The 72,089-nt window shown below is 44.1% G+C and overlaps 1 protein-coding gene across 1 annotated transcript; it reads right to left on the bottom strand.

Moving 5' to 3' along the window:
• Positions 1–32,271: 32,271 nt before the first annotated feature.
• LOC129698433 (SCAN domain-containing protein 3-like) lies at positions 32,272–71,088 on the bottom strand. Its single transcript, XM_055637576.1, has 3 exons — positions 70,867–71,088; positions 35,733–35,817; positions 32,272–33,656 (listed from the first exon to the last, which is right to left on the bottom strand). Exons 1-3 carry the CDS (start codon positions 71,086–71,088, stop codon positions 32,272–32,274), a joined length of 1,692 nt encoding a protein of 563 aa, XP_055493551.1.
• Positions 71,089–72,089: the final 1,001 nt, after the last annotated feature.

The following is a 72,089-nucleotide window of genomic DNA, read 5'->3' as shown; positions in this document are numbered from 1 at the left end:
TTATTTCACCCCTGCCATCGGGAAGAAGGTACAGGAGCCTGAAAACGGTAACGTCGAGGTTCAGTAACAGCTACTTCCCTACATCCATCAGGCTATTAAACACGCCATCCACAAATAAACTCTGAACTACAATAAACTATTATTATTATTATTATTATTATTGAAACATATAAGATTGTTAAGGGTTTGGACCCGCTAGAGGCAGGAAACATGTTCCCGATGTTGGGGGAGTCCAGAACCAGGGGCCACAGTTTAAGAATAAGGAGTAAACCATATAGAACGGAGACGAGGAAACACTGTTTCTCACAGAAAATGGTGAGCCTGTGGAATTCTCTGCCTCAGAGGGTGGTGGAGGCAGGTTATCTGGATGCTTTCAAGGTAGAGCTAGATAGGGCTCTTAAAAATCACAGAGTCAGGGGATATGGGGAGAAGGCAGGAATGGGGTACTGATTGGGGATGATCAGCCATGACCACATTGAATGGCGGTGCTGGCTCAAAGGGCCGAATGGCCTACTCCTGCATCTATTGTCTATTGATTATTATTATTATTATTATTATTATTATTATTATTATTATTATTATTATTTACTACTATTGTTTGTTTTTTGTGTGTACGTATGTATTATTATTATTATTATTATTTCACTACTATTGAATATATGTATATTTTGTGTGTACGTATGTGTGCGTGTGTGAGCACTTGTGAGTATTTGTATATATATATATATACACTCACACTGAACTTTGTTTTCTCTCCCGTTTATTATATTGGTTACAGTGTACTATGTTTACATATGCTGTAAGTAAGAATGTAATTATTCTATTAGGGACACATGACAATAAAACACTCTTGACACTTGACACTTGACTCTTGGCTCAGGTGGGAGGGTGAGAATCTAGAAGCAAGGAAAGACCAGGGGCAACAATTGACCTCAAGCAGGGTGGTGCCCTGGCAGGCACATTGTTGACTAAGTAAGGTATGATCTCGAGAGGGATACAATCTGATAACTGTGGTATTAGTTAAACAACTCGGGTGGAGTAAAGGGACAGTTGGGGGGGGGGGGGGGGGAAGGGAGTGTAGATAGAAGTTATTTAAAATTGTAGTAGATGCAGTAGATGAGGCTGGAGGAGGTACATGTGAACCTTTGCCTCATGGGAAAGGACTTTCAGGATCCCTGGGTGGATTCAAGCGAGGAGGTAGAGGGACAGGTGTAGCATCTCCCATGATTACAAGGGAAAGTACCTGGGGAGGCAGTGGTTTGGGTGGGAAGAGATGAGTTAACCAGGGAGTTGCAGAGGGAACAGTTTCAGTGGAAGGTGGAAAGGGATGGAAATGGGAAGATGCAATTAGTGGTGGGATTCTGTTGGAGGTGATGGAAATATCGGAAGATAATGTGTTGGATGTGGAAGCTAGTGAGGTGAAAGGTGAGGATCGAGAAAACTCCATCCTTGTTGTGCCTGGGGAGGTGGAACAGCACTATGGGACATAGAGAAGACATGTGTGAAGGCTTCATTCATGACAGAAGGAGGGAACCCATGATCCCTGAAGAATAAGGACATCTTGGATGTCCTAGTATGGAACACCTCATCTCGGGAGTAGATACGGCAGAGATGGTGGAATTGAGAGTAGGGAATAGCATCTTTGCAAGAGGCAGGGTGGGAAGAGTGTAGTCCAGATAACTGCGGGAGTCGGTAGGCTTGTCATAGACATCTGTCGATAGTTTGTCTCCAGCGATAGAGACAGAGAGATCAAGAAAGTGGAGAGAGGTGCCTGAGATAATCCAGGATGGAAGTTAGTGGTGAAGTTAGTAAAGTCCATGTGTTCTGCACGGGTGCAAGAGGTAGCACCGATGCAGTTGTCAATGCAGCGGAGAAATAGTTGGGGGATAGAGGTATTGTATGCATGGAATAATGACTGTTCGACGTACCTGACAAAAAGGCAGGTATAGCTCTGGCCCATGTGAGTGCCCATGGCTACACCTTTGATTTAGAAAACGTGGGAGGAGCCAAATGAGAAGTGTTGAGGGTGAGGAGGACATATTCCATAGGGGAGTGTCAGTAGAGGGATATTGGTTGGGTCTTCGTTCGAGAAGAAATGAAGGGGCTTAAGGCCCACCTGGTGGGGGATGGGGGCGTAGAGGGGCTGAACGTCCATGGTAAAGAGGAGTGAATGATGCCTGGAAATTGGATCAACAGCACCACATGCCAAAGAGCACCTCATATTTCTCTTGGGTAGCTTACAACCTGCCTGATCCGCAGTTACTCCTGCACTTTGTGTCTCCCTCTCTGGTCTGGTCTCCTGTCCTATGGGAGGACACACCTGCAAAAGTGGGAAATTCTGGGAAGGTTCACTAAAATGCTTCCTGGGATGGAGGCATTATCTTTGAGGAGTGATTGAGCAATCTGGACCATTTATTCTTTTGAACTAAGAAGTTTGAAAGGCAATTTCATTGACACTTACAAATTTCATATTGGGCTTGATAGGATGGGCGTGGAGCTGATTTTCTCCGGGCTGGGATGCCAAAAACAGAGGTTATGATCTCAGAGATTGGATGAAATGTATTTATTTAAAGGGTAGTGAATCTTTGGAAATCTCTCCCCAAGGATGCTATAAATGGTTTGTCACTGAATCTAACCAAAGGGGGATGTGATATATATTTATTTATTTTTGGCTGAGGGTGGGGATCATGCAAAAGGGATGCAGTACAGGAAAGTGGTGCCACCGCAACAAATCAGCTGTGATGTTTTTGGATGATGGAACATCCGTGAGATGGTCTTTGATATCTCTATCTTAACATCTCTACCTTTCTTCTTGAATACCAGTACAAAGATAAACCTCATTTTAACATAATCAACTAAAGCACAGCCTTGAAGATGATGCTTTATTTTCAAAAATATTAAATACCGATCTTATAGTATTAAGCGGCTTTGATCTGCAGCATTCTGTGTGTGACAAGTTTGTTATTAACTTCAATACACCACAGATTAGAAAAACATATCGTTTGTAAGCTGTAGTGGAAGTGAGTGAAGTTGCGAGGGAAGGGTTGAAAAATGAAAACAGAGGTTAGGAAAAAGAAGACAAGATGGTCTGCTATTAAATGATCAAAGAACAATTCCAAAATATTCTACAGGAATGTAAGGAAGAGCAATTCAACCAGAGATAGGGTCACTAGAGGCAATGACAACAATTTTAAAGATACAAATAGGAGCTAATTGAAACACCAATACAAATTGAGCGAATTTAAAATCTTGGTACAGTCAGAATTTACAGTTTGAGGATTTGCAATGTTGCTATTCAATAGAAATAACAAAAATAAAGTAGAAAAGGAATAGTCCCTGTCAGAGATGGACATCACTCCTGTCAACTAGACCATGAGTTTTGTGCTGGCTTGGATGATTTAATATTCAGACTCTCCCCCTCAGATTGCCAGAACGCTAAAGTTATTCCTCTATTCAAAAAAAGCAGATGGTCAGGTTTCAACAGTTTCATTAAATTCTTTGAAGTAGTAACAGAAAGAAATGACAAGAGCGTGTCAAGCATTAATACGGCAATAAAATAAATTGAACCTAGAAGGGAATGGAATCACCAAGCAGAGAAGTAATGCCTTCTTTTACTATTGGGAGAGGATGCTGAAATTACTTGATTCTTTCTGCTGGTAAATTTCAAGCAGTTTGCCAGGGCTCTCTCCAGCTGCCTCCCTCCCGGGCTCTGAGGTCCCCGCTGTCGATAGGCTTGAAAGCACATCTCAGCAGATTAAGAAAAAAAAATTCCCACTGTTATATGATTCTTGAACCGACCTCTCATGTTTTGGCGATAAATTCCCGATGTCCCAATCCACCTCGATGGGGCTTGCAAACTTTTATTGATTAGCACTTTCTCTATGCCTGCAACATAAGAAGGAACTGCAGATGCTGGTTTAAACTGAAGTTAGACACAAAAGACTGGAGTAACTCAGCAGAACAGGTAGCATCTCTGGAGAGAAGGAATGGGTGACATTTCGGGTCGAGACCCTGGTCTGAAGAAAGGTCTCGACCCGAAACGTCACCCATTCTTTCTTTCCAGAGATGCTGTCTATCCCACTGCGTAACCCCAGCTTTTTGTGTCTACACCATATTATGCATTCTATTTCCTTTCTCTCTTTGCACTACCTGTTGGACTCATGTATGGTAACACAGTTTTTCACTGCATCTCAGTAAGAATCAAAAATGTTTCATTGTCATAAGTGCGGACAATGGAACAATGAAATTCTTACTTGCACCGACTTAACGGGCCTGCAAATGCAATAACAGAGATAATATATAAAAGTTTCAAATACACTAAATTAATAACTGCAATACTAGATAAACATCATAGTGCAAAAATAAAAGTCCATAGTTCAACCAAAGACAGCCTACAGAAGATCATAGTTATTGCATGTTCAGTTATTGCATCAAGATGGTGTTATTGCATGTTCAATAGCCTGATAGTTGATGCAAAGGAGCCGTTCTTGAACCTGCTGGTCATGGTATTCAGGCTCCTGTACCTTCTTCTTACCACCGTACGATTGGCAGCCCCGCCAACAGTCTATCTGTTTTTTCATCTTTTTTTAATTTTTTAATGTGTGCTAAAAGTTTGTGTAAATGTTCTCCAGTTTGTTTTATGTGGGGGTTGGGGGTGGAGATCGGGGGGAAATATTTTTTTCAGTTTCTTACCTTGCCGGAGATGCGATTATTTTCTGGATCGTATCTCCGGTTGCTCTGCAGCCTACCAACGATGGAGCAGGAGGCCTCCTCGGACTGACCTTGAGCCCTACCGTGGGGCATGGACTTAACATCAGAGCCGATCACAGGCAAGGGATGTCCAACAGCGGCTTGCGGACTTTACTCCTGAGCTCGCAGTCTCAAGAGAGGCCGTGGATGTCTGGAGCTCCAACGACGCAGAGGTTCGACCAGTCCCAGTCCGAACGGGAGAGCTGACACCCCTCGATGCAGGAGCTGATCGCCCCGATGCGGACGGACCAACCGCCGGCTAAGGGAATCAAGATCGTCCCGTCAACGGAGGGCTTGAGGTCCCCGACCGCGGGAGAACAATGAAGGCAAGAGATTTGAACTATTTTTCGCATTCCATCACAGTGAGGAATGTGGAGGAGTCACTGTGGTGGATGTTTATGTTAAAATGTGTTTTGTGTGTTCTGTTGCTTTTTATTTGTTTAACTGACTTGGCAAATGAAATTCCTCGTATGTTGCAAAACATACTTGGCTAATAAAGTATTAATGTGATGTGATTGTGATAGCAGCAGCAAAAGGATTTCATGGCCAATGTGCTGTAGGACTTTGATAATATTAGCTGCCTTTTTCAGCAAGTACCTCTTATAAATCCTTTTGATGGTGCACGTGGCAATAATAAACAAATACCAAGAATCTGCAAAACAATTCACAAGAAGTATTTTTCAAACTACTATCAAATAAATCTTAAGAGCTGTAATTCATGTCGGCCCAGTTTCAATCACTGAACAGCATGACTGATGTTCCACAGTGTCTATGTCAGCACTGGTAGTTTCTGGGACCAACTGTTAAATGTGCAACAGGACAGGCGATGCTGAGAAGTCAGAATGGACAGAACTGTGGGAGACAACAACTAGATTGGGAGCAGCACGTAAGAGGCTGTGGGAGACAACAACTAGATTGGGAGCAGCATGTAAGTTTTTCCATGGACCACATGTGCTTCCAAAACTGATGGCTCATGACTCAGACTTACAAATACGTTCTCAGGATTGATCTATCTCGGGAGGGTTTCCACATGAGGACTGTAGTGTTAAATGTGCACATTATAGATCAACTATCAAAGAGGAGATGGAAGAAATGAGGGACAGTAGTCAGGTTTGCTACCACACAATGCCAATAATTTAATTCTGATCCTGATTTTGGGAGATGCCCATGAATAATTTTGTACTTTCTCTTTTGGACTGTATGAGCTTTCCTTTAGGTTATCTGGTTTCCTCAACATGCCAAAGATATGGTGATAGATTAATTTGCTACTGTAAGTTGCACCTTGTGGATGTGTGAATCGGGAGTTGATGCGTGTGTGAGAAAGAATAGGTTACAGAGAAGCAAGGGGGACAGGGTGATGGGTTTACTCTGACAGCTAGCATGGAGTCAATAGCCTGATTAGCCTTCTTCTACGATATTGGGAAATATGAAAAGAACATGAAATGTGCCAGTGAAACATAGAAGATTGACAAAACCGAGAATGCGTTCAGGTTTATGGAGGGGAAGAAGGAAAGACGAGATGCCAGCCAGAAAAGCTAAAGAATAGTAATCAGAGGTGACAAGGCCACAAATGAAACTTTTAGCAGCTGACAGACAGAAGCAGGGTCAAAGATGAGCAAAAGAACACTTCAGCAGAACACTACTGAACAATATATTTTCTTGATGACGGAGACAAGATCAAATGCTTTGTAATATCTTGTCCATAGTGGCTTGAAATGATTTGGAGATGATTTCACATCAAACAATACTTTTGGATATGCAGACAAGTCTTTATGAGTATTCTCCATCATGTAGTGTTGGCTTACCTGATCTCCACTCATCTAAACATGCACGAGCTTGGATAACTTCAAGAGTCAAGGGTTAAGAGTATTTAATTGTCATATGAACCGGGACTGGAACATTGCAATTCTTACTTGTTACAGCTTGGCAGGCACATTAACTCAGCAACACAACAAATAAATATACAATAAACAATAATACAATAAATTATTACATATACACGATAACCAGACCAAGGTCCACAGAATAACCTGTCACAAAGTCCATTGTTGTTTGGTGCTGAAGTAAGATAGTGGATAGGGAATTTCAGTGTGGTTTAAGAGCCTGCGGTTGATGAGAAGAAGCTGTTCTTTAACCTGAATACAACCATTCTCAGGCTCGTCTACCTTCTTCCCAAAGATAGCAGAGAGCCGAGAGCATAGCCAAGATGGTGTAGGTCTTTGATGATATTAGCTGCCTTCTTGAGGAAATATCTTCTTGCATGCCTCTTGTTCCTTGGGCATTCAAGTTGCCAAACTGAGCTGTGATGCGACCAGTCATATGCTCTCAATGTTATACCTGTCCAAGTTTGATAGACTATTTCCCAATGGGTGGCACAGTGGTGCAGCTGGTAGAGCTGGTGCCTTACAGCACCAGAGACCTGGGTTCAATCCTGACCTTGGTTGATGCCTGGGTGGAGTTTACATGTTCTCCCCGTGACCTGATGGTTTCCCTAAGATACTCCAATCTCTTTCCACGTCCCAAAAGTGTGTGGTTTGTAGGCTAATTGGGCTCTGTAAATTGTCACTAGTGTGTGGGGAACAGGTGAGAAGGTGGGTTAACATAGCACTAGTGTGAACGGGAGATCTATGGTCAGTGTGAACTCAGTGGATTGAAGGGCCTGTTTCCATGTAGTATATTTTTTAATGCTGAAACTCTTCTGATTTCTGAGGAAGTAGAGGCATTGGATAAGCTTTCCTTGTGATTGAAACAATGTGCTGAAGACAGATTCATGGATCCTCAGCTTTCCCTTCCTAAAGTCAACAATCATCTCCTTAATCTTGCTAATATTGAGTAAGGATGTGTAGGAAGGAACTGCAGATGCTGGTTTAAACCAAAAATAGACATAAAATGCTGGAGTAACTCAGCGGGGCAGGCAGCATCTCTGGAGAGAAGGAATGGGTGATGTTTTGGGAGCATTGAGTCTGAAGAAGGATCTCAACCCGAAATGTCACCCATTCCATTTTCCCCTCTGATATACTTTCATAAGAACTCCATGATGTTCCACTTTCTTTGGCTCTTCTATGTGTAGCCTGACGACATGAGAATAATTCACAATGAATCTCCTCACATTATCATTGCTGTCCAAACCTAATGCAAATTCGATACTGCATGTACTGTTTGGCTTACAACCTTAGGGTAGTTCAAGTGAGTTTATTGTCATGTGTCCCTGTATAGGACAATGAAATTCTTGCTTTGCTTAAGCACACAGAAAACAGTAGGCATTTACTACAAAACAGATAAATGTGTCCATATACCATGATATAAATATATACACACATGAATAAATAAACTGGTAAAGTGCAAATAACAGAAAGTGGTTATTAATCAGAGTTTTGCCCAAGCCAGGTTTAATAGCCTGATGGCTGTGGGGAAGTAGCCATTCCTGAACCTGGTTGTTGCAGTCTTCAGGCTCCTGTACCTTCTACCTTCTGAGGAAGTAGAGGCATTGGATAAGCTTTCCTTGTGATTGAAACAATGTGCTGAAGACAGATTCATGGATCCTCAGCTTTCCCTTCCTAAAGTCAACAATCATCTTGCTGTTGCACCCGCTGAGTTTCTCCAGCATTTTTGTGTACCATCAGGACGATAAATTGGCGAAAGGATGTTAAAACCAGAGAGTCAGAGGGATGGGAGCTGGAGGAGTAGATGAAAAATGAGCAAGAGTGATAGAAAGGTAAAGGTTAGAACCAAAAAGTTTCAAAGGAAGGACAGGCAGATGAGGTGAAGGAATATTGTGAAGCTGGCGAGATGATGTTTACCAGCATGTGGCACCTCTAGAAATCCAAGTAAACAACATGGGTCTCGACTTGAAGCATCACTCATTCCTTCTCTCCAGAGATGCTGCCTGTCCTGCTGAGTTACTCCAACATTTTGTTTCTATCCCCTGACTCTCCTTTGCCTAGCCTCCTTGTTACTTCCTCAAAAGATTCCAACAGATTTATCAGGCGCGATTGCCCCTTAGCAAAACCATGCTGACTTTGGCCTATTTTATCATGCGCTTCCAAGTACCCTGAAACCCAATCGTTGATAATACTCTAAAATGTTACCAGCCACAGAGGTTAGTCTTTCAGAACCCTGGGTTGTAGTCCATCCAATGCAGGTGCCTTATCCATTATCAAACTTTTCAGCTTCCCAAGCACCTTCTCCTTAGTAGTGGTGACTGCATTCACTCTGCCCCCTAACTCTCTTGAATTTCTGGCACGTTGCTGGTGTCTTCCATTGTGAAGACTGATGCAAAAAACCGATTCAATTCATCCACAATTTCCTTGTTCCCCATTACTACTTCTCCAGCAACATTTTTCAGAGGTCCATTATCCACTCTTGCCTCTCTTTTACTCACTAATTATCAGGAAAAACATTTGTTTAAGAAGGAACTGCAGATGCTGGAAAATCAAAGGTACACAAAAATGCTGGAGAAACTCAGTGGGTGCAGCAGCATCTATGGAGCGAAGGAAATAGGCAACGTTTCGGCTCAAAACGTTGCCTATTTCCTTCGCTCCATAGATGCTGCTGCACCCGCTGAGTTTCTCCAGCATTTTTGTGTACCATCAGGAAAAGCATGTTTGGTATTCTCTTTTTTATTATTGGCTAACTTACCATATTTCATCTTTTCTCCCTTTATTGCTTCTTCAGATGCCTTCTGTTGTTTTTTAAAAGTTTCCTAATCCTCTAGCTTCCCGGAAGGGGAGAGGAGAGGGGGGGAGAGGGGGGGAGGAGAGGGGGGGGGGAGAGGGGGGGAGAGGAGGGGGGGGGAGGAGGGGGGAGGGGAGGGAGAGAGGGGAGGGGGAGGGAGGGGGGGGGGGAGGGGGGAAAGGGGGAGGGGGGGAGGGGGGGGGGAGGAGGAGGAGGGGGTTTCCGGAGGGATGGTGGGGGATAGGAGAGGGGGGGAGGAGAGGGGGAGGAGAGGAGAGGGGAGAGGAGGGGATGGAGAGGAGAGGGGAGAGGGAGGGGAGAGGGGGATGGAGGAGAGGGGGAGAGGGAGGGAGAGAGGAGAGGAGAGCGAGAGGGATAGGGAGAGGGAGGGGGAGAGAGAGAGAGAGGGGGGGAGAGAGAGGGGGAGAGGGGGGAGAGAGGGAGGGGGGAGAGGAGGCGGGGGGGAGGGGGGAGGGGGAGAGGGGGAGAGGAGAGGGGGAGAGAAGGTGAGAGAGGGAGAGATAGAGAGAGAGAGGGAGTGAGAGAGGAGAGGGGGAGAGAGAGGTGAGAGGGAGAGATAGAGAGAGAGAGTGTGAGAGGAGAGGGGGAGAGAGGGTGAGAGGGAGAGATGAAGAGAGAGAGAGAGTGAGAGAGGGGAGGGGGAGAGGAGGGGAGAGGGGGGGGGGAGAGGAGATGGGGGAGAGGAGAGGGGGAGAGGAGAAGAGGGGGGAGAGGAGAGGGGGAGGGAGTGGAGAGATGAAGGGGGGGAGGGGAGGAGAGGGGAGGGGGAGAGGGGGGGAGAGGAGAGAGGGGAAGAGAGAGAGAGGGTGAGCGAGAGAGGGGGGGAGAGGGAGGGGAGGGGGGGGGAGAGGGGAGGGGGAGAGAGGGGGGGGGGGGAGAGAGGGAGAGGAGGAGAGGGGGAGGGGAGAGGAGGGAGAGGGGGGAGAGAGGAGAGGGAGGGAGGAGGGGGGAGAGGAGATGAAGGTGGAGGGGGGTGGGAGAGGAGAGGGAGGGGGGGAGGGAGGGGGGGGGGGGGAGAGAGTGCATTTTTTACTTCAACCCAAACCCAAACAACCATTTGCAGGCAGTGCTTTTTTACCTCTAACCATATTTTCATTTTCAAACCAAATTAAGGGTACTCACAGTGCTGTAGACATTTGTCAGTGTCATTCAAAGCTCTGATTGAGGCACACCACTTGCAGAGACTGATTGAAGCACACCACTTGCAGAGACTGATTGAGGCACACCACTTCCTGGTTTTATAGTCCTCCCCCCTGCCGCCAGCAGGGGCAGCAGAGAGAATGGGGAATTTTGTAAAATCATTAATATCTCTGTCATAGTTCATCGACGGGAAAAATCCTCGGCACACGTGCGGCGGAGGGGGGCTCTGAGCGAGGTGACCAAAAATGACGGCCGTAGGTGGCGGCGTTCTCTCGGAAATCGCAGCACAGATCGCCAAAACCAGTCAAGAACAGAGTTTTAGTAATATAGAAGATAGTCACTGCTTCAGAAGGGGCATTATGTAGGCATTCTACCAAATCCCTTTCTTGTGTTCCAGTGCCAACCTGGTTTTCCAAGTCTACTTACTTCTTAAAATCCCCCATGACCACTGTAGCATTGTCTTTCAGTTTCCTGATGTCATTTGTGCCCTGTATGCTGAGTAATATTCAGAGGCCTGTATATAACTCCCATCAGGGTTTTTTTTTATCCTTGTAGTTTCTTAACTCTACCCACAAGGATTCTATATCTTCTGATTCTAGTCAAGGCATGTTGGGGTATGGAAACCAAATGGTGCTGAGTAGAAGATCAAACATGTTCTTACTGCATGGCGGAGTAGACTTGGGATGCAGATGACAACTCCTACTCATATTTCCTGCACTTGTTCACGGTATAATCAACTCCTGAGAACTCATTGTACTGTATTTAAAGATATACACTTGTTTTCAGCCAAGCTAGAATGTCTTCAACCATATTGTTGAGCTAAATGCTTGGCCATTATGAAGAACTGCACACATGATAAATACCAATGTTTTCAAAGTGCCACCAAAAATTGTACCTAGTGTTATGTTACTGCTCATTAAGAGGATCTTGTCTAATTTGTGACTGCATGCATCTCTTCCAATAATAGAGAGAGGTGCACAAGCAACTATTCCTTCTTCAAAGGTTTTGACCTTTCACTGTTGAAGTGGTCTCAAAATCATCATAGTTAGTCTGCCTGACGCTATCCATAGAATATATGCTATTAAAGTGCATTTTTTATGGTCCTCAATCATCTCATGCATGTGGAGAGTACTCTCTCTGATTGCTTATTAGATTTACTGCCTTGCTGCTGGGACTGTCTCTATTTGCAATCATTACGTTTCGTCTGGGTTTGCATGCTGATGTTGTGCATCCTATCTTCTCTCAGACCAGACAACAAATCATCCTAAATAGATAAAGTGGTGCTGAATGGTTGCCCTGACAACAATAGCAGGATTTTCCTTAAAACTGCTTTTTGCCCCCACGTGCCATAGTTTAATGAAGACAACCTCAGTGTTACTGCAAACATAAATATTGCATGTACATTTATATCCTGTCTTTACTGAAAATGGTTCAATGTCATTTTCATTGCTGCAGTGATTTTACACGATCTATCAAAACTGAGATCCTGTGCATTGAAAGATTTTGCCTGAACGTTTTTATACTCATGCAAATGTTGATTCTTCAGCACCAGGCAGTAAAAAACATCCCAAAGTTACAGCATTGCACCAACATTTTCAACCCTACTGTTCTGCTGCTGATTTTTCAAACTTTTGATTGCAAGTACCAAGTTTATCATTCTCAAAGACCTCAGATCGTGCTGATTTTAAATGACTCCATAGCGTAATAACAGCTCTACTGAATACAAAATCACTTGTCATACGAGGTACGAGCAAGTTGCTTAATGTTGAGTAGGAGATCCAACCCTGTTGCTACCTAAGTTACCATTCCTGAATAATATTGATATCAGCAACATTATTTTCACTTGCTGTTTCCACAATGTGTTTTGAAAATATTTCCATTCACTCCACATGGATGCTGAGCAACTCCCATGTTTTATCACAGTTGGATTTTATATGGTGTCCATAGATATAGCTTCAAACTCACCTGATGATACGGCTACAGTTTTCTTCAGGATCGTTTCATTTCATACAGTCTGCTCATCAACGGTGTTAAATTTGGTTGCTGGTGAAATCAGACTTTGGTGTGAAGGAGATGAAGATTGGCGGTTGTTACAACCAAGTGACATTAATGTTATCGATGACTTCTGCGACATATTTGAGTGCATGACCACTCTTAATCATCCATTCAGTCTCCAAGCTTTTCTCTGACTTTGAATCATGGCTTTAAGACCTGACCCTCTTCTTTTCCCAGCTTCCAGATTCTCAGCTCCCTGACTAAGGAAGCCAATCCGAACCTAACCGTAGCCAGGGATTAGACGGAAATGTGTCCCTTCGATGAAAGTGGCACAAATTGGCATCAATCACAGGTCTGCCAAACATATCACCATCTTTGACTCCATCCTCTCTCAGTTTAAACAGAAGTGTGGCGAACTTACTAGGAGAGGTTCCTTTAAGCGATAAGATGATTCCTTTGTTAGTAACTCCCATTGGTCAGATAATGACACAAAATAAATTGGCTTTGTACAAATAGAAGTTCATGGTAAAACTGATGAACCATGACTATTGCTTTTATTCATGTTTTGCCTGTGTTGAATGGTGCTGTAATGATAAGGAACTTCCAAGCATGAATTGATGAATGAAAGCAAACAACTTAGAAGCTTTGAGCATTCAGAGTTTAGTTTAGTTTTGTTTAGTTTATTTTAGTTTAGTTTAGTTTAGAGATACAGCATGGAAACAGGCCCTTTGGCCCACCAGGTCTGCGCCGACCAGCGATCCCTGCACATTAACACGAAACTACACCCACTAGGGACAATTTTTACATTTACCAAGCCAATTAACCCACAAACCTGTCCGTCTTTGGAATGTGGGAGGAAACCGAAGATCTCGGAGAAAACCCACACAGGTCACGGGGAGAACGTAAAACTCCGTACAGACAGCACCCGAACCCGGGTCTCCGGTGCTGCATTCGCTGTAAGGCAGCAACTCTACTGCTGCACCACCGTGACACCGAGTTCTAACTACCTTCACACATGCACTGACAATAACACACATACATTCAAAAATATATTGAAGATAGGCACAAATTGCTGGAATAACTCAGCGGGACAGGCAGCATCTCTGGATAGAAAGAATGGGTGACGTTTCGGGTCAAGAACCTTCTTCAGACTGAGAGTCAGTATTCAAAGATATTTTGTTTTGTTCTGCTATTAATAGATACAATAATCTCCATCACTTTTGCTTTGCCCAGATGGTCATTTAACTGAAGATTGCAGTCATGTCTTCATATCCGTCTGCAGTTTGACCTCATTTCACAGGAAATTCCGTTACTATGACAGACACAATAAGCTCACTGTCAAACTGAACTCATGCCTGATCTACAAGGAAGTAGGGTGAGCTCACTTCCAGGCAATGGATTGCTTATATACAGATTTAGAGAATGCTTTTTCAGAAAAGGAGCTCCAATTTACCATCGTGTACAAAACAAATCAAAGCACAAGATTGCTTTATATTTGCATTTAACAATGAGAAAGCAATCATTGTTAGGGGAAGAATTCAATTTAAATTTGACAGCGACTTTCATTTACATGTTTAAAATGCACATTTGATGAGACACAATAGGGAACAATGCTTAGATAATTCTCAATCCAGGAGGCAAGGGAATATATTCACAAATCTGGAGGACTGCTTTTGTTTCAGCGTGTTCACTATTCATGAAAATTGATAGGTTTTAAGAGAATAGGAATGTGTTCTTAGGCATGTAAAACATGAATTGTAAAAATAGTATTCTCGTTGTGTGTATGTGGATTTGAGGAAGGGCACCCTATGAGTGCAGAGAATTTATGTGTTATTTTGAAAAATCAGGTTTGTGTTTCAGTTTCATTTATTTCATGATGTCCTTTGAGATACTGGTCATTTTGGATATTGATATTCCATTATGATTTATTGTTACAAGGAATGAGAGAAAATTTGATTAGGAGCTTCAAGCTAAGCCATGCAGCATTTGATGCTGCTACTTTCAGAGATTTTCATAAGAAAGTGATAATCTCATCTACAGCAACAGTGCTTTAATGGGAAGAGGTTACTTCCTGCTGAGGCATTTCATATCAAGAAGGGTTGAAAATAACGTGGAAATGTTGGCTGCATGAATACTTATCACTGCATTAAAATATGGAAAAAAGATCTCTGTATAATGCAAAACATAATATGGGAGAACATCGTATTAAAGCTGTGAAAAGTTGAAAATCTCTGATGTTGTTCTCGTTATTATTGTAGATTGGTACTATTGAAAACTCCATGAAAGGATGCTCTAATATCAACAGGCATCTGTTATAGGTTGATGATGACGAATTCCATATTAATATTACATTGATGTTCTCTTGACTCCCTTGCTGAATTGCCTGCTACTTCCTTGTAATGTTCCCCTCTTGGCATCCTGCAAAGAGCCAAATCATTGCTGCCTCCTACGTGCAGAAGCTCCAACTGCTACATTCCTTCCTTGCTGACTCACAAAGCCAGCGTGTCCACTGAGGATTCTTTCTTATCCTCATCTTCTTCAACTCATCACACTTGTTGGTGATGCTATAGACAGGAGTCTTGTCAATCAGCTTTCACTGCATCCTTACCCATCTCCTTCCAGTTCACTTGAAACAAGACCCTTACATACCATTTTATTTTTATGGGTGATATCATACAGGCTTTAATATAAACTTGTCTGAAAACCTATCCCCCAATATGACACATCCATGCTTGATTAAACATTATATTATGTTCCCTTCTCTGACAAGCTTGTTGGCTAATACTTCTCATCATCAAATCAGACCTCCATCTGCCCCTCCATCCCTCAGGTTTAGTTTAGTTTAGAGATACTGCGCCAAAACAGGCCCTTCGGCCCACAGTGTCCGCGCCAACCAGAAATCCCCACACACTAACACTATCCTACATACACTAGGAACAATTTAACATTTATACCAAGCCAATTAGCCTACAAAACAGTATGTCTTTGGAGTGTGTGAGGGAACCAGAGCTTTCCGGAGAAAACCCACGCAGTCACGGGGAGAATGTACAAACTCCGTACAAACAGCACCTGTATCAGGGTCTAACCCGGGTCTCTGATGCTGTAAGGCAACAACTCTACCGCTGCGCTGCCATGCCGCCCTTTACGGTGCTGTACTTTACCTCTTTGGGAATCTCACCTTCTACAGGCACCCTTCATTGATATATTGCTGCCCACTCACTAAAATCATTTCATTGTTTTCTTTGGTCATCCACTGATCAACTTCACATCCTCTGATTTCAACCTTTGTCTCTAAACATTTCCCACTTGTTTCCAAGTTAATTGCCATCTATTCCTCTTTTGACCTCTCACCTCACATTAACCTGGGTTTAAGTTTAGTTTATTGTCATGTGTTCCGAGGTACAGCTACTTCACAAATTAGATTACTGGCCATCCCCATAAAGTCACAATGCTTGGTCCATTTCAAATTCTGGACCATGGGAAGAGCAATGTTCTGTTGAGAAGGCAATCGGGTGTGATCCTGACAACAGCAAAGCCTTTAACCTTGCCCTGGGCTTTCTGGTAATTATAGACTAATGCTCTAAACACAGCTGCAATGAATCAAGAGAAGGATTATATGATCATTCAAAGAAAGGGTCAGAGATATTGTGCAGAGTAAAAAGGCCCATATGTTTGCTACGCAGCTTGGTGTTTAAACTACAATAAACCCCTGTGGCGCAGTTTAGTTTAATTTAGAGATACAGAGTGGAAAGATGCTCTTTGGCCCACCGCGTCTACACTGACCAGTCGGCCCGGCTCCTGCCCAGTTGATTGTTGAGTATGATATCGGGACCTGCCCCGCACAACTCCAGACAGCTCCGCGGTCAGAAGTGGGACCGGCCCCGCGAGGCCGTTTGCCGCAAGCCACCACGTTTGGTCATGCTAGACGCATGCTGGTGGGACAGGCCCTTTACTGAACCACAATGACACACTTGAGGTCTCAGAGGACTGCTGCTTCCAATTATGGGGATCATAATGTCCATGATGAGATCCACAGGTGAATGCGGGGTTTCAAAGGGTGGAAGGTACTTGCCTTTGCAAGTCCACGTGAACAATTGACTACTGCTCAGAACAGTGTGGTCTGCTGTCTCTACAGTTACTCCAAAGCAATAGTTCATGGGAAAGAACATCATTTGATATCAGGTTGAATATGGAATCAACTCACATCTATTGAATTCACTGCAAGAAAGTCCCTTTCTCAGTTGCATAGCAGTGATGTAAATAGAGCTGCACAATCACATTAATAAAGTGCAGTGATTTTCTTCTTATTCTTTCAGTTCAGTGCTTTAATATTCTGCTTAGCGCTACCACACAGAACGGTGATTGGTTGCAGCTCCCTTGCTCCACTGCACCTCAAAATATACGTTCTGGCTGCACACACCTGTCCTGAACCTGGAGCGGCCTCCTCCCTTTCCTACTGTGATGGGTATCTAGGGAGGAATTGCAAATGCTGGTTTACCCAAAATGCTGGAGTAATTCAGCGGGACAGGCAGCATCTGTAGAGGGAAGGAATGCATGATGTTTTGGGTCGAGACCCTTCTTCAGACTGAGAGAAAGGGCTGAGAAACTTCCACAGATGAGCCATGCTCACTGAGACGGCCAGAATTCACCCAAAGCTCTTCACCTCAGCACCAAGCAGTCAGATTGCACATGCTCTCTGCCCAACACCAGGCTGCCCATGCACATTGCCTCAAAATCTACTACAAACTCTGCCACGCAATGATAGGTTAGTGGTGTAGGAAGGAACTGCAGATGCTGGTTTAAACCGAAGATAGACACAAAATGCTGGAGTAACTCAGCGGGACAGGCAACATCTCTGGAGAGAAGGAAAGGATGACATTTCTGGACGTGACCCAACCGGTCTGAAGAAGGGTCTCCTGCCGAAACGTCACCCATTCCTTCTCTCCAGATATGCTGCCTGTCCTGCTGGGTTACTCCAGCATTTTGTGTCTATCGTGATAAGTTAGTTGTTTAATTTATGTGGTGGCACCAATGGACGACTAAGTCCTCAAGTAGCTTACCAGAATAGCAGCACTATCAATAGCACATCTCTATTTATTATGCTACAGTATATTGACCCCTTTTAGTGCTGATTCCATTAGCACTCTCATTCATGACAATGCCTCCTGAGAGCTATGTATTTCTCATAATGTGATTCTTTCATCAGCTAGGTAGCTGGCTGTAGGTGAATATGTCCAGTTAGACACGTTCAGGTTTAGATTTATTATGGTCACGGGTACTGAGGTACAGTAAAAAAAAAGCTTTGTTTTATATGATTCCAATCAACTCAGACAATATAGTGCATGAATACAATCCAGTACAAAAAGTCGAATGAAGAGAAAGATAGAGTTGAGAATACATTTGTTAGCATTGTAGTGTAACAGTTCCAGCGAAAAAGCCCAGAGCCCGCAGAGGTAGGTTGGATGATTGGAGACACTTGGACTGTGTGTGTTGAGAAATCATGGTATGATATAATGAGTTTAAAACAACTCACGATTTTTTTAAATTAGAATTGATTATAGACTTTAGGAGAGCTCCCCCTCTCCTCACCCCACTCACCATCAACAACACCACAGTCACATCTGTGGACTCTTTTAAGTTCCTGGGAACCATCATCCGCAAGGACCTTAAATGTGGGGCCACCATCGACTCCACAGTCAAAAAGGCACAACAGAGGATGTAGTTCCTGCAGCACTTGAGGAAGCACAATCTGCCACAGGCAATGATGGTCCAATTCTATACGGCCATCGTAGAGTCTGTCCTCACCTTCTCCATCATGGTCTGGTTTGGCTCAGCCACCAAGCACGACATCGGAGGCTGCAGCGAATCGTTCGATCAGCTGAGAAGGTTACTGGCTGTAACCTTCCCTCCATTGACGAACTGTACACTGCAAGGGCCAGTAAGCGAGTGGGCAAGATCATCTGAGACCCCTCTCACCCTGGCCATAAACTCTTTGAATCACTTCCCTCTGGAAGACGACTCCAGATTGTCAATGCTGCCACAGCCAGACATAAAAACAGTTTTTTTCAACGAGTAGTTGCTCTACTCAATAACCAAAAATCTGTAGCCTCCTTTTGCTCTGGTATTTAATTTAATTCATATGTTTAATCAATAATGTTTTATTATTAATGTTTAATGTTTTATGTGTTGTTCCTAACTGTCACTGTATGTCATGTTGTCACTTGCAGGCGGAGCTCCAAGGTAAATTCTTTGTATGCAAATACTTGGCCAATAAACTTATTCATTCATTCATTCTTGATCAGGACTGTACCCTACCTTCGGAAGGAATAATTCAGGTCTGAAAACAGAGGGGAAGAAGCTGTTTCTGAGTCTGGTGGTGTGTACTTTCAATCTTCGGTATCCTTTGCACAGTGGAAGAGAGGAGAAGAAGGAATGACCAGGGTTGGAAATTTCAATTCAGTATCTCGGCTGCTCTTCCATGGCATAGTGAAGTGTAGATGGAGTTAATGATGGGGACTCTGCTCTATATGATGGATTGGGCTACATTCTCTACTTTCTGTCATTCCTTGCAATGTTCAGAGATGGCAGAGATGTTCCCAAACCAAGCGGTGATGCAACCCAACAGAATGTTTTCTAGAGTACATCTTTCGAAGTTTGTAAAAGTAATTGAGAAATGCCAAATTTCTCCAATCTCTTTAGAAAGCCAAGGCATCGGTGTGCTTTCTTGGCTATTGCTTCTAAGTGATTGATCCATGACAATCATTGGTAATATTGACTCAAAGGAACTGGAAGCTTTCGGACATTTCCACTTCAGCACCATTGAAGGATGTGACCCACCACACAATGGTGAATAACTAGCTCTTTCATCTTGATCGCATTAAGAGAGAAGTTGTTGTCCTGACACTATGTTACTAAGCTCTCTATGTTATTCCAATATCCTGTCTCAACTTTGTTTGTGATCAGTGAAGCATAGCACAAACATGTGGCTGTAGTTAGAGCAGAATTTCGCAGCACAATCATGAGTATATAGTGAGTACTAGACTAAGTGGGACCCGTTGGGTCCCAGCTTCACACGGGAGGGCTGGTCCCCCAAAACAATATTCCTCCTCTCCACCAATTCCAAGATTGCTGGCCAGTATGTGTGTGTGTGGGGTGGGGGGGGGGCTTTCTGGAATGCTAGTATGGGTGTTGTGGGCTGGACTGGTTTCCACAGGGCTAGTATGGACATTGTGGGCCGAATGGATTCCTGGGCTGACAGCTCAGTCACTCAAGCCTGGTGTGCTGGCATCTCACTCACTCATAGCTGGTGGGCTGGCAGTTGACTCACGGCTATTCCTTGAAATGCCACTTCGAGCCGGGTGCAAGGCCACCAAACTCGAGTGCAGTTCCCTGCAACTTCAAGCAGGGTGCAAGGCCACCAAACTAACCACATTTGCCTTTCCAAACTAACCACATTTGCCTTTCCAAACCAACTGCATTTGCCTTTCCAAACCAACCACATTTGCCTTTTCAAGTCAACCACATTTGCCTTTCCAAACCAACCACATTTGCCTTTTCAAACCAAGCACATTTTCTTTTCAAACCAACCACATTTTCATTTTCAAACTTCATTTTCAAACCACATTAAGGGCACTCACAGGTCAGTAAAACCACACTCACAGTTTAGTAGACATGTGTTCAGTGTTCAGTTGATTCACTGCTCAGACAGAGAGCTGTGACCTCTCGCTCCCCCATCTTGCAGCAACTGAGGCACGTCCACACCTCCGGATTTAATAGTCCCTCCCCCTCCCACTGGAACGGGCGTGGCCTTCATGGCGTGATTGACAGGAGAGAGAATCTCAACATTTTTTAAACATTAATAAGTCTTTTATATTTTATCGATGTGAAACATCAATTGGCCCTGACAGCTGACGGGGACTCTGAGTAAGATGGCCAAAAATCCCAGCTGTAAGAGGTAGAGTTTTTTCTAAAATCAATATACAGTGCAAACAGGAAGTGGTCAAGTTTAAACTTTTAATTATATAGAATGTAGAGGATTGAGGATGTATCCCTGAAGAGCATTGGTGTTGAGAATTGTTGTGGAGGATGTGTTGTCACCTACCCTCACTAATTTTTTTAGAGCATGGAAACAGGCCCATCGGCCCATCGAGTCCACACCGATCAACAATCCCCACACATTAACTCTATCCTAGGTTTAAGAAAGAACTGCAGATGCTGGTAAAATTGAACGTAGCCAAAAAGGCTGGAGATACTCAGCGGGTGAGGCAGCATCTATGGAGCAAAGGAATAGGCAACATTTCAAGTCAAGACCCTTCTTAATAATTTACATTTATACCAAACCCATGAACCTACAAACCTGTACGTTTTTGGAGAGTGGTAGGGAACCAGAGATCTCGGAGAAATACCATGTGGTCATGGGGAGAATGTGCAAACTCCATACAGACACACCCATAGTCTGGATCGAATCTGGGTCTCGGGCGCTGTAAGGCAGCAACTCTACCGCTGCGCCTCCATGCCACCGTGATTGTGGTCTATGGGTCAGAAAGTCAAGAATCCAGTGGCAGAGAAAGGGTACCAAGTCCTAAATCCAGAAGTTGGGAGTTTATAACATCTGTGAATTTTGGATGGGTTGGGAGTCACTAATTAGAATTGGCAATCTCGCACAATACATTTCCTTTGCACAATTAAGATGAACTTAACATTTGCCCAGACATGATGATTCACCTGGCCATTTTATAAACCGTGGTTAAAAAAGATGACTATTGTTCAAAAACTAAGTTGTTCACCACGGACTTGTAGGGCCGAGATGGCCTGTTTCCGTGCTGTAATTGTCATGTGGTTATATGGTTATATGATCACTCACTTGAACAGATAACATAAAAGTCACTTGATAAAAGCAATTCTTGAGCTATAGCTATGACCAACAAGACCAGTGCAACTTCCTCATCTTCAACTGCAACAATTACTGAACACCTATATATTTCTAAGTCAACAAACATGTGGCTTCGGGAGACTTTGGATTGCAAAGACAGATAGCAGATGACATCCACTGCATAATCAATATTACTGGCTGCAAACCATAGTTTTAAGAGTCTTCCCCACTTCCAAACATACAAGGGGCACGGTGGCGCAGCGGTTAAGTCAGGGCGGAAAACCCGGGGGGGGGGGGGCCAGAGGGGACATGTCCCCCCCATGTTTTGAGAGGTGGGGGACATCCCCCCCAAGTTTTTGTAATCCTGATTTTAAAATCTCCGCTTTTAGCGCTGGATTGAGCCTCCGAAGTCTCGCGCATGTATGTGAGTGTGCGCATGCGCGCATGGCCGCCAAAAAATTGTGTCCCCCATCCCCTCCATGTTTTGATAGCGAGTTCCGCTCTTGGGTTCAGTTGCTGCCTTACAGTGCCAGGGTTCGATCCTGTCTAACGGTGCTGTCAGTACAAAGTTTGTATGCTCTTCCCGTCACCACGTGGGTTTTCCCCGAGTGCTCCAATTTCCTCCCACACTCCAAAGATTTACAGGTTTGTAGGTTAATTGGCTTTGATAAAGATTGTAGTGTAGTCCCTAGTGAGTATGATTGGGCTAGTGTTTGGGGATCGCTGGTCGGCGCAGACTCGGTGGGCCAATGGACCTGCTTCTGCACTGTATCTCTAGATTAAACTAAACTAAACTGCAATGGGACCTTTGATCTACTTTGGTCTGACCAGCAAGCACCCATTACAGATCCCATTCTATTCTCTTTGCATTCCCGTCAATTTCCCTCAAATGCGACCATCCGCTGAGACACTTGGGGTAATTGATACGGGCCAATTAAACTATCAACACATGTATTTTTGGAAGTGGGGAAAGAACTAGAGATTGCGAGAAAATCCATACAGTCACAGGGAAATGTACCAACTATATCAAGTCAAGTCAAGTCAAGTCAAGTTTATTTGTCACATACACATACGAGATGTGCAGTGAAATGAAAGTGGCAATGCTCGCGGACTTTTGTGCAAAAGACAAGCAACAAAACAACCAAACAAATTATAAACACAATCATAACACACATATTCTTTTACATATGCAGACAGCACTAGAGGTCAGGATTGAACCTGCATCTTTAAAGTTATGAGGCAACATCACTATAACCATGTACTGTAAGGTCTTTGTCACATCTATTATCACAGCTCTAGCATCTTTTAAATGATATTGCAGTTTATGTTTGTAATGACAACAGTATTAACTAGGAGGTGCCGGAAACAGACAACTTAATTTCCTATGGGAAACACAGAAGAATTTTGAGAAGGACTATCAGTGAATTTTTAGCATTAACAATAGTGACTACAAGGAAGTCAGCCTGGTCTAATGGAGTGAGTAGTAGAATGGGTATTTTTGTATGGCTGAATGCTCAGGTGTAGTTGGTTTATGTCAAATGCATGTAGAAAGTAGAAAGATTGGTCATTGGATTCCCATTTGACAGAGGTCTACTGGTGCAACTTCAAGCAACCCTGACATTAATAACAACATCCCAGGCACTACAGCAGGTGAGGACTGGGGTCTCAGTGTCCCATCACCCTCCTTGTCTTTCTTTATTCCTCACAAAACGTCACGACAGGAGGATCTGATCTCATATGTCCACAATCCAGGCGATTGTTCTGCGCGGCTCTCTGCAAAATGGAACGAGGCTACTGCCACAGATATCGAGGGCAATTTCACCTCCCGGGGGCACAGCAAAACTCACCCATAGCACCATCCCATCTACTGTGATGCAAAAAAATGTCCAAACTGGAAAGGAAGTGCGAAGCAGGGGCACAGCGGACATGTAAGATTTATAGTGCCAGAACTTGCTTTGCTCAGGTTCCAAGCCCATGTCTGCCCCCTTCATGTTTCCCGCTGTTAAGCTTTGTTTATGCTACTCTCATAGACTAATGAAGCTGGAGGCCTGCATGTCATGGGAGCACAGAGAGCAAGTGGTTATTTAGCCGCAGGCAATGAATCCCACGTTCCTGCACCTGATGGACCATTGGAAGCCGCAGAAGGCCTTTGAACAGATTTACATTGATTTGATGAAAGTAGCTCAAATGGGATAAAATAACCTTTCCCAATGTTAAAGAAAAATAAATTTACTTTGATGCTGGAAATCAATTGCAAACACTAAGACGAAGCTAAGTAAAGAGAAAAGAGATACGCTTATTCGTCATGGTCAGAAACCAATCAAGGTCAAACGAATGGGGCCGTCCAACATGTGGATCAATGGCTGACCCAATGTTCACATGGGAAGGTGGGTAGATGATGTGTATCTAGTCCCTCAGCTCAGGATTACACAGTGGAGAGTCCAGCGGTGAAGCAGGAGTCAGTTTTGTGGTGTCTGACCTCCAGCTACTTTGACTTCCATGTCGTAATGAGAAGGTGCATCAATCAAAGCACCTTGTTGTTAGCCTGATGGTCTTCATAGAATTGCCAGATGAAGATCAGTGCGATCCAAAGAACCATATTAGCTCGAATTTGGCAAATTATACAGATTTTTCTACTTACATTATCACAATATCCCAATTTATTGATATGTGTAATAACTGGAGAAATTAGAAATTGTTCTACTGCCAAAACTCACCAATTGGCATTGCACAAAGGTCTGTGCAACTTCACAGTATGGGTATTATATTTCGTGTATAAAAACATCCAAAATGTCAGACCGCCTATGTACATAAAAACCAACGTGTTATTTTCAACAATATGCAATCTCCTACCTCGGTGGAGGCTTCGAAGAGAACTGTGGTTCAGGCAGAGGAAGCGCTTTGGAATGAATTTGTTCTCCTGTGGCCAAAGGGGGAAGGGATAGGCCTGATGTTTTAAATGGCTGATGTGACCTGGCTATCAGAGTGGGGACCGCAGGTAAATTCATAATCGAATAATTGTAAATTGGCGTAATCACCACCATATCCCGCCATTCAATGGAGAACTTCCACGAGAGGTAGACATCATCCGGAGGATCCTTGAAGATTTTTGACGTCACCTCACTTCCCATTTCACTTGCACTGCTCAGGAAGCAGAAGCCCATGAAATTAAACGAGGAAGTCCTTAATGGGCCTGTCCCACTTAGGCAACTTTTTAGGCGAGTGCAGGAGACTCTGCATCGCCACATGTTCGCTGATGGTCTCTGGTGAGTCACCTTCATGGTCGCGGGGAGTTCCCGCATTCTGGAAACTAGTCACAGCCTTAGTATGGTCGCCGCAAATATTTCAACGTTGAAACATTTACAGCGACCAAAAATTGGTCGCCATGGAGAAAATGGATACTGTAGTCGTGGGTGCAGTTGTAGTGGGGTCGCCATGTAGTTATAGGTTGTCATGGTAGTTGTAGGCAGCTTTAGTTCATCGCCTTTGCTGACCGGTCATTTTCATTGGCTCATTGGGGGAAAAAAACGTAAGCACGAGTTTTCAGAACCAAGGGTAACCGGCCGGTAATGTTAAATGCCCACCGAACTTCACAGCTGTGTATGACTTATTAAAAGTTGTCTGGTTTCTTATATGTGTGTCCCCCCCCCCCTCTCCCCCCTTCTTCCCCCCCCCCTTCTCCCCCCCTTCTTCTCCCCCTCCTTCTTCTCCCCCCCTTCTCCTCCCCCCCCCTCCCTCCCTTCTTCCCCCCCCACTCCCCCTCCCTCCCCCTCCTCCCCCCCTCCTCCTCCTCCCCCTCCCCCCCTCCTCCCCCTCCCTCCTCTCCTCCCCCCCCCTCCTCCCCCCCTCCCTCCCCCCTCTTCCCCCCCTCCCTCCCTCCCCCCCCCCCTTCTCCCCCCCCTCTTCTTCCCAGCCCTTCTTCTCCCCCCCTTCTCCCCCCTTCTTCTCCTCCCCCCCTTCTTCTCCCCCTCCCCCCTCCCCCCCCTCCCCCTCCCCTCCCCTCCTCCCCCCCCTCCCCCTCCCCCCTCCTCCCCCCCCTCCTCCCTCCTCCCTCCCCCTCCCCCCCTCCCCCCCCTCTCCCTCCCCCCTCCCTTCCCTCCCCCTCTTCCTCCCTCCCCTTCATCCCCCCTCTTCTTCCCCCCCTTCTTCCCCCCTACTTCCCCCACCTTCTTCCCCCCTCCCCCCCTTCTCCCCCCCATCCTCCCCTCCTCCACCCCCCATTCTTCCACCCTTCCTCCCCCGCCCTCTTTTAAAGGACTTACCGTGCACTGTACGAGCCGTCTTAACCTTCCTGTTCATCGCGGTGTGTGTCTGTATCACCTTGGCTTTGCACATTCACCGGCAGTCCGCTGAAGAATCACCTAAGTGGGACAGACCCATAAATCTCCGATTGAAACCAGCTATGTCCATGTCATAAATGCCTGGAACTGTGGTTCACCCTGGAACACAAATCTTTGAGAGGATATCTGGTGTAAAGGATCCTGAATGATCAAGTTGAAAGTATGTATAAAGAACCAGTTTCCACGAGTGAAGGGAATTGCAGAGTCCAGAGTTAAGATAATTATTCACTGAATGACAACAATATTTTTTTTGTGCAACGTCTATTAGATCCTGGAATGCACTACCTATCCATGCCATTTAAAGCATGTTAGATTAATACAACAGTGATGCCAACCAGGTGTTGCATGTCAACGAATATCACCACCATGATGGAAACCAGTGCTTGCGTGTCCCTGGAGAGGGAACACGCAGTGTCCACGGGGGTGCTGTAGGCCTTCCATGAACATTGGTCGCCGTGGGGAGTCGAGTGTATTGTTGTAAACTGCCAATATAGGCAGTCTTTGATCGTGTTACTACTCTGTATTTTTGTTTGTTTTGAATGAAAGCATTTTGTGTTATAAAAAATGAAAAATAAAACTGATGGAAACCAGTGGGTTCACACACCAGTGTATTGCCATTTCCCAAAGCTTGTTTTACATCTTTACATCGTTCCCAGTTTGACATTTTCAGGCACCGCAATGAAACATTACACTACATAATTGGACTTTAAGTCACAATTTGTGATATAGCAAGATTGCTGTTGCTATTAATTACAAACTTATATATAGAATGCTTGGCCAATCCCACCATAATTCCTTTCAATTTCATTAAGTATTTATTTATCATATACAGATGGTCAGAGGCATTTTAGAGGCCTTACAAAATTCATTAAATATACATGTACATTAAATATACATTTACTCCCACACAGATGGGCAGGTGATTACAAACCTGACTTCTTAAAGCCAGCACTCAATATCCGCCACAGTTTACCTTGCCTGAGACTTCATTACCCATGTGATCCGAGCATGGAGCCTTACAAGATCCTTGGCCTAGAAATTCATTGGTACTGATGGGATAATTTTGTAGGATCTCTACATAAAACATTGTGACTGTTTTGTGTTAAGCCACCAGAATAAAATCCAACAGCACCTCAGGCCCAAAGGTATGTTACCTTTGCTGGTTGCACTGTGTGCCAACAAATAGAAGATAGACCAAGGCCTCAGAAGGATGGTAGTGGGTGGAAGGGAGGAAGGATGTAAAGGAAACAATGAAGGAGCCCATTGAGTGGAGGTTTTGGTGCAAGACCAATGATATGCCGGTCAGTGCATCATCTGAAATGGGATCCAGATCTTATATATGGGCAGTCCTGAGTAGTAGTATCTGACATTTATTTCCACTCATTGACAAAATGTTTACATAATCCACAAATGTTCCAGTCTACCTCTTTCTGGAATAACAATTTCAAGCAATCCTGACATAATTAATGTCTGTGCACCACTCAAAACTGATCAGATAGGAAATACATTTGCTTCAATCCCCCGGCCATGTTGTGTGGTGCCTGTGAGATTGAAGCACAGATGGTGGTGGAGTCGTCCTGAATTACAAACAAGGTCGGCAATGTTGCACTGATAAGATTTGGCAGTGAGTACTTTGAATTACTTTGGACAGAAGTGTTTCAAGGATGATAGCAAAGTCCCTTTGGCAAATTCTTGCCATACACCATCTGCTGATAATTTGATTCTCTCCTACCTGTCCACGAACACTGACAGAATTCAATGTATTGTCTTAATCAGTGACAACAATTGCCAGCATCATGATTAAGAAGTGAAGCAAAGGAATCATACTGTATCTTTATTTACAGCTGTTAATGGTTTCGCCCAGTTAACTTTCCTTCAACTGAAGCTCGGAGCCAATATGCTAAACACTAGCTATTAGGAGAGGTTTACCTGCAGCCTCCAATGGTAAATGATGCACGATTCAATTCTAAGCAAATAGATGAAAAACTATGTGATTACCTGATAAATGCAGATCACGTAAGCAAGGCTGCTAACTGTTAAAGCAGTGGGAGTGATGACCTTAGATATCTTCACCTCTTAAATCTTGAAGTGCTTCAATTACTACTTGGGGAAAAGATTTTCAGGGCCAATTTTTGACCTTTGCTGACAATGAATGGTGCAAGCAAAATGGTGACATTGCTATTTTTGCAAACTTCAATGCCACTTGTGGATGTATATTGCCCAGTATCCAACAATAAATCTGTCATGAACCTTATGACAGAAAATAATCTGCACACACACTCTCCGTGCCTGGGAGAACTCATGGGTCAAGGAGCCTCTAAGATGGATTTTTTTTAGAGCAGTTTGTAGTGGAGCCTACACCAGGGAAAAAGTAATTCTGTATTTAGTGTTGTGTAATGAATCGGATTTGATAAGGGAACTCACGGTGAAGGAACAACCAGGAGGTAGCGACCACAACATGATAAGTTTTAATTTGAGAGGTAGAAGGTGAAATCGGTTGTGTCAGTTTTGTGGCTAAACATAGGGGACTACAGAGGCATGAGGGAGGAGCTGGCCAAAGTTGACTGGAAAGGGACCCTAGCAGGAATGACGGTGGAACAGCAATGACAGGAATTTCTGGGAATAATTTGCAAGATGCAGGATCTTTTCATTCCAAAGAGGAAGAAAGATTCTAGGGGAAGATTACAAAACCTACATCAAACCCAAACCAATTTGGAGTAGACAAGGGCATTCGATCTAATTTGAGATACCAGCTACCAAGACAGATGTGTACAGCAATTCATTCTTCCCCTGCCCAATTAAAGCATGGAATAGTCTTCACCCTACCATAGTTACCCAACCAGATGCAACTAAATTTAAGGTAGCCCTTTCTTCCCAAAAACCCTTTCTGGCTTAAGTCCTTCCTCCACCACCTCCAGTTTAAATTGCATTTGGAATATTTTGGAGGACCAAGAAACCAAGAACCAAGAAGAGGTGACCGTGGCTGACAAGAAAAGTCAAGGACAGTATAAAACTAAAAGAGAAGACATATAACAAAGCAAAGATTAGTGGGAATCCAGAGGATTGGGAAGCTTTTGAAGAACAACAGGTAACTAAAAAAGCAATACGGGGAGCAAAGATGAAATACAAAGGTAAAATAACTAATAATATAAAAGAGGATAGCAAGAGTTTCTTCATTTATATAAAGAGAAGAAAGAGGCAAGAGTGGACGTTGCTCCACTGGAGAATAAGGCAGGAGAAGTGATAATGGGGAATAAAGAAATGGCAGAGCAGTTGAATAACGTTTTTGCTTCAGACATGGGGTGGAAGTTAGTGGAGTGGCTATTACTAGGGAGAAGGTGCTTGGGAAGCTGAAAGGGCTGAAGGTGGATAAGTCACCTGGACCAGATGGATTGCACCCCAGGGTTCTGAAAGGGGGCATTAGAGATTGTGGAGGCATTGGTGGTGATATTTCAAGAATCACTAGTCAAGAGTGGTTCCAAATGATTGGAAATTTGCCAATATTACCCTGCTGCACAAGAAGGGAGCAAAGCAGAATAGTGGGAACTGTAGGCCGGTTAGTTTGACTTTTGTGGTTGGTAAGATTTTAGAGTCCATTATAAAGAATGAGGTTTCAGAGTACCTAGTTCACGATAAAATAGCCCGTCAGCTGGCTTTGTGGAGGTCTTGCCTGACAAATTTGTTGGAATTCTCTTTTTTTTTTTTTCTCTGAAGAAGTAAATAGCAGGACAGACATAGGAGAATCAATAGATGTTGTTTACCTATATTTTCAGAAATCCTTGATGAGGTGCCACACAGGAGGCTGCTAAGGAAGATGGGAGCCCATGGTATCAAAGGGCAGATACCTAGCATGGATATCAGGTTGGCTGGATGGCAGAAGGAAAAGAGTGGCAATAAAGGGGGCTTTTTCTGGTTGGCTGCCAGTGAATAGCAGAATTATGCAGGAGTCGATGCTGGGACCAATACTCTTCACGTTGTATATCAATGATTTGGATGTGGGGATTGAAGGCTTTGTGGCCAAGTTTGTGGATGATACATAAATAGGTGAAGGGGCAGGTAGTGTAGAGAAAGCAGGGACTCTGCAGAAGGATTTGGATCTGTTAGGAGAGTGGGCAGAGAAGTGGCAGATGGAACCTGGGAGCTGGTGCAAGATTCCCAAAAAGTTAATCTGCTAATCGAATCGGTAGTAAAGAAAGCAAATGCAATGCTAGCATTTATTTCGAGAGGGCTTGAATATTATGAGCAATTTTGGGCATCATATCTGAGGAAGGTTGTGCTGGCTCAGGAGAGGATCCAGAGGAGGTTTGCACGAATAATCCCAGGAATGAATAGGTTCATATATTGAGCGTTTGACGGCACTGGGCTTCTACTCACTAGAGTTTAGAAGAATGAGGGGGGACCTCATTGAAAAATACAGAATAGTGAAAGGCTTGAATAAAGTGGATGTGGAGAAAATGTTTTCACTAGTGGGAGAGTCTAGGACTAGAGGTCATGGCCTCAGAATTAAAGTGCTTTTTTTAGGAAGAAGATGAGGAGGAATTTATTTAATCAGAGGATGATGAATCTGTGGAATTCTTTGTTACAGAAGGCTGTGGAGTCCACGTTAATGGATATATTTAAAGCAGAGATAGATAGATTCTTGATTAGTACAGGTGTCAGAGGTGGGAGAGATTGAATGGTAATGATTTGATGGGCTGAATGGCTTAATTCTGCTCCTATCACATGATCTTATGATCCAAGAAGACAAAAAGTGCACATCAATATTTCAGGTCAAGAACCTGCCTCAGATCACAGATCTCATGTAGTCTAATGACCTGAAATGCCGACATACACTTTCTGCCTCCATCGATGCTGCTTGACCTGTTGAGTTCATCCAGTGCTTTGTTTGTGTTCCAAATGCCAGTAACTGACTTTTGTCGTCATGTCCAAGCACTAGTGTTTTGGATTGAGTTGCCCGGATTTAGCATTTAAAGTGACCTCGGCAGGTCTAGCATAAGGTCTTCCACCAAAATAATACTTAAACACAAAAAAAAAACATAATTCCTCTGATAGCGTCTAACTCCATACCACAAATGCTTTTCCCCTACCCTTTCAGCCTAACTGATGTGGTTATGTTCGATGGATAAACTAATGGAATTTCCACTTCTTCCCATTGGCATGCTGCCACCAACAAGTCAAGCATCACCAATATATCACCAATGAGGCACAACCCCATTCTTCATTCTGAAGAAGGGTCTCGACCCGAAACATCACCCATTCCTTCTCTCCAGAGATACCTCCAGTTCTGTTGAGTTACTCCAGCATTTTGTGTCTATTTCATTATTTCTGATCTTTGCCAATGTTGTTGGAGCAAGCTCACTCCACAACCGATACATTGTCTCAGCTCACTGCCAATAGTGAGGCATTAGTCTTGTCCCCTTTCCCTCCAACACCACATTTTAATTACAGGCTTGCAGGAAGATAAACAAATCACCTTCCAGACAGAACGAATCAGAAAAGTCAATGTACAATGTTATCATATTAAACTTCAATCTAATTCACCAGGCAATTAATCCTAATTTCATCTGGTACTTGGACTAAGTTTATTAGTTTTAATTTAGTTTGACTCCTCAAGACTCTAATTAAGCAGTTATTTGGTATCTCATTGTTCAGTACAAGATTCAGTGTTCCATTTATATCCCACGATGGGATAGATCAGTGGTTCTCAACCTTTTTTCAGTGATGTACCCCCTGTGAAATATTTTTTCAGCCAAGTACCCCCTAACCAGCGCAAAGTATTTTTGGTTGAAAAAAAAAAGACTTAAAACAGAGCACTGTGCCATCAGTGTCTGATTTATTAAACTTTGTGACTGATAAACACATACAAAATTCAAACATTTGAAAAAAAACTATTTTGAACATTTTAAATGTTAATAATCCATGACTAAATTTATTGCAAATATTTCTCATCACTAAAATGTAGTGATTCAAACTAATGTAGTGAAAACAGTGACCATATAACCATTTAAAACTATAAAATGAACCATTTAAAACTCCATAAATGTGCAAAACACTGCTCATTTGTAGTGGTCTCTCTTGAACTATTTGGAAATAAAAATATATAACTAAAAAAAAGAAAGAAATAATTAACTTAATTATAAATAAAGATTTGTGCACATAAAAATAATTATCAACATAAAGTGTCCTCCTTTGGGATCATAGTAAAGGTCTGAGCTCAAAAAGAAATCATTAACTTAATTTTAAATAAAAGCAGAAATTGCTAAAAATAAAAAATAAAAATATTTATCATCTTAAAATATCTTTTTAAGAATCAAAAAGAAGACTGACATCTTAACATTACAAACTGTCAACACTGAATATTGCATTGCTGCACTGAACTGAGTGTTTTTGCACTTAGTGAGACATTTTAGTGAGACACTTGGGCTTGTGCTTCACTGAGGATCTTTTTCATTCTTGGTGGCAGGGAGGCAATTGCTGTGATCAAGCTCTTCTGTTTCTCTGCTTTGTTTTGATCACAGTCATTGCAGAGAAGGAGGCCTCACATAAATATGTGGAGGCAAAGGGTAGTAGCTGCTCCAAAGCTTTCTGTCCCAGGTCAGGGTGCTCCTGCTTCACACACACCCAAAACTGTGTAAGTGTGAACATGGCAAACTTCATCTGGAGGCCACGATCAGATGACACTTCCAAGAGTTTTTCCTGATAGGTGACAGGGAGCTTGCTTCGGTTTGCTTTGGACAAGAGAAATGGGTTTCTCACCCAATCCAGCTGTGCAGATTTCTCCTCCATGTCAGGAAAGTATGAATGAAAATCCTGTATCAACTTGGTCAAATGTCCCACTATGACCAACTTGACTGGAGCTCTGTCCACATCCTCACTAGATAGAAAATCATCCAGCTGAGGAAAGCAGGTGAAATCCTCCTGTGCACAGGTTCTTCTCCACAGCTCTGCTTTCCTCAGGAAGTCACCCACCTTGTCATACAGGTTTAAAATGCTGGTGTCCTTGCCCTGCAGAGACATATTCAGTTTGTTCAGTTTGCTGAATATATCTCCCAGATAGCACAGCTTTGCAAGCCAGTCTGTGTCCTGGAACAAGGTGGCATGGGGAGATCTGTGCTCAATCAGAAAGGCGTGTACTTCGGATCTTAATTCCAACGGCCGGTTGAGTATTCTCCCTCGAGAGAGCCAGCGCACTTCTGTGTGCAGCAGCAGTTGTGTGTGTTCAGCTCCCATATTTTCGCAGAGGCGGCGAAACAGGCGTGCATTAAGTGGCCTTGACTTAATGAAGTTGATCACTTTAATGCTGCTGTTCAAAACGTCATGTAACACAGGTCTAATTTTCTTGGACGCCTTTGCCTCCCTGTGTATGACACAGTGAGTCCACATCATGTCGGGGTTTTCTTTTTTAATGCGCGCTATTAGTCCTTTCGCGCTGCCCGTCATTGATGCTGCTGCGTCTGTACAGATGCTGCTGCAGGATTTCCAGCGCAAACCGTTTTCACAGAAAGCGGCCTTGACAACATCAAATATGTCCTCTCCTGTTGTTTTTCCCTTCAAACTTTTGCAGAATAGTATGTGCTCATAAATGTCGTCAGTATCAACGTACCTCACAAAAGCAACAAGTTGTGCATTTCCACTGACATCTGTGGATTCATCCAGCTGGAGTGAAAAGGAGTCGCTAAGTTTTCCCACAACTTGCTCGACAATGTCTGTTCCCATTGTATCTACTCTGCGGCAAACAGAGTCATTTGACAACGGTACAGTCTTTAATTTCTCCGCTGCGTTTTTGTCCAGCATAGTCTCAGCCAGCACTACAGCCGCTGGAAGGAGCAGGTCTTCAGCGATAGTGAATGGCTTCTTGGCTTTAGCTACGAGCAAAGACACTGCACAAGAAGCCTCCAGGGCTTCCACATCATGTCTTGAGATGATCTGAATTCAGACAGTTTCCTCTTAAAAAAGTCAGGTGGATTACCAACGTGACATCCATGTTTTGTCTTAAGATGACGCTGCAGATGTGTTGGCTTCATGCTACTGTTAGCTAATTTCTCCCCACAGAAAAAACACAGTGCCTTGGGTGGGTTGCAACTTGTGGACGTAAATCCAATTAAAACATAATCTTCAAGATACAGCCGGAATTTTTCCGGCTCTGGTTTGGCTTTCGTTGCCACTTGTCCCTCCGTGTTTTCAAACGAATTGCTGCTACGCTTCAAACACGACTCCATCGTTTGAGTTGTGATTGACAGATAATGCCGGGTGGCATATGACAGGTTGGGTCGAACCATCCTGGAATGGGGGAGACGCTGGGTATTTAGGATAATGAAATTGAATAGCCTACTGAATATAAAATTCATTTTATGAACTTATACTTATATTTTCCTGAAATATTTATTAAATAATTATTTTTAAAGGATTTTTGCATGGATGCTACTTTTTAAATATATGTAGGCCTATATTTTAAAATCTCACGTACCCCCTGGAGTGCCTTCACGTACCCCCTGGGGTACGCGTACCCCCATTTGAGAACCACTGGGATAGATGGTCCTGTGTAGGAGGCTGCAATGAAAATCCATTCATGCCCATTTTAATCTCAAACTATCCATTCGTTAAATGGCCATCATTCCGCCATGTATTTTCATGGTTTTGATATCTCATGCCAAGGGTGACATTGATTGACCATGTCCAGTTGCCCTAAGCATGTGCTGAGGAGGGAGGGGGCCACAGCCTTCTTGAATTGGATTTGCTACAGCTGAGATGGCTGGGTCAAATTAGATTTTAAGCAGTTAAAGGGGCTGCCCCACTTTGGCGACCTAATCCACGAGTACTGGCGAGTATGCCCTCGACTCATACTCGCAGCATGGGCGACACAAGGTCGTAGGAGGTCTTTGTAACTCTCCTTCTTGCTCGAGAGTGGTCTCCGCGTACTCGAGGCCTCAGTCAGGTCGCGGCATTTTCTCAAAATGTAAAAAAATGCCCGAGAATAAAAAAAGGTTGCCATGGAAAAAAGCAATACTTGTTTTACTCGTTGGTTTAGTCGTCGTAGGTCGTCGCAGGTCGGCATGATAGTCATAGGTAATCGAGGGTAGTTGAGGGTAGTCGAAGGTAGTCATAGATAGTCTTCATCATAGTCGAAGGGAGGTCGAAGGAGATCGAAGGAGGTCGCCTTCACTCTCCACTATTCGGTGTCCAATTTTCCTGGTTAGTCATAGCTAGTTGAAGCTGGTCTTCAACATAGTCGAAGGTGGTCGAAGGAGGTCTTCTACATAGTCGAAGGAGGTCTTCAACATTACACTTTTTCAAACTCTCCTAAACTCTTCTACACTCACCAATTAGGTCGCCCAAGGGGGACAGGCCCTTTAGAATCTACAAAATCAGTGGAAGGCTGGAGTTACATGTAGAACAGATGGAATAAAGGCCGAGTCCCCCGAGTCATTCATGAACTAAGACGGATAATATTCCACAACATTAGAGATTACAGAGTAGTATGGTCAAAAAACTGAAATTACAGTCAAAGCAAAAGGAACATAACGGGCCTGTCCCATATTTTTCGGCAACTTGCTGGCACCCGTCATATTCACAGCAGGTGGCCGAAAATGTACAAAATGTTGAAAATCCAGCAGCAACCAGAAAAAGGTACGACTCTTTGTGCAACTACTCATGACCATACAGGCGTTACCCGCGACATTTGCCGGCAGTCGCTGAAAAAATCGCATAAGTGGGACAGGCCCTTAAGGTTTTCTAAGAAAGAAAGAAATTCCCGACACAGAATGTTTCCCAACTTCCCAAAACATTGCATTTCAATTACTTTTGAAATGAGTTACAACTCTAATGTAAGAATTGTAGCAGCCGATATGCACACAACAAGATCTGTTATAAAGCATTGTCTTAATGATGTTGACCAAGGAAAAAAAGTATTCATCCGGATACTTAGTGTCAGAGAGTCATACCGCTTGGAATCAGGCCCTCATCCTTGCCGATCAAGATGCCAAGTCTAAGCTTGTCCAGGTCAAGGGTCAAGAGGGTTTTATTGCCCTGAAATGGAACAGATATGTAAACATAGTACAAAGACAAAAAACAATGCTCCCAAGTCTATGTAGTTTGGAGCTTATTTGGAGGTTGTAGTTTTAATATCCTGATGGTTGTCGGGAAGAAGTGGCTCCTGAACTGGACTACAGTTTTCAAACACCTATACCTTCTTCCCAATGGCAGGAGTGAAATGAGAGTGTGGCCAGGGTGGTGCGGGTTTCTGATGATGCTGGCTGCCTTTTTGAAGCAGCAGCTCTGTAGATCTATTTGATGATGGTCAGTATCCATGATGGACTGGGCAGTGTTCACAAGTTTTTGTAATTGTCTTCAATTGCCGAACCAGGTTACAGGTGTTTGTAATTGTCTTCGTATTGCCGAACCAGGCCATGATGTAACCAATCAATATGCCATCTTTAGAAGTTCAAGAGTATATTCATCGACATACTGAATCTCCTCTTTACTTTAGGAAATAGAGTCTTTGATGGGATTTCTTCATAATTTCATTAATGTTTTACCCACATTTACCCACATTTGGCCCAAATCCTTCCAAATCTTTCCTACGTATTTTAAAAGTTGTTATTGTACCTCTCTTAATTATTTCCTCTGGCAGCTCGTTCCATATCCCCACCATCATCTATCTGAAAATACAGCCCCTCAGGTTCCTATTTATTCTTTCCCCTCTCATCTTAAACCGATGCCCTCTAGATTCTTGATTCTCCTACCCTGGGAAAGAAACTGCAATCAGCCTATCTATTCCACTCATGATTTTATAAACCTTCATATGATAATTCCTCAGCCTCCTGCATTTGAAGGCAGGGGCAGAAAACCCAGGGGGGCCAGAGGGGACATGTCCCCCCCATGTTTTAAGAGGTGGGGGATATCCCCCCCAAGTTTTTATCATCCGGATTTTAAAATCTTCGCTTTCTGCGAGACAATGGGGGCGGGACTGCTGATCGAGGGCGCCGATTGGACGAGAGAGACGACGGTCAGCAGGCAATGGGGGCGGGACATGATGATTCAGCGCGATGATTGGAGGAGGGAGGAGTGGCATAGACCTGCGCTTCATACGCAACCAGGATAGATCCCGGCCGGGTCTCCGGTGCTGTCCCGAGTGCCCCCCCCCCCACCCAGGGGTGGCCAGAGAGGTCGGGAGTCAGGCGCGAGCTGTACCCCCAGGCCCACAGCCAGCGCAGAGAAGCAGTGCTAAACCCAGCTCAATTCTGCCTGTCCCGCCAGGTTAACCTGCCTGGGCTTGCGTGACATATAGCCAGTGCGGAGAAGCAGCGCTGGTGTCCCGTCAGTCGAGTCAGGGCTGTAAGTTAACCCGGCGAGACAGGCAGAGTTGAGCTGCATTTAGCGCTGGATTGAGCCTCCGAAGCATCGTGCATGTGTGTGTGTGTGCGCATGCACGCAGGGCCGCCAGAAAATGTGTGTTCCCTGTCCCCCCGATCCCCTCCATATTTCGATAGCGAGTTCCTCACCAATATCCTGTACAACTGCAACATAATTCCACAACCTCTACAACTAGGTTCCCCGACTAATGAAGGCCAATATGCCAAGAAACCTTCTTCACCGCTCAATGCCCTGCGATGCCAGTTTCAGGAAACTATGTATTGTGCTCTGAGATCTCTCTGCTCGTCAAGCCTCCAGGATCCTACCATTCATCATGACGGTCCTGCCCTGAATTAACTTCATAAATGTAAACTCTGACACTTATTTGCATTAAACTCCATTAGCCATTCCTCATCTCATTTGCCCAGCCGATGTACTTCAGCAAGACCAAGCGTAGACTCGGCATGCATTTCACTGAACACTTACGCTTGGTCAACCGAGGGCAACTGGATCTTCTAGTTGTCAACTATTCTAACTTCCTGTCCCATTCCGATACTGACCTGACCATTGCCAAAGTGAGACCTCACACAAACTGGAGGAAGAGTACCTAATTTTCTACTCACATTGTTTTCCTCATCTCTGGCCTTTGTCCAAACATCTGCCCATTAACCCCCCCCCCCCCCAACCCCCCCTCACCTTGCCTCACCTATTACCTGCCGTGCTTTGTCCTGCCCCTCCTAGCTTTCTTGAACCCCACACCTCCATTAACCCCACACCCCCACCCTCATCACCTACAATCAGTCTGACAAATTGTCCCGATGTAAACCATCACCTATTCATGTTCTCAAGGGAAGCAGCTTGACCTGTTGAGTTAAGGGTCCACTTGGTGATTTTGTCGGCGACTGCCGGCATCATTGACTGACGTATCAGGTCACCGAAAAAGGTGGTATTCCGGCGTGACGCGGCAGTGACGTGGCGTGATGACATATTGACACGCATTGTTTCCTCAAGTGTCGCAACATTTTTTTGTCGCCGCTGGAGTTTGAAATGTTTTAAATCTTTCGGCGACCCTGATACGTCAGTCAATGACACTGGCAGTCGCTGAAAAAAACGCCAATTGGGACAGGACCTTTACTCCAGCACTTTGTGTCTTATTTCATTTACTATAATACCACCTATTTCAGTGTTATCTACAAATGCATTAATCAGGTTTTGTGCATTCCATTGATATAAATGATAAACAGCAATTAGCCCAGCACCAATCCATGATGCACACCGGTAGTCACAAGCTTGCATTCTGAAAAACAACCTTCTACCAACACATCTCTGCTTCCTACCAATTGTGTATCCAGTTAGCTGGCTCTCCCGGAATCCTATACATTCCAAACTTCCATTGCAGCTAACCATAAGAAACCTTTTCAAAGGCCTTGCTGAAGTCTGTATAGACTATGTCTACTACCCTGCCCTCATCAACCTTCTTGGTTACTTCTTCAAAATACTCAATCAAATTCATGAAAAACTTATGAAGATAATTATGCAAATAACATGTTTGGGTCCTTGACTGAACCTCAATTTAACACCTCATCCGAAAAATAGTACCTATGGTTCTAATATGATGGTGATGGTACTGTCTTGCGGATAAGTGTAAGTTAATTGAGCCTGAGCGTTAAAAAATTGTTTGGAATCTGGACAAATAGTTTGCATTCTAGAGGGGTTATTTTCCACTCATCTAGTATCATTAAAACAGATCATCGGATTATTATCACACTGCTGTTGTGGAAATACGATGCATTTCCCCCCTTGATATTTGCCTCATTGAGGAAATCAATTGCAATTTTTCCCTTTATGTTGTTTGTTCCTACTTCATCAAATATTTTTGCTCTCAATGGGACCTTTGCTTACCCTTCTTAATTCAAAGGAATGTATATCAAATTGATGCAACCTGTCTTCAGATGAAATTTTTAACTGAGGCCTCGATAACTCTCTCAGGTGAGATGAAAAAATGTTGCGCAACATTATTCATTATATAGTGATTCTTCCTGGTGTGCTGATCAAACGGGGATTTGCCTGTACTCCATTAGCATGCTGTTTTAAGATATTTCTGTGTCATTTTAGAACATTTACCTCCAATAGAACTCCCTGTACTGCACAAGGTATCATTGTAGATGACAAGCAAAGGTACCTAGAGCGGGCTTGGACACACAACCTTCAACTGGTTGCTCCTCATGGAGTCAATAGTGGCCAACTGATCTGATTAAGATGAAGATAATATACAAGAAAGGATAAGGAGAAAAGAAGATACAAAATAAGATCAGAACTCCTTTTAAATATACGGTTGAAATTGATGTACCGCATACCTGACCGGAAATAAATGTGTGTATGTTTCCGCATGTTTGACATTAAAAATAAGTTGTTTTGTAAACCCAGAAAATCAGATTAGAGCAATGAATTTTTATTCCACCTATTAATAGCACAGTCTACCTTGCAGCAGCCAATAAATTATTTATTCGCTTCAATTTTGTAAGATTATTGGTAATAAGAAAATACACCATTTATTCTCCCATGAAATGAGAGAAATTTGATAAATTTGCCGCTGTTAGTGAAATTGCCAAACATTTACATTCTAAAACTGATTAAACTGCTCCAGAGTTTTGGAAGGAGGCACATTTTCTGAATCTCATCCATTCAAAGTTCTATTTCCGTGGAAATTTAAAGCATTATTTTATTTGCAGGAGTGTTCATTGGGCAGGTTTTTACAAAATGGAGGATCCTGGCCAGGTTTTCCTGGTGCACACATGTGCCTGTACCAGGAGCAGAGTGCTGGAATACTTTCACCAGAGGTATTCAGATGTACAAAAATATGCTTCAACAAGAATTTAAACATTTTGCTCTGAATTGAAAGGAAATAGTCTTTGTGCAGCATTAGGCATTTACAGGACTGAAGTAATAGAGAAAGACTTCACTTTCAGGATGATAGTTTGGTAATTTTGTTGTAGGGCAGGGTGCTACAACTTCCATCTTGGAATATAAAGCTATATGTCAAAGTTAATTCAGTCAAAATCATAACAAAAAATAACAGCATTATTGAAAATAATTTGTCACTACATCTGTTTTAAGAATTTCCTTCCCTATTCCTAATGTAGGTCTTCAAAGCGATGAAAGGAATTGACAGGCTAGTGAAAAGATGATTCCATTTTGATGAGGTCAAATCTAGGAGTCTTATGTTTAGAACTGTCATTAGTAAATTAAAAAAGAATTTAGGAGCACTCTCTTTACCTTTAGATGGTTGCAATGTCGAACTAGTGCTATATGGGGGTTGCTGAAGTCATCAGCATGGATGCTGATGAAGGGGAAGGTAGGCATGTGTGAAGGGCAAAGAGGAATGATACAAGGAAGAAGGCTTTTGTGGATCAAACACTCGAAAGGACAAATGTTTATATTTTGCTGCAAATCATATGCAATTCTATAAAATTCTGAATGCAGACATTTTCTCTGTTACCCAGATACCTTATTTCCATTTTGGCAAAGAAAATACTTAAATATAACATTTTCGGGGGTAAGGATTAAAGGAGGGGCCAGATCACCAGTTGCCAGAAAGTTGGTGGTGGACCTTTACAGATGCTTGGTCACGTTCTACACATAAAGAGAAATAAATTAAATTAATTCTAAACTAATCTGTGAAAATAATACTTCAGTGAGCAATTGGATGATGATTCACACAGAGAGTGGTGAATCTCTGGAACTCTCTGCCACAGAGGGTAGTTGAGGCCAGTTCATTGGCTATATTTAAGAGGGAGTTAGATGTGGCCCTTGTGGCTAAGGGGATCAGGGGGTATGGAGAGAAGGCAGGTACGGGATACTGAGTTGGATGATCAGCCATGATCATATTGAATGGCGGTGCAGGCTCGAAGGGCCGAATGGCCTACTCCTGCACCTAATTTCTATGTTTCTATGTTTCTATGAAACGAGAGTAAATCTGAGGTCATCCTTCTCGGCCCCTCGGACTCAATCAAAATTATAGCGGGCAGCCTTGGAAGCCTTACCCCATTACTCAAACCTCATGTCAAAAACCTTGGCGTGATATTTGACTCGGCATTGAAATTTGACAAACAAGTCAATGCCGTGATAAAAGCCAGCTTCTTCCAGCTTCGGACGATAGCTAAAATTAACCAATTCCTCCAGTTTGATGACCTTGAAAAGATCATCCACACATTTATCTCCTCCCGCCCAATTACTGCAACTCCCTTTACACTGGCATCAGCCAATTTTCCCTGTCCAGCCTGCAACTGGTCCAAAATGCCGCAGCAAGATTCCTGAAGCTCTGTGATTTCAAACCGTGTAACAGTTCATACTTCACTCGCTGCCGAAGTCGTTCAAGGGAGGAAGTATGTTATCGTAATCAACCATGAATCTGTTTGTAAAACAAGTAATTGTGTTATTATCAATAACAAGACAAAAAATGCTCCGCCGGGCTTAAATTATATATTTACAGATTCTAATGCTATTTCTGCAACTGATACAGGTTCTGCCAGCAGCTTGTTACAAAGTTTGGAACGTATACTCCCTAGACCACCCCGCTGTAGCCAGGATGTGGTCCATAGGCACGTCCATCCTCTTAGTCACTGACGTGGAAGCTGCTCTGGTGGAATAAGATTAGTACACGTTAGTATTTACTCCAGCAACTCCCGGTACCTGCTTGAGCCACTAGATAGTTTAGCTCGTCACCCAACCATGAGGTTTCCAGTGGCTGACCCATAAGGCTTTTTCCTCTCCCTCGGGTATTTCTTATTGTGTTGATGTAGTTCACTAAGTGGGTCATGACACATAACCGTGGTTCAGGTGGGTATGCCCGGAATTCCATGACTGGACCTGATGTCCCTGGTCTGCTCTGTTTGGCCAGCCCTTGAGTGGAAAATGTGACACTGTTATAACCATGTTGTCTAACCGCAGTAGATGGAAGAACTGGCTCTTTATGCTGAGGTAAGGCCATCAGCATATCCATCTTCAGGGTAGGCTGTTCCAGGGTGAGGGACCTGGCTGGTGATCATCCCCTAAGGTACGTCAGGACCTCACTGACATCCCAATTTGGGTGTACCTAGTTCTGAATTGAATTGAATTTCCTTTATTGTCATTCAGACCTTTCAGTCTGAACAAAATTTTGTGCCTGCAGTCATACATATAATAATACAATAATAAACAACAGAACAGACAGTAAACACAAATTAACATCCACCACAGTGAGTCCACCAAGAACCTCCTCACTGTGATGGAGGCAAAATCTTAGGGCTGCAGTCCCTTCCTTCCTCTTCTCACTCTGCGCTGAGGCGATACCCCACCGGGCGATGGTAAATCAGTCCCGCGGCTCACCGAGCTCCGCTAACGGGCCGGTTCAAACACCGCGGTGGTCGAAGCTGCCGCCCTGCAGTCCAGCGGACGCAGCTGTTGACGGAAGTGCACTGGCCCGCGGCCAAACCCCGGACTCAGGCCGCCGCCGCCAGAACGCCGTCTCAGCCACCGGAGCACCGTTCCAGCCCCGAGCCGGGTCGCCCTCATGTGAGCGTCTCAGCCCCGCACTAGGCCGCCCTCACGGGAGCGCCATTCCACCCTCGAGCTGGGCCAACCTCATGTGAGCGCCGTTTCCCTCGGGCTGGGCCGATCCAACGGGAGCGCCGTTACCCTCGGGCTGGGCCGCCCACACGGGAGCATCTCAGCCCCTCGCCAGGCCACCCTCACGGGAGCGTCACAGCCCCTCACGTGAGCGCCGTTCCAGCCCCGAGCTGGGCCGCCCTCACGGGAGCGAGCCCAGGGCGAGTCCTGACAGTCTGCCTCCGGAGCGTCGAGGTCACCAGCTCTGCCATTAGGCCTCAGCGCCGACGGAGGCAGAGAAGGGGGATATGACAAAAAAGTCGCATTCCCCCAAAGGGAGAGACAGCAAGCCCTGTATCAACCCCCCCCCCCCCCCCCCATGGGGAATGGGATTGAATATACCTCTCCTGAATTTGATCACCAGTGGGTGGTACCCTTGCCCTTGTCGTGGTGCCAAAGTTGAGTAGGCTGACAGAGTACTTCTGGCTATATTGATGGCGCAGTAGCTGAGTCCTTCATTGTGGTGAAGGCCTGCCAGGAACTCCAGTACAGGTTTTGTTGTAGTTGAATGTGTAGTTCCTGAGTTTGAGCAGTATCTTCCCAGGTATGTTCCCTAGTGGATATGCGACGGAATGCTGTCATCATGTTGATAGTGCTGTCTGATCCAGGCCCAGCAGTGGGTTTTTTTGGGGGGGGTTTTCCTGCAACCCAGTGGTTTATCGTGGCATGGATGGTTTATGCCTGAACTGGGTGGGTTGTTGAGGACCACTGGGAACCAAGACTGTGGGTTTAGTCCACTGTATTTTGCGTAGTATACGACTGATGAGGCCGTAGTACCTATTGATGAGGTAGAAGAAAGGGAGAACATAGAGATTAGGTCCCCCCCCCCTCAATACACGGGAATGTATCCATGCCGCTGCCTTGAGTTTGGTTTCATGCAACATACATTGGTACGTGGCGATTCAATTGGAATATAAGGAATCGATATCTGGTGTCCATATTGCTTTGTAATCTCAGCAAATACTTTTGGTTTAAATGTTCGTTTACAGTATTTAGCTCACCTGATAGGTAAGTTGCTGATGGTCAAATATGTTTGACGACATACGGTTACCAATTGTTAAATAATTTGTCACATAATATCGATTTTTATTCCGCCCAAGTGGTTAGGTATATGCCACCACTGTGATGTTGTTAATTTATAAACGAACATGCAAAATGGTGCACTATTGAACAATATGCTTTACCAATAGTAAGTAAGTAAGTACGTTTTATTTATATAGCACGTTTTAAGTCAACTCGCATTGACACCAAAGTGCATTACAAAAAATAGATAATACGTTTGTATACCATAGAAAAAGGTTTAACAATAAGGAAAATGGACACAACACATATAGAGTTCAACACAAACGTCCCCCCACAGCAGAAGTGGGGAAAGAATGTTGTCCTCCTCCTCTGAAAACCCCCAAGGTCAGGCCCATTTGTGGCCTTGTAGCCAGTCCGATGAATATACTCAATAGAACATACTCAAATTTCTGACTAAGTTTAATGCCCAGTGTCTATAGTGATGACAACTCCAGATTAGTCCATTTGCCACCATATTCTAGGTATGGGATATAGTTTGAACACTAGTATCTCAGCTCATTGGAAAGGTACAATGTTCAGTAGCTGGTAATGCTGCTACTAATCCCAATTACTCTTGCCACGCAGTTGATAGGTGGTTAATGTTACCGTAACTGATAGCATTAATGAATACCAGATAGACAATGTTGTGGATGGGGTCAATGTAGATCTGGATAATATGACAGAGCCCAGGTTAAATAAATTAGTAGCTAATGCTGCTGATACACCTATATCCAAGGATGGTCTGTAGTTAACATATAGACATGCCATTACGAATGTTCCTTAAAATGTCAGGGCTGGTTGAAATTCTGGAATAGCTTCGGCTCATATTAGCCAAGTCAATAATAAGTCAACTCAATCAAGTCAAGTCAAGTTATTTGTCACATACACATGCGATGTGCAGTGAATGAAAATGGCAATGCTCGCCATGGTTGCCCCATCCAGGTAAATTGAGGTATATCTGAAATCTATATGAGAGGGTACTGAATAGTACACATCTTTAAAGTCGATGCCTACCATAAAGTATCCTTGGAATCCATGGTAGCAGTTACAAATTCCATAAGTGGGTATACCTGATGAATACTCAAGTGGTGTCTCTCCCAGATGCGATAAATGTTTGTTTCAAAACGCTAATATAACACACTCATTTGTTGGATGTACAAAGTTGAATAAATTTTGGAGTGATATATTTGATATATTTACAAAGATTTTCAAGTCAAGAATAGAACCCAAAACGGAATGGATTATATTTGGAATAATAGGAGAAGATACCAATTTAAATAAAGATCAAAATGTTTTTTTTAATTATGGGTTAATAATTGGAAAGAAATTGATACTTAAATTTTGGAAAAATACAACCACACCAACTGTTAAAATGTGGATTAGGAATATGATGGACATAGCACGCCTTGAAGAAATGAGACTCCGACTAATAGATAAATATGACCAATTCTTAAAGAGTTGGTCTCCTTTCATCGACTTTTTGGAATCATGTGATGCAGCGGTGCCGTAAGGATTGCTGATTTCAGTTCATGACGTGGATAGAGCTACATCTCCGAATACAGATTTGAAAAATTCTCTTTTAAGGGGCCTTCTCTTCTATTTCTACTTTCCACTTTCTCTCTTCCTTTTTTTATTTTTTATATACATACTTCACGTTTTTCTACTCTCTACCATCTATTTTTCCACTTTTTCCCCTTTCTATTGTTTTCTTTTTTTTGTTCTGCTTACTTCCTTCTTATAACATAAAACTAGAGGTTGTACATAGAATGGATTACGGTATTACATAGTTGGCACCTAAAATTAGGTGCCACTGTACTGTTTTGTGCTGTATTAACTTCTAATAAAATAAACAAAAACAAAACAAAAAAAAAAAAAAGAAAGAATACTCAAGTAGTTTTAATCAATAATGGTGCGACATTCACCATCTTAGGGTTTTTTGGTACCAAAGGCTCATATGAGATTTCTTAAGACCCCTGGTATATCTTTTCCAGTAGCTAGACCCTCATGATTTTATTGTGGAAGGGTAGACCCCTTGGGGTACATGCTGGACTGGTGGCAAGATATTAATTCTATTCCCCCTTGAATATTTTTTGGTATATAACTACCAAGAGTGATAGCTTCCAAACCAGGTGATTCCCCCCCCCCCCCCCCCCCCCCCCCCTGTTAGTACAAACCCTTCACCTTTATGTGATGGCAGGAACCATACTTATCTGTCTTCCCTGTTGTTTGGTGGTGTGTTCATTTCTTCAGTTTCTGGTTCCTTGTCTGTCGGGATGGTGTTTGTTGGGGGATGGCGCATTTTCCATGGGGCCCGCTCTGGGCCCTGGCCTAAAAGGCTTACGGGATTGGCATGCAGGCCCCGAGTTTTCACCAGTACCAACGTAGACGCCTCCTGGTGGACTGCGTAGAGGTACTGCTGTCTGGTTTAGTGTGGTGCTCATTCCAGACCCTGCCCTCATGAGCCGAATATTTTTGGACACTTCGTCCAGTTTTTTAGGCTTGGTTTGGTAACTTGCCAGATAGCAGGATCTGTGGTTGTGAGGTCGGCGTTCTCACAGTCCTGTGAATTTTATAGGTTGAGGGCAGGTTTGCGACTTTCCTTGAGAAGTTGAGGAGCATACTGTGAACAGTAGGGTCAGGTGTTTTGCCATACTACCCTGCCCTTCTGGAATGAGCATGCGAACATGATAGCTAACGTCAGGGTATCAAATGCAATTTAAGATATTTGGGTTTTAAAATGCCTTGCTCAATGTGTCCCCCAATAATGGTGGGCACTTTGAGTAAATGCAATTTAGGGGAGGCGTGATGAAATCCAACGCCTCAGGACTACCTGTCTTGGAGAGGTTTTTTGTAAAAGACAGGTAGTAGGCTGGCCGTCAGTGAGACTGAAAGGCCATCTCGCTCGTGGTGAAGCCACGTAGCGGCCACACCCAGCAGCTCTTCCTGATCCTGTACCTCAAGCATACTCCTGATGTTGTTCAGCCAGTGACCCCTCTTCTTGACCAGCCCAGCTCTGGTCGCCATCAATCCCTCGACAAGGGAGATGACCAGTGCTGTAGCACTGGAGCGGGAGTGTTATGCTCCCTTGGTGGACTTGCCACTGCTCCTGAGGCAAGTCTCACTGGAGTTTTATACTCCATGACCTTACTCAGGCTTGGAGAGCAGACACTTGCTGGTTCTGTCTTCTGTGTCTGTATCCAGCCCGAGATTTGCTTGCTGACTTGCTCTGGAGGCTAACTGCTGTTTTTCGGGCGTCATCCGCGGTTCTTGAGCGGCGAGTCTCCTTGTCGGGAGTTGCAGGGATTACCGGACGTTTTTTTTTATTTCCCTCCAGTCCGCTGCTGTTGGTCAGACAGCTGTTAGCGGACTGGGCATCAGCGCAGTACCCTGCTGTGGTCCGCAGCATGTGTGGACCCGGTGCCGCCTCTCCCCCCTCCACTGTCAGCTCCTTCCCTGGAGTCGGACGGGGGCCGCTTCCCTCTGCTGCTTTGCTCCCCCTGGAGCAACAAACAAGAGCAAAGTCCTGATATTAATCTGAAGGTAAGTACTTACCTAACGGTCCGTTCCTTCAGGCTTGTAGCGGGAGCGCCTGTACTCCCGCTGCGTCGCTGTTGCACTGTGTGAACGCAATGTTTCGCATGCGTGCTGGACGGGTTCTTCTTCACGCAGTCACTCACGTGACTCCGAAGTAAAATCAATATCTTAGAGATCAGAGAAGCCTGGATAATCCTTCTCATGAATCAGAAATAAAATGGTATTCTCCATTTAAAACCAGGCTTAACCCCAAGTAGAACAATATTGTTTACATTTCTATGCCTCTGCAGCCAATGGGGAATTCAACCCTCAACTTCTTGGTCAGTGAGGGTGCTGCGAGTCGGCTGCCCTGCCAGCAGCGTGTTTGTTATTTTGATATTTTTTGTTTTTTTGGTGTGTCTAAATGTTAGTTTAGGTGTCTCTTGTGGGGGGTGGTGGGAAAAGGGGGACAGAGAGGTGACCTTTTCCATGTTGCTTCCCTCGTGGCCTAACAGCATGGATTGGAGCGGCCTTTCCCGGAGTTGGGCCAACAGCTTCAGCAGTAGACGCAGCGTGGACTTTTCCATTGCGCAGTGGGCGAATCCTTGCTGGGGGTCACCAGAAAGGAGTGCTCCGATCGCTAGCCTGGTGACTTTGGCATCATGGGGCTGTGGTCTGTGGAGCGTGGTCTTAACATCGGGAGCCTGGGATCCCTTGCCTGGGATCGCCGGAGAAGAGCTCCAAACGCTGGTCTGTGGCCTATAACATCCTAAAGCCGTGGTCTCCGGTAAGAAAGTGCCGAGTCGCGACCTCCAAGCCGTGGAGTGTGATTGACCGTCCCAACGCCGGAGTTTTGATCATCCCAACGAGAGGGCCTGTACATCGGGCCATCCGTAGCGGATTAATGTTTGTGTTAAATTTTCTTGTGTTTTGTGTGTTCTTTTTTTAAGTGTATCGTTGCTGGCAAATTCATTTCACTGCACCTTCGGGTGCATGTGACAAATAAAATTGACTTTGACTTTGACTTTATATTATCATTAGCATTAGGTTTATTATTGTCGCAGGCATGGTGAAAAGAGTTGTTTAGCATGCTATCCAAACAGATCAGATGTTACATACATAGATACACTTAGTTCAAGTTCAGATGCAATAGATAGAGCAAACGGTTAGATACAGAGTACAGAATATATTTCTCAGCATTGTCCTGACACCACGTCATGAGTGTAAAGGGCATATTACAGGGCTCTGAATACACATCTTTACAGACCACAGGTGTTGAGAGTTATTGTGGAGGAGGTGTTGTCACCTATCCTCACTATTTGAGGTCTGTGGGTCAAAATGTCGAGGATCCAGTGGCAGAGGGGGAAGCTGAATCCTAGGTCCCAGAGTTTGGATGGGATTATGATGTTGAAGGTGGAGCTACAGTCGATAAATATGAATCTAATTTAGGAGTCCTTGTTGTCTAAGGTTCAGAGTTGATTTTCTCCTGTTTGTCTATAAAGCACTAAACGGGCTTGCTCCCCCCTATATCACAGACCTCCTTACCCCTTACTCTACCTCCAGGTCCCTCAGGTCAGCTGACTTGAGGCTCCTGGCTGTCCCGTGATCTAAACTAAAGCTCAGGGATGACCGTGCCTTTGCTGTTACAGCCCCGAGGCTGTGGAACAGCATCCCCTCCCTATTAGATCTGCCCCCTTCATCGACTCTTTTAAGTCCAGGCTCAAAACTTATTTTTATTCACTCGCATTTGAATCCCCCTGATGTGGCTGATCTTTGTTTTGTGTCCTTGAGCTGATTATTTGTACCCGTGTGCTGTGTGCATTCCTGTGAAAGTCTGTTTCTTTTTGTGATTTTAGCTACCTGCTCTCTGTACAGCACTTTGGTTTTTAAATGTGCTTTATAAACAAATTTGATTTGATTTGATTTGATAAGTGTTCCAGAGATAAGTCTAGGGCCAGGGAGAAGGCGAGTGTTGTGGACATGTTGCGATTGTAAACAAACTGCAGTCAACCAAGATTGGCTGGGAGGCTGGAGTTAATGTGCGCCATGAAGGTGGATGTCAGAGCTACTGCATGGTAGTCACTAAGGCATGCTACCTTACTTTCTCTTAGGGCCGGTATGCTAGTGGTCTTCTTGAAGCAGGTGGGAACCTCGGAATGGAGTACTGAGAGGTTAATAATATTTTCTCAGATTAAAACTCTTCCATACTGTGTGTTAACAACAGTGTAATGCGGATGAGGAGAGGATGTTTCCACCTGTGGGAGAGTCTAAGACTAGAGGTCGTAGCCTCAGAATTAAAGGACGTTCTTTTAGGAAGGAGATGAGGGTAAATTTATTTAGTCAAAGGGTGGAATTCTGTGGAATTATTTGCCATAGAAGGCTGTGGAGGGCAAGTCAGTGGATATTTTTAGGCAGGAGAATGAGTTTAGGAGGGAGAGGTAGATTAGCCATGATTGAATGGTAGAGTAGACCTGATGGGCCGAATGGCCTAATTCTACTCAAAATATTTATGACCATATGATAATGCCCATCATTTCTCGACTGGGATTTTTAAGCCTTTCCGGTCTTAAAAACAATTTATTTGCTCACTGTCCAACCATCTTTTAATAAACCTATTCACCATAACATTTAAATGATATTTAAGGGGCTGATTCTACCACATCTTTTGTTACCACTAACTCAGCACTAACTCCAGCACCCACGCTCCAAAACCCAATGAAGTAAGTATTCGCCCTCTTTTCTTACAGGTGTCGGGATTTATGCCATTGCCGGCTTCTCCAAATTTCACGGAATATTACCACTTCCATGATATCCCAACAATCTTCAATCAGAAACACTTGCCAGTAATTTTGAAGGGTGTTTCTGGTCCCTTTGCACAAAGTTTATGCCTCCTGCAGATATACCTCTCTATCAGCCTAGCCAGGTGCCTCTAATCCCCGGAAGCACTCACCCTGAATTCTTACATCATGACAACATCAATTCCTGATGCAGCAGCACTCTCCAGTAATCAGTAAATGTTATGAATAGTATATAGGTGTCCCTTTAAAAACAGGCCGCCACAACCACTGCTCAGATTTCCTTGAATAGCAATTGAATAGTATACTCAGAAACTCAACACGGTTTTTCTGGGAACACATAACAGAAGATTATGATGTTCACAGAACGTCTAAGTACAGCACAGAAGTGAGACATAAATGTGTTTTCATGCCATTAAAAAAACAATAAAGGAGTTTCCAACCTAATATATAAGCAACTTGGGACATGACACCAGTGCAGGTTGCATAAAAAGCATATGTAACATAATTGAAAATATCTTTATTACGAGGGTTTTCAATGCATCAGGGATCTGCTTCAAGCGAGTTGAGTGAAATTGACTGCTATGATTATCCACAATCATTGTATCATGCCAACCCAGGATAGCAGTCGAAAGACTAGTTTGACCTTAGGCCTTTTCTCCACCAGTGAAAATGATGTTCCTGTACGAATTAATTGTGAGAGAATGAATCTTGATTGGACATTGTGGTATTTAGGATGAAACCTACATGTACTTAAATGATTCCTGGAAATAGTCAATAGGACAAAATTCACTTATCCAACTGCCCTGACAGCATTTCCAGATAAAGACTATATATTAATATGCATATTGTGTTATGTGTCACTTGAACTTCAAATCTGTGCACTAGATATAGTTATTGTAACTTAAGTTATCACATTTTAAATTGTTTTTTCCCCTTCTATCCAGAGTGGATACTATGCTCAATTACAAGGTAGACAAGCATGCAGCTAATTTCTTATGGGAACATGTAAGTAATCAGGAGGGGATTGAGGAGTGTTGTAAGAGTTTTAAGGGTTTAAGGGCCTGTCCCACTTAGGCGATTTTTCAGGCGACTGCCGGCAACTGTCAAGTCGTAGCAGGTCGCTGAAAAACCGGCGACTGGAATGGCGACTGTCAGAGTGGAACACACACACACACATTGCTTCCTTCACCAGCTGGTTATGCAGGCGGGGGGAGCGCTGTCTGAGTGAAATTAACACGGTGCAAAGCCAAGGTGATACAGCCACAAACCACGATGAACAGGAAGGTTGGCGCTGTAATTAAGACGGTGAAAGCCCAATGTACGGGAAGGGTCACTTAAGTCCTTTAAAAGAGGGGGGAGGGGGGGGGAGGAGAAGAGGGGAGATGGGGGAGACAGGGTGGAGAGAAAGAGTGGAGGCAACTTTTAAGAAGCCAGAGATACACGGCTGTGAAGCTCGGCGGACATTAACATTATCGGTCGGTTATTCTTGGTTCTGAAAACTACTGTTTACGTTTTGTTTTCCTGAATGAGCCAATGAAATTCATCGGTCAGCACCGGCGACAACCTACAAGAACCTACGACAACCTGCGACCTCCTGGTGACTCACTACCACTGCACCTACGGCACGAGAATTCTCGCTACTCTCCATGGCGGCTTCATTCTGGTCGCCGCTAATTTCTCAACATTTTGCAAAATTAGAGACGACCAGAATGAAGCCACGCGACTAGCTCCAAGAATGCAGGAACTACTCATAGCCATGAAGGTGACTCCCCGGCAACCACCCGCGAACATGTGGCGACCATGTGGCATACTCTCTTATTGTCGCCTAAAAAGTCACCTAATGCCCCTGGCCCACTTAGGAAACCTGAACGGAAACCTCTGGCGACTTTGCGCCCCACCATGCGGTTCCCAGAGGTTCCCGGAGGTTTTTCTGTCAGTCTACCTACCTGCTTCCACGGCAACCTGCAACCTCCGGCAGCCACCTGCAACCTCTGGGAACCGCACGGAAACCTTGGGTGGGGCACAAAGTCTCCAGAGGTTTCCGTTCAGGTTTCCTAAGTGGGACAGGGATGGGACAGGCCCATAACTGTCTTTCTTTATAGTGAAATTGATTCTGTGATATTCGAATAGTGCAACAGAAACAGTTAAATATTATTTTAAAAGAAAAAAAGATTAAACTTAATTTCAGAAATCTATTTCTTTGACACAGCAAATTTCTGCTCATTTTTTATTAGATGTAATTTCCTGCTTTGAAACAATTATAAATAGACTTCTGGTGCCATAGTGGTTAAAACTAGCAGTCAAAATAATTGTCTCCATCCTTTGAAACCATTATGCGGACAGTTTATGTGGCAAATTCAATCTAAAAGCTTTTACACATCCTTGATACTTTCACTTGTTATGTTCCTATAACCACTATAGGTAACATTGTGATATGACTATTAATCTTATGGTTTAACCGTTGTAGTAAAAAATAATAAGGTGTTGCTTGGTTGTAGAGCCAAAAATCATTGCACATACTTTTATATAATAAATGAATCTTTTTTACTTTCACTGCATGGTCTCAACTTTCCCAAAGGTGAGAAAAGCAGAAAACAAGGCACTGCAATATAAAGTACAACATGAAGTCTACATGCTGGTTTAAACTGAAGATAGACACAAAAAGCTGGAGTAACTCAGCAGGACAGGCTGCATCTCTTGAGAGAAGGAATGGGTGATGTTTCGGGTCGAGACCCTTCTTCAGGCTGGTTAGGCATAAGGGAAACGAAAGATATAGACAGTGTTGTGGAGAAATAAAGAATAATAGTAAGATTAAACGAGTACTTACCAGTACGAAGTTTGATCTGTATTTTATGAGGAGTTACGATGAGGGATTACGTGAAGAACCCGCTCAGTGCGCAGGCGTGGCATACTTCCAAGCAGTGGTGTGGAATCACAGATAGACACAATATTTGAAGTAATAGTAAAGAAAGGAGACATCAGTTTACTAGTTTGATCTATGTAATGAGGGTGGGAGCGGAGGGCACGTAATCCCTCATCGTAACTCCTCATAAAATACAGATCAAACTTCGTACTGGTAAGTACTCGTTTAATCTTACTATTTTACTTCGGAGTCACATGAGTGACTACGTGAAGACTTCAAAGGTCTGTGATTTCAAACCGTGTAACAGTTTTTATTTCACTCACTGCCGAAGTTCTTGAGGGAGGAAGTGTTATCGTAATCAACCAATGGATCTGCTTTCTCAAGAAACAGAAAGGTATTTATTAACAATAACAACATAAATAGCTCCACTGAGCTTAAATTAAATATTTGCAGTTTGTAATATTCTGTCTGCAATTAAGTCAGGCTTTATCAACGGTTTATAATAAAAATATTCTGAACGTCGTTTCCCTCGACCATCCTGCCGTATTGAGAATGTGGTCAAGCGGGACGTCCATTCGTTCAGCCGCTGATGTCGATGCTGCCCTAGTGGAATGGGATTTAAATGTATTAGTGTTTATTCCGGCAGCTTTCAGTACCTGTTTGAGCCACCTTGAAGTGGTTTGGCTCGTTACCCCGTCATGAGGTTTCTTGTGGCTGACCCTCTGAGATTGTGGGTTGTGTCTATATATTGTTGTAGATGGATCACCACACTCAACCTTGGCTCTGGTGGGTAGGCCCGGAATACCATCAGTGAATTGGGCGTTCCTGGCCTGCTTTGTTTTTACCAGACCTAGAATGATGAACGTGATGCGGTCTGGGGTGATCACCATGTTATCCAGTCTTAGTTTTATGGAGTGACTGGACTCTGTGAGCGGATACGAGAGCCATAAGCATGAGCGTTTTTAACGTAGATTGCTCAAGACTGAGGGATCTAGCTGGTGGCCATCCTCTGAGATATGTCAATATCACACTGATATCCTATACCTGGGTTTTGGGGGCTTGTTATTGTAAATGCCCTTCATAAGTTTTATCATCAGTGGATGGGATCCCATGCTCTGCTGTCCTGCTGTTTTTAGATAAGCAGACAGGGCGCTTCGTGCTGTATTTACGGCACTGTAACTCATCTTTTCATCATGGTGTAGATGGCCCAGGAACTCCAGCACGTCAGTGGTTGAGTAGTTTTGTGTGTTGTCCCTGCGTCCTGGCAGTATTTTTCCCATTTTTGCTTCTTGGTGGCTGTTCGCAGGGATGCCGACATGGTGGTGATGGTTCATTTGGATAATCCCAGTCCCTGGTATGGTCTATTCAAACCTACAACCCAGGAGTTTGATGTTTTCATGGCATGGGTGGCTTATGCCTGATACTGGGTGAGTCAACAACCGTGGTCCACTAGGGAAATCCATAGGTGACTCGACCACCATGTCGTGATGAACTGGGAACCATGGCTGTGTAGGCCAGTCGGGCACCATCAATATCCCAGAGGCAGATTCCATCTGTATTGCGAAGTACCCGACTGATGAGGCAGAAGGGAGGGAAAGCAAAAAGCAGAAATTCACCCAATCCAGCATGTAGGCATCTACTGCTGCTGCCTCTGATCTGGTTCCCAAGTCACATACATAGGTAACTGGTGATTCCGTCTTGTTGCAAACAAATTGATATCTGGCGTTCCATATTGCTTAATAACTTTAGCAAATATTTTGGGTTTGACATCCATTCGATGTTATCATAAATTTGGTCCCCCGTGACCTGGTGTCTGCCACTATGTTTTAGCTTACCTAGTAGATAGGCAGCCGATAGTAAAAAATGTCTTTCGACACACCATTGCCAGATCTGTTTGACCAATTTGTCGCACAATAATGATTTTATGCCATATGGTTAATATAAGCCACCACCATAGTATTATCAATCCGTAACCGCACATGCACGTGCTGCATTTTGAATGCATATGCTTTTAACCCATAATAGGCGGCCAACATTTCCAAATAGTTGATGCCCAGTGTGTGTAGTAACGATGATTCTGAATTAGTCCATCTGCCACCTGTGCTGGATATGGAGTTAGTTGCTCCCCAGCCTAAAGCACTGGCATCGGTTTTTAATAACCAAGTTAGGGTTGGTGATAATAATAGGGCTGAAACTGTGCCAAACATTGTCTGCCCACCACTGTAGTTCTGATATAGCTTCAGTGGGTAAATTCATGATTTGGTTATAGTGACCCGAGCACCTTGGCAAAGTAACAGTCATATGGATTGAATTGATATTGAAGCCCAGATAATCCATGGTAGTTAACGGCTTCAATTTTGATTTATCTGGGTGTAGGACGAACCTCAGTGTTTCAAGGAGCTGTTTCGTAGCTAGAACTGCTGCCACAACTAATTCCTTTGTTTTTCCTAATATGAGGATATCATCCAAATATGCCATGACTATGCTTTTGTTTTCTTAATATTTTTATGGCTATTTTTAGTATTTTTGTAAATAGTCTAGGGCTGAGGTTAGACCATTGGGCAATGCTCTATACTCCCATTTTGCCCCATCCAGATAAATTTTAGGTATCTACAATGATCCTTGTGTATGGGTATTAGATAGTAAGCATCTTTAATATCGATGCTTGCCATAAAGTATCCTTTGGAGATCAGACGTCTGGCAGTGACAAACGTTTCCATCTTGAAGTGTATATACTCAACAGATTTATTTAGTGATGTTAGGTCAATGATGATGCGACATCCACCATCTTTTTTAGTGTTAGTGAATATATTCAATACAAATTCCAATGGTTCATGTTTGGTCTTTTCAATGATCCCTTTTGTAATGAGCCTTTCTAGTTCAGCTTGTCCTTCTCGCTTCTCTTTCTTAGAGGGAAAAATACCCTTTGGGGCACATGCTGAACTGGCGGTAATATGCCCAATTTGAATTCAATTTTGTATCCACTAATACTGTTGAGTATATATTTGTTATTTGTGACAGTACCCCATGCTTTTTTAAACAAGTGTAATCGCCCCCCAGTTAGTAGGGCACCCTTATTTTGTGTAAGATGGCAGGAACCAGACCACCTACCTCCATGTTCATTGTTTCTTCATGAAGGCTCTGTTTTGCTGGTATGCTGGTGCTGTCAGTGGGGCGGCACATTTTCCCTGGGGCCCGCTCCGGGCCCATGTTTAAAAAAGACCTTTGGGGGTAATAAGCAGCGGTCCCCGAGCTTTCACCAGTCCTTGGATGTGGGTGTCGACTGGTGGATGTCGAGGGGTGCTGCCAGCTGGGTGTCGGATGAGATGTCCTGCTCGTTCCCGGGCCTACCCTCATGAGGCCCACAGGTTTAGCTGCCTCTCTTTCCGCTGCAGCGGTTTGCATAGCCCCGCATATTTGGGGTTGAGGGCAGGTCTTATATTGTCCTGCCTTAGATTGTTGATCTCATATTGTGTATTGCACATTAGTGCTAATACTCCTGTTGGCAGGTGGTCATGTTAGTATGTTCCGTGGAACGAGCAAAGGCGGTGATTGCCGATTTGACCGTTGACACTCTTTACTTTTAGTGCCTCTCAATTCTCTGGCGCTGTGTACTCTTCTAAAGCTTCCAGAAGGGCCGTCTCCTGCAGGGCTTTGTTGGAGAGATGGTTGATACTGGCTGCCATCTTGGGTTCCAGTAGTCTTCCTGCGCGTGGAGGTGCCGTATAGTGGCCCACGACACCCAGCAGCTCTTCATGATCCTGCTCCCCTGGCATACTCCTGCTCTCGTCCGCCTGCCTTGTTGTAGACCAGCCCAGCCCTGGTCTCCCTTGCTAGCCTCAAAGAGGGAGCAGAGGGGTACTGTAGATACTGTGGAGGAGGCATATACCCTACCTCCGTGAGATCGTTTTTCCCTGAGGTTTGGTCTTATACCCCTCCTCTTTGACCAGCCTAGCTCTGGTCCCATCAATCCCTCGACAAGGGAGATGGCTAGTGCAATAGCACTGGGGTGGGAGTGTTAGCTCCCTTGGCATTCAGCCAGTGACCCCTCGTTTTTCTGGAGTTTTTTAGTTCCATGACCTCCTCTGGCTTGGGGAAACAGACATACTTGTTTTTGCTGTCTCCAGCCTGCTTCCAGAGCTTGAGGAAAGTTGATTCTGTAGAACCTGTATTTTTGGTAAGGTTTGGTCTTACCTGTTGATAGAGGCTGTCTGCCGTTTTCGGGCAGCATTTTTGCGGTTCTCGGGCGGCGAGTCTCCTTGTCGGGAGTCTGCAGGGGTTGCCGGCCGGATTTTAAATTTCCCTCCGGTCCGCTGCTGTTAGTCAAACAGTTGTTCACCCGGTAGGCGGCGCGGCTCTGGCCAGCAGCGGCCTCTGCAGCCTGTCCGCGTTTTTATTATTTTTTGTCTGTGAAAACTTTTTGAATCTCTCCCTGCACTGGAGACCCGACCTTTTCTCGTCGGGTCTCAGGTGTCGTTGAGGCCGCAACGAGGAGCGGCCTCCAACAGGAAGAAGCCGGGGACTCAGGTGCCGACTCACCGTTGCCGTCGCGGAGCTGGCCGGGTTCGGAGCGGGTGGAGCGGTGGAGGAGCGCTGCTGCTGCTGATGCTGATGCTGTTGCTGCTGCTGCTGCTGCTGCTGCTGCTGCTGCTGCTACCGGAGAGTCGGAGGCTGCTGCTGCGGGTCTGCGGACGACGGCGCCGGGAGCCCGCGGCTCCCTGGAGAGAGACCGCTTTTCGGGGCTCTGCAACGGCGACTTCTCCCGCCCGAGTTGCGGGGTCGAAGAGCTCCTGGAGCGGGGCCTAGCACCACTGCCCCGCGCGGCTGGAATGGCCGCGGACTCTGCGAGCGCACACCGGGGGCTCTAACACCAAGACCCGGTGTGCGACCTCGCACCACCCGGCGTGGCTTAAATGGCCGCGGGACAATCGCCATCGCCAGCCGGGGGCTATGACTTTGACTCTGACATCGGGGGGGGGAGTGCAGTGGAGAGATAAGTTTATTTGGCCTTCCATCACAGCTATGTGATGGATGTTTATGTTAAATGTAATTATGTTGTGTCTGGGGTCTATTTGTGTGTACTGTATGGCTGCAGAAACGGCATTTTGTTTGGACCTCCAGGGGTCCAAATGACAATTAAATTGACTCTCTCTCTCTTGGACCGGCATCAGCGCAGCACCCGTGTCTGTGGTCTGCAGCGTGTGCGGTCCCGTTGCCGCCTCTCCCCCTCCACTGTCGGCTCCTTCGCTGGAGTCGAACGGGGGCCGCTTCCTCTGCTGCTTTGCTCCCCCTGGAGCAAAAAACACAAGGCCCGATTAAGGTAGGTACTTACCTAACGTTCCTTCTTTCAGGCTAGTTGCGGGAGCGCCCGACTCCCGTCTGGGCCGCTGTTGCGCTGCTGGCGTAATGCCGCGCCTGCGCACTGAGCGGGTTCTTCATGTAGTCACTCACGTGACTCCGAAGTAAAATTAAATTGGAGGAACAGCATCTCATATTTTGCTTGGGCAGCTTACAGCCCAGTGATATGAATATTGATTTCTCTCACTTCCGGTAGCCCCGGCATTCCTTACTTTCTATCCCTACCCCACCCAAGTAGCACTAACTTCTCATTTTCATCCTACAAACAGCTAATAATGGCCTGTTTCCTTTATCATCGTTACTTTTATTGCATATTTCACTCATTGTTCTTTACCTCTCCACGTCACTGTCAACATCTCTCGTTTCCTTTATCCCGAACCAGTCTGAAGAAAGGTCTCAACGCGAAACATCACCCATTCCTTCTCTCCAGAGATGCTGCCTTTCCCGTGAAGTCTACATGCGCAGGCAAATGAGAAATCATATTCTTTGACTAAAGACATGACTTTCTCCTGAACACCCATCAGCACCGTCAAAAGACTGGAATCCAGATTTGTGAACTAGCAGAAAATGTTGAAGATAAATATAGATTTTGTAGTTATCTTTGATTACTTTGGAGAACAGGAGGGAAACTGCATGACTTTCCCTGAACCCAGTAGATTGGCAAAAAAAAAGATTCACAGATAGATTTCCTAAAGGGCCTGTCCCACTTGGATGACCTAATCCATGAGTTCTGGCGAGTTTTCCCTTGACCCATACTCGTAGCATGGTCGACACGAGGTCGTAGGAGGTCTTCCTAACTCTCCTTCATGCTCGAGAGTGGTCTCCGCGTACTCGAGGCCTCAGCTAGGTCACGGCGTATTTTTCAATATGTTAAAAAATGCCCGCGAGTAAAAAAAGGTCGCCATGGAAAAAATCAATACATTTTACTCGTAGTAGGTACGATAGTAGGTCGTAGTAGGCCGGCATGTTAGTCATAGATAATCGAGGGTAGTCAAAAGTAGTCGAAAGTAGTCGTAGAGAGTCTTCGTAATAGTCGAAGGGAGGTCGAAGGAGATAGAAGGAGGTCGTCTTCACTCTCCACTATTCGGTGTCCAATTTTCCCGAAGTTAGTCGTAGCTAGTCGTAGCTAGTCAAAGCTAGTCTTCAACATAATCGAAGGAGGTCGAAGGAGGTCTTCTACATAGTCGAAGGAGGTCTTCAACATGTCATTTTTTCAAACTCTTCTAAACTCACCAATTAGGTCGCCCAAGTGGGACAGATAGACACAAAAAGCTGGATTAACTCAGCGGGTCAGACTGCATCTCTGGAGAAAAAGAATAGGTGACGTTTTGGGTGTAGTTGTCTTTAGTTGAAAGATAACAGAACATCATTGATCTAAATTTTACTATTGATCCTGATGTCGTGTTGAATTTTGTAAGCATTTTCAAATGGTAAATTGATTCTAAAATTGTTTTAAAAAGGCCTCATTTTAAGAAACAAATGTAAATATCCAAGTTAGTTTGGGCAAAAATGAAACTTTCAAATCATGATCTCTCAACAGGGAGACTGCTGTAAATCTCTTCGGTATTAAAAGCTTTTTTTCAATAAATGAAAGGCATTGATGAAACCTCCAACAACGGCAAATAAAATGTCATGGGTACTTCGAATGACAGAGTAACCAAGCAAACTAAAAAACTGTATCAAAGCAGAGATAATAAAAAAAATCCATTTCATACCGTTTTTCCTCACTCTAATAAAATGGCTTCTCCAAGGACATGAGCCAAACATTCACAATTTAAAACCAGCAAACAGAAACCTCTCAGACCGTTATTCAATTGACTTCAGTTGTGCTAAACTTTGAATCGATTCTGTAAAAGAAACTGGCCAAACTAAACAAAATCTAGCAGCAAAATATCACAACCAGATCATACTCAATGTGTGAATTAGAGAACACTGAATTATTAAGTATTCAGCTTTAGGATTGTTTATTAACTAATTGTGTCTAATTTGCACTGCCATTTTTTTCTAAGATCCACATTGTTTCAAAGATCATAATACTGGAGGGCATTTAGAAACATATAAATATAGAAAATAGGCGATTCAGCCTTTCGAGCCAGCACCGCCATTCAATATGATCATGGCTGATCATCCAGAATCCGTACCTCGTTCCTACTTTCTCCCCATATCACTTGATTCCGTTAGCCCTAAGAGCTATATCCAACTCTCTCTTGAATACATCCAGTGAATTGGCCTCCACTGCCTTCTGTGGCAGTGAATTCTACAGATTCACAACTCTCTGGGTGAAAACGTTTTTCCTCATCTCAGTCCTAAATGGCCTGCCTCTTATTCTTAAACTATGACCCCTGGTTCTCTACTCCCCCAACAAGTGGAGCATTTTTCCTGCATCTAGCCTGTCAAATCCCAGAATAATCTTATGCCATTATGCCATTTGCCATTTGTCTGCTAAACACAGGGCATACGATTGGAAGGACTGCTAAGCTTTCATGCTGCTTCTACTGGAAGGTGAGTTTAGTTATGTGCCAAAGCATGAGGAAGACTGGAAGAATCATCAAGGATGCCTTCCACCCTGGTCATTTCCTATTCTCTTAACGACCTTCTGAGTGAAGGTACAGGAGCTTGAAACCCCAGGTGTTCAAAATTAAAAACAGACTCCTGGGCCAATAATCTCTTTCACACCCCCTTCCCAGAGGTGCTGCCATATATTCTTACACTTAAAGCCCCTATCCCACTTCCACGAACTAATTGGTGACCTCTACCGAGTTTGCTCTTGACTCATACTCGCAGCACGGTCGCCACAATTTTGTAGGAGGTTGTAGGAGGTCTTCGTAACTCTTCCTCATGCGTGAGTGGTCTCCGCGTGTAGTGGCCATTTGGCCTGTTTTGCATGTCATTGTGGATGGCATGTTCCTTTAAATTTTAGCCATCCCGTTATAATGTGGGTGGGTACGTGTCTTGGGGCGCGTGGCCTCGTGTTAGTTTAGTTGGTATTCGTTTTACGGCTTTCCTTCGACCATCAAGCCAGTCAATCATGTCAAGCATGTCAAATGTCATGTCCACGTTTTCTAGTAACAAAAAGGATTGCTGGCAATGGAAAACCTTGGATGTATCTTACTGTTTTATATCTACAATAAAGAAAATATTCATTAAAAGACTGTGTGCTGAAGCTTTATAAAGTAGAAGCTCTGAAAGTCTCTGAGGCAGCTTGCATGCGTACCGAAGATATTCCCCTTATCCCCTCTCACCCAATTAGTGGCTAGGGAGTTAATTTCCTGAAAGATCTGAAAAATCTGCCGCTACACCGCGTACTCGTGGCCTCAAGTAGGTTACGGCTTTTTATCAAGCCAGATAAAAAATGTCCACGAGTAACAAAAAGGTCGGCATGGAAAAAATTGATACTTTTTACTCATAGGTAGGTCGTAGGTAGGTCGTAGGTAGGTTGTGATGTCAGTCGTAGGTAGTCGTGGGTAGTCGTATGTCAGCAACTGGCCCGAGAAAAAAATGCAAACATTACATCATTTTATCTTGTGATCATTTTCCACTCGTAGCTAGTCGTAGTTGGTCTTAGGTGTGGAGGACTGAGGTCGAGGGGGTCATAGGAGGTCGTAGACATAGTTGTAGGAGGTCATAAACATAGTCGCAGGAGGTCGTAGGAGGTCGTAGGAGGCCTTTTACTCGGCGAGTCAACACGACCTTGACGTTTTTTCAACTGGTCTACGGTCTTCTAAACTCGTGGATTAGGTCGTCCAAGTGGGACAGGCCCTTGACTCTCCCTTGCTAGGTTATCCCATTATCGCTCTGTAGTATTTTTGCACTAGTTCAGATTTCATTACCATCTGCATCACTTTACTAGTTTGCACTTGTATTTATTATTATATTTATCACTATCATGTATGCCATTTACTCTCTAAGGTTCATGCCAATAAGGAATGTTATAGCACTCTTGTTGATTATGAAAATAAATTAATCAAATCTGATGCCTAACCTAAAATATAATTATGCTCTAAATTCTGATAGGTTTTTGCAGAATATATAAAAAGGACAAATTGACACAAATAAGAGAATCAGTAACCTGAGATGAAAAAGGAATCAATAGGGAGATGTGAAGACATTTTTTATACATGTGTTGATGTTATGTGATTTGGAATTGGCATCCTGGAGGGATAGTGGAAGCAGATTCAATAATGAAAACACAAAGTATTAGAAGTACCCAGTGAGGTGGCATCTGTGGAGAGAGAAAAAGATTTAATATTTTGGGTTCATGACCATTCATTAGAACTAAGAAATATTATAAATCAAATGTTTTAAACAGCAGAGAAGGGAAATGGAGGGAGTGGAGAACAAACTAAATGTCTATGAGAGTATGGGCACCAAGTGAGACGTGGTGTCCATACAAACTGTGGTGGAGCTGGTTGAATAAGGTTGGTAAAGGTTTATCATTTACAGCTGATCTGTCTGCAGGAAATATAAATTGACAATGGATGAGAGCAGAGAAGAGTGACAAAAGAAAATCAATGGTAGGACTGTGAGATACAAAACACAGCAGGAGGTGAATTAAAAGAGATAGCTGGAAATATTCAGCAGGCCAGACAGCATCCGTGGAGTGAGTAATATAGGGTTAATGCTATAGATTTAAGCTCATCTGATTAAATGCTGGGAAGACTGCAAATGTAGAATTCAATGTTGAGCTGTGGGAGCTGCAGCATGCTTAGTCAGAAAATAAGCTGCTAATGCTTGTGCTGGGACTTTTTTCAAGAATATAGTGTACCTGGCTGAAGACAGTGAGGCTAGAATGAGACGGAGGGAGAAATAAAGTAATGAAAAACAGAAAGCTCAGATTTAGGATTGTTCTTGCAAACTGAAGGGAGGTGTTATAGGTTCATAGGTGATAAGAGAAGAATCAAGTCTGCTCTGCAGTTTAATCATGGCTGATCTATCTCTCCCTCTCAATCCCATTCTCCTGCCTATTCCCCATTACCCCGAACACCCGTCCTAATCAAAAATCTATCTATTTCTGCCTTAAAAATATCCATTGATTTGGCCTCCACAGCCTTCTGTGGCAAATAATTCCACAGATTCACCACCTCTGACTAAAGAAATTGCTCCTCATCTCCTTCCTAAAGGAATGTCCTATAATTCTGAGACTATGACCTCTGGTTCTAGACTCTCCCACTAGTGAATATATCTTCTCAACATCCACTCTATCCAGGCCTTTCACTATTTGGTAAGTTTCAAACTGTGTTTGGTTTCTGCACTTTTGTGAGCAACAAATGCAAATTATTATATTGGAAGAATATTCACCTGAAAGAGTTGTCTTGGTCTTTGGATCGTGGGAAGGCAAAAGATAAAAGGCTAGCTGCAGTAACTGCTGCAGGAATGGGAAGGTTCCATATGAGATGGAGCGGTGGTAATGGAAATGAAACAGTGAACTAGGAACATGCAAGAGGGGAGGGTCTCTCCAGAATGCTGAGTGTGGAAAGATGGGTAATTTGTGCCTTGCGGTGGTGGCAATTATAGTCTGCCTTGAATGTGGCAGCTGCAGCAAGAGTATGCCACACTATACTTAAGGGCCTGTCACACTTGGTGATTTTTTCGGCGACTGCTGGCGTCATATCAGATTCAGATTCAACTTTAATTGTCATTGTCAGTGTACAGTACAGAGACAACAAAATGCAGTAAGCATCTCCCTGGAAGAGCGACATACAAAATGATTTCAATAAATAAATCTATTTACATGTATACAGACATAGTGTTTTACCTGTGGGAGCAGTGTCCGGGGGGGGGGGGTGATTGGCAGTCACCGAGGTACGTTGTTGAGTAGTGTGACATTCCAGGAAAGAAGCTGTTCCTGGACCTGCTGGTCCGGCAATGGAGAGACCTGTAGCGCCTCCCGGATGGTATGAGGGTAAACAGTCCATGGTTGGGGTGAGAGCAGTCCTTGGCGATGCTGAGCGCCCTCCGCAGACAACGCTTGCTTTGGACAGACTCAATGGAGCGAGGAACCGGTGATGCGTTGGGCAATTTTCACCACCCTCTGCAGTGCTTTCCGGTCGGAGACAGAGCAGTTGCCATACCATACTGTGATACAGTTGGTAAGGATGCACTCGATGGTGCAGCGGTAGAAGTTCACCAGGATCTGAGGAGACAGATGGACCTTCTTCAGTTTCCTCAGGAAGAAGAGACGCTGGTGAGCCTTCTTGACCAGAGTTGAGGTATTGTGGGTCCAAGAGAGGTCATCGGAGATGTTGACTCCCAGGAACCTGAAGCTGGAAACATGTTCCACCTCCGTCCCGTTGATGTGGATGGGGGTGTGCGTGCTGCCCCTATACTTCCTGAAGTCTACAATGAGCTCCTTGGTCTTCTTGGAGTTAAGGGCCAGTCGCCAACAGATTTTGAACATTTCAAAATCCAGCGGCAACAAAACAAAAATGTTGCGATTCTTCAAAAAACACCGCACGTCATACGTCATCACGCCGCATCACGCCGCGTATTTTTCATTGAGCTGATACGTCAGCAATGATGCCGGCAGTCGCCGAAAAAAATCGGCAAATGGGACAGGCCCTTTACACTAACAGAGCCAGGTGAATCCACAGTAAAAGGGTACTTCTGACCCACACATCCACAGCATGCCCAGCAGAGTGACCACCATGAGTGCCACAGATCTGGATTTGTTTCCTTCAACCTTTGAAAGGGTTACATATCTGAATCATAAAATCCATTCACCAACATTCAGTCACCCAGACCGTTGCACGTCAAAACATCTTTGCTGTGAAAATAGGCAGACATCAAAGACATGTATTAATGACTGGGAACTGTTAATTCAACGAATTACACTAAACAAACAGGGGAAAGATGATGCGTGCAGGATGATATGCAGAAACATTCTGTGTACCACATGATGTGAAGTGCAAATTAATTGCGAAGGTGTAATGAATTGAAATTGTGCATATAAATTTGACACAAAGTACATGGTAGACAAAGGCAATTATTCTGTGGACTGATTTACATACTTCAGCAAAGGGTGGGGGGGGGGGAATAAAGGTGGAGATGGCGTACAAGTTTGAAATTAGAAGGTAAGCTGCCTTTCCAGCTGTTCATAGGCTGCAGAGTTTTGTTTTAAAGTACAAATTCTCAGTTACACAGACATTTGGGAGGGATGACCTGACCTGATAAGTCACCAACACAGAACAGCAAGTTTAAAGCCCAGGATATCAGGTGCATCTAGTCCGGCAGCAAGAATGGATTGACCTCCTCGCCCCAACCTCACAAACACGCACACACATATGCGCTCACAAAACACACACATACATGTGCACACATAGGAGCACACATGTGTACACCAAACGCACTTGAGCAGACAGAGCTCCGTAGAGTGTCAGATAATATTGCTGTTACATGAAAGTTATTGCAAATTCTTGACCCCAGGTAAAAGCATATCACTGTAGAATGTGGATTGATGGGTCTGTTCTTATGCTGTACTTTTCTAGAATAGGGAACGTTGGCATCTTGCAGTTTATTAAATTCCTGGGTTGGACTCTTGCCCAGGCGACAGTGGTTCAAACACTTGCCAAATGTAAATGGACATAGGTGGAGGGGAATTATTAAGTCAGGTGGGATGCAAGGTGAGCACTAGAAGAACTCCATCTTTCCCATTACCACACTGACCTTTCTGTCCTGGACATCCTCCATTGCTAGAGTGAGGCCACATACAAACTGGAGGAACAGCACTTCGCTTTCCCATTGGGCAACATGCAACCTAAAAGTAAGAACATTGATTTCTCCAATTTAGGTAACACATCCCCCCTCCTTTTTTTATCCTCTTTCTTGTGCCCCAAATGGATGTGCATCTATTTCTCCTCTCCCCCCGTCACCTTCCACTTGTATTCCTTCCTCTAGCTTCAGATTTTGCGCCTCTTCTATCCTTATCTCCCACTTTTTTGTCTTTTCATCTCAGACCTTTGTCCAAACATTTACCAATCCAACATCTCCTCACCTGTATCCACCTATCACTATCCAGACTTTGTCCCACCCGTACCCCCGTCTTCCAGCTTACAGTCAAGTGAGGAGCATTGTGGGCGTGTCATGGATGTTGGTCCTTGATACATTCATTGGTAATACATTCAATGTATCTTACCAAGATGAATTATGCAGAGAGAGGAAGGAAAAAGATTGCAGGCCAATTGACAAGGGGAAGGTTTCGACAGCTCAGTCATAGAGCCAGTAAGATGTCCAGAAATATTTCTATCATTGCTGTATACTTTTACATATCCAAATTGTTGGTGGTTTCCTCTAGATCATGACACTTAGCCTCATGATTTCTAATGGACCATAGGTTCTTAAGATAGAACTAGGACAGGGAATGACTTCAATGATAGCAGCCTAGTAAATCATGGAGGGGAGGATGCTCCTCAAACTGTGGGGCATCTTGGACAATACAGCTCATCCCCTCCATGACACGCTGGTCACCCTTCAGCCACAGACTGGTTCTACCAAGATGCAGGACAGAACACCACAGGAGATTATTTTTCTTGTGGCTATAAACTGTACAATCAAGGTGAATTGTACACCCCCCCCCCACCCCACCCCCCCCCCCCCCCCCCCCCCCCCCCAACCCTCATCCCCACCTTTGCACATCCCCAATCCTTTCCACTCATCATTTTAATTTCATGTTTCATGTATTTTGTGTTTTAATGACTGTTGGCAGATCAATTTCCCTCCTGGGATGTATGAGTTCTATCGTATCGTAAATCGACTATAGTTTCCAATCCCAATTGCGTTTCACAAGATTGAGGAACTTTCTTGGAGCAGTGCCACGATGAAACAGGCGTGCTGCCTTCACAGCTCCAGGCACCCACACACATGCTTTTCCTGTGACTATATGGGTTTCCACTAGAAGCCCAAATTTCCTGCCCAAGAAATTTCCCAAAGAAATGTTGGTAGGTAAACTAATTGGCCACTGTAAGTTGCCCCTCATATGTAGCTGTATTGCTGATCTGGGAGTAGATGATGGGAATGTAGGGTGAATAGAACGGGATTAGTGTAAATCGATGCTTGATGGCTAATGCAGAGTCAAGATCCTTTTTCCTCACTCACTTGACTGTAGAAGAGTATGATCACTAAAGATGATTGGGACCTTTGACAGCAGGTCTCACCACTTCAAAACTTAGTAACAGGCCACCCATGCATAAATACATAGTGCTTGCAGCCATACATGATTATATTAAATGGTTACATATTTTACAGTTTACACTTTAGTTTATTGCCACGTGCATCAAGGTACAGTGAAAAGCTTTTGTTGTGTGCTATCCAGTCAGCAGAAAGACAACACATGATTACAATCGAGCCATTTACAATATATAGATACAAGATAAGGGAAAAACATTTAGTGCAAGGTAAAGCCAGCAAAGTCCGATCAAGGAATAGTTAATGTAAGGAATGTTGCTGTAAGAATAGAGATTTAAGAGTGTGGAGCAATTGTAGACCTGCTTCTGTGGCTAACACGCAAATAGTCACCTGGCTTGGGCGCCATCTTGGAAGTAAAACAATATGGATTTTACAAATAAATGTCCAATGTGTGTCCTAGGCTGCCAGACCCAGTAAAGGCCACTCACACAAAGGTACAGCAACAACTACTGACCGACTGAGTTACTCCAGCATTTTGTCTGGGTTTTTTATACAGAAGTAGACCTTAACTAGTGTCTTGAATGCTTCCAAGTTAGTTTTGAAAGTCCAGCCTTGAGTGATTTGTGGCCAACAAGACCAAGGCCTTAATGTTCTGCCTAGTAGGTTCTCCAGTGCATTGTCAGAGATAAATGGCACGGTAACTTCCCCTCCCATTCACAAACTGACCTTCCTGTCCTGGGCCTCCTCCATTGTCAGTGTGAGGCCTAGAGCAAATTGGAGGAACAGCACCTCATATTTTGCTTGGGTAGCTTACACCCCAACATTATGAACATTGTCTTCTCTAACTTTCCCTCTCTCTCCATCCCCTCCCCCTTCCCAGATCTCCCACCAATCTTACTGTCTCCGACTACATTTTATCTCTGTACTGACCACTCCCCGAGACACTGAAGAAGGGTCTTGACTCAAAACATCACCCATTCCTTCCCTCAACAGATGCTGCCTGTCCCGCTGAGTTACTCCAGCATTTTGTGTCTACCTTCTGTTTAAACCAGCATCTGCAGTTCTTTCCTACACATAGATAGATTCTTGATTAGCACGAGTGTTAGAGTTTATGGGGAGAAGGCTGGAGATTGGGGTTAGGAGGGAGAGATAGGTCAGCCATGATTGAATGGCGAAGTAGACTTGATGGGTCAAATGGCCTAATTCTGCTCCTATCACTAATGATCTTATGATTCTTCTGAACTTTTCGGAGTGTGAATGCCCATTATGCTACCACAATAGTTCATTCATTTCCTCTCCTGAACCCTGACCTAATTATATGTATAATCTACAACTTCCATATCCCGCAGGTCTCCTAGTCTCCCTTTTCATAATGTTGGCTCATTAATTAATATCCCAGGCTTCAGACCAACCTGACACCCAATCTGCCCTCCCACCTCTCCCAAACAATGCCTCTTGTGATATCTCCAAGGCAGATTATGTTTTTTTTAAGAAAATGACATTATGGCACATATCCATATGGCCTGTTTATTATGCACAACACCTTTGAGGCCATAGGGTAATAACTTATTACTGCTGGAATAGTATTACTACAGTTACTTTTTAGCCCAATAAATTCTATGAAGATCTACAATGGTACTGGTTTTGTACTAGTTCTGACAGAATGATGCTTTGTAACTGAATCAATGTTGCTGAATCTGGATAGTGGGCATACACTTGAATTAACATGAGATTCAGTAACCCTTGACCATAGTTTTTTCCCTCTAAATTTAGGGCGGGTATTAAAACGTGAATTGTTTGATACCATTAATTATTAATATCAACATTTCTCACGGTGTCAGCAAGAACTCAGCATATTTATTTCAATAAAGGCGTTTGACCATTTATATAACCTCAAAATAATTAATAATTTCAGCATAAATTTGTTTTCTCTGTTTTCATAAATAGATTTTTAGGTGCATTGAGGTGCAGAGGGCACTTTCAAAAGCAGGTGAACTGATTGCTAAAGCAATTGAGATTGTGCGTGTTGTTTCCATAGTAATTTACTGCCTGTGGTGAACTAATCAATTTAATAGTGAAGTGAGCAGAATCATACAAATGAGTCACCAAAGCAAATAGAAATGAACCATTTGACTCTCTGATTGGGGTTTATTTTGGCCTAACCATTAAATCTAAAAAAAACTGAGGTAAAAATATCCAGATTTTATTTTGGGAAGTTACTAGCTATGATTTGTAATCCTGAAGAGAATTATTTGGAGTTAATTTTGATTTTGCACAATGATATACAATTGGTCATCCACCATTTATGAAATTCTCTGACTTTTAATCCCATTGATTTTATATTCTGTCATAAGAGCCATTTGGCCCATTGAATCAATGTTGGCTCTCAGAGGAAAGCCATCAATTCCACTCTTCTCTCTCATATGCCCATCAGCTGCAACCTGATATTCCTGCCACCCATCTATACTCAGATTAGTAATATACAATAATCAATTAACATGCCCAACCCAGCACATCCTTGACATGTGAGATGAAACTGGAACGCCCATGCATTCACAGGGATGATGTGCAAACTCCACACAGAAATCATTGATTAGGATCGAACCCAATGGAGCTATAAGGTAGCAACTCCATCAGATTCACCAATGTGCCATTTCCAAATGGGGCAGCACTTCCTCAGTTCTGCTCTCTCCTTGATTATGTGTCCCAGTCTCTGATAGGAGCAGCAATGAAAAGAATGTTTTACCAACACGAGTTAGCACCAGCAATGCATAATCTGATGAAGCCATTGGTCCTGACTAGAGACAGAATGCTTCACACTCTCAATAAGATTATGAAGCATCTTACTTGACAAATCCATGTGGAAGTACTTCAACAAATCTATTTTCAGGCTGGGAGTTCGCCTCGACATTTGACCTTGGATCAATGAAGGACCAGCATCTAAACTGTCAGTTATCTTGGTATTGAAATGCTCCAAATGATTCATGATGTAGATTTGGGCTTTCCATGCATCCTGCTAGTTTGACTGCTAATGGGAGACACCATGGGTTTTGGAGCTGAGTCCAAAGAACCTTCCTGCAATGCTTCCTGTGGGCAATAGCACTGATTCCTGTAGGCAGTCCCAGGGAGCAGCGCGCGCAGTGGGAGTGCCCTGGTAAGCCGTGCACACTGCGTGAATGTCCCGGGGAGCCGCACGGGCCCGACAACATACCCGGAGATGGCGACATACCCGGAGATGGCGACATACCCGGAGATGGCGACATACCCGGACACGGCGACACATACCCAGACATGGCGACATACCCGTATATGGCGACATACCCGGTCCTACACGGCAACATACCCGGAGAAATGGCGACATACCCGGTTGGCGACATACCCGGGACACGGCGACATAAAGGACACGAAAAACAGGTCCGATATGGCGACATACCCGGACACGGCGACATACCCGGAGATGGCGACATACCCGGACACGGCAACATACCCGTATATGGCGACATACCCGGACACGGCGACATACCCGGAGATGGCGACATACCCGGACATGGCGACGTACCCGGAGATGGCGACATACCCGGACATGGCGACATACCTTTGATATGACCAAAGATCATATAGCGGATTGCAGGACATTATCACTCCTGCTTAGATGCAATGGGCTCTTACGTGACAAACCCAATGGTGGAGGTGTGGGTCTTTTTTATTTTGTGCTTTTTCCGGACTTTGACCTTGGATCAATGAAGGAGCAATGAAATGGATCTAAACTGTGAAGTGCATGAGTTGGTATTGAAATGCACAATGATTCATGATGTGGATTTGGTATTTCCATGCACCTGCTAGTTTGACTGCTAATGGGAGACACCATGGGTTTTGGAGCTGATTCCAAAGAAACTTCCTGCAATGCTTCCTGTGGGCAATAGCACTGATTCCTGTAGGCAGTCCCAGGGAGCAGCGCGCGCAGTGGGAGTGCCCTGGTAAGCCGTGCACACTGCGTGAATGTCCCGGGGAGCCGCACGGGCCCGACAACATACCCGGAGATTTTTACTCCGCTATGGGATCTTTGGTGTGGAGATGGAAGCTGGTTACAGAAATGGGGCCGAAAATTACCCATGAATCTGCCCATGACCGTACTACGTCTTTTTCGTCCAGTGATCTATCTTGCTTGCTATAGGATCTTTGAATATGACGACATACCCAGATATGACAACATACCCGGTTATGACGACATACCCGGATACGACGACATGCCCGGATATGACATGCCCAGATATGAGACATACCCGGATATTACATACCCGGATAATACATACCCAGATTATACATACCCGGATTACACATACCCAGACATACATACCCAGACATACATACCCAGACATACATACCTAGACATACATACCCAAACCTACATACCCAGACATACATACCCAGGTATACAGAACCCAGATATACAGAATCCAGATATACATACCCAGATATTAGCAGCAACAAGAGACTCGGCACAGCTTGTGCCTCGACGGCTACGGGAGCCTCGACAGTGTTGGAGCCTCAGCAGCGGCAACAGGAGCCTCGGCAGCGGTGGGAAC

The sequence above is a fragment of the Leucoraja erinacea genome, chromosome 6, assembly GCF_028641065.1.
Source record: "Leucoraja erinacea ecotype New England chromosome 6, Leri_hhj_1, whole genome shotgun sequence".
Classification (NCBI taxonomy): Eukaryota; Metazoa; Chordata; class Chondrichthyes; order Rajiformes; family Rajidae; genus Leucoraja; species Leucoraja erinaceus.
The sequence above is the reverse complement of the archived record's forward strand: the minus strand, read 5'-3'. Positions and strand labels throughout refer to the sequence as shown.

Coding starts and splice junctions, on each gene's coding strand:
- LOC129698433 (XM_055637576.1), bottom strand. CDS start 71,088: ATGTCCGGGTATGTCGCCATCTCCGGGTACGTCGCCATGTCCGGGTAT. Junction 35,818..70,866: donor CCGGGTATGTCGCCAACCGG/GTATGTCGCCAT, acceptor GTTCCATTTCAG/GGCAATAAAACCCTCTTGAC. Junction 33,657..35,732: donor TGAGGGCCTGATTCCAAGCG/GTATGACTCTCT, acceptor CTTTGCTCGTAG/CTAAAGCCAAGAAGCCATTC.